General features: G+C 38.4%; 1 protein-coding gene and 2 long non-coding RNA genes across 7 annotated transcripts; 1 reads left to right on the forward strand and 2 right to left on the reverse strand.

Moving 5' to 3' along the window:
• Positions 1-12,189: 12,189 nt before the first annotated feature.
• On the reverse strand, positions 12,190-41,195 carry LOC136259057 (uncharacterized). Of its 2 annotated transcripts, none has more exons than XM_066052466.1 (2): positions 41,110-41,195; positions 12,190-13,833 (listed from the first exon to the last, which is right to left on the reverse strand). In XM_066052466.1, the coding sequence occupies exon 2, from the start codon at positions 13,459-13,461 to the stop codon at positions 12,352-12,354; it is 1,110 nt and encodes a 369-aa protein (XP_065908538.1). In that variant the 5' UTR covers positions 13,462-13,833; positions 41,110-41,195; the 3' UTR covers positions 12,190-12,351. The 2 variants fall into 2 exon arrangements, with proteins under 2 accessions (XP_065908538.1, XP_065908539.1); XM_066052467.1 differs by lacking the exon at positions 41,110-41,195 and having other exon boundaries at positions 12,190-13,682; positions 13,777-14,206.
• Positions 41,196-44,186: 2,991 nt separating this feature from the next.
• On the reverse strand, positions 44,187-46,429 carry LOC136258655 (uncharacterized). 4 transcript variants are annotated; one of them, XR_010702906.1, is made up of 7 exons: positions 45,694-46,429; positions 45,469-45,573; positions 45,149-45,418; positions 45,060-45,088; positions 44,877-44,969; positions 44,393-44,457; positions 44,187-44,333 (listed from the first exon to the last, which is right to left on the reverse strand). It is a non-coding gene; the product is annotated as an uncharacterized lncRNA (long non-coding RNA). The 4 variants fall into 4 exon arrangements; XR_010702905.1 differs by having other exon boundaries at positions 45,149-45,213; positions 45,694-46,428; XR_010702904.1 differs by having other exon boundaries at positions 44,877-45,009; positions 45,694-46,428.
• A 3,219-nt stretch (positions 46,430-49,648) lies between these two features.
• LOC136259012 (uncharacterized) lies at positions 49,649-50,240 on the forward strand. The gene is made up of 2 exons (XR_010703155.1): positions 49,649-49,686; positions 49,739-50,240. It is a non-coding gene; the product is annotated as an uncharacterized lncRNA (long non-coding RNA).
• Positions 50,241-72,089: the final 21,849 nt, after the last annotated feature.

Here is a 72,089-nt window from a genome sequence, read left to right on the forward strand (position 1 = left end):
AAATTATTATGCTTGAAATTATGTGTCTAATGCAAACATCATTTGCATGCACAAGCCTATTTGATGGGCCATGTTTTATAGTTTTGCAGTGCAAGTTGAGGCTCTAAAATTTATAAAGCATCATGGCTTATTAGGGTAGTGCCATTAGGCCCAATGAGAGTGCCATTATTTCTTCTTTTTTTTTGAAAAACAAAAATGCAGATAAAATTTTCAGTGAGATTAAGTTAACTGTGTACACATGAGTGCATTTTCTAATCACCATATCCATTATTCACACTATTCACAGAATCACCGTATCCATCAATAGAAAATTGCAGCTCAAGGGACGGCCTTTGCAAGGTGCTGTTCTCTGTACAAAGAAAATACAAGCCTAACAATTCCAACATGGCAACAACAAAGGCGATATCTTGAAAATGAAACACAGGTGTATACAACTACCACACATTCACAAGTACACAATTACAACAAACAATAACAAAGTTCAGCACTCACAACAATGAAGTTTATACTGCATAGCACAAGCTCGTGCAAATTTTCTTCATTTAATACAACACATTTGCACATTAATTTTTTGTTTAGTGCACTGTTCCAAGTACAAACTATAAATAAATGATATATTTCACATACCATCCATTAATACACATGCAGTAGGTATTATTTTTATGTACTCCAGAACTTTTGATGCTATGTTAATAAACAATTAGTTATAGTAACTTGACCATTACAAATAAAGCTAAGTATTTACTACATCACATTGTATTGTATCTTTTTATTCACACCATCATCATTGAGATTAACTAGTCTATCATAGTTGGGAGGACATGCAACACCTCCACTCACAGAATAGTGAGTGTCCATAGTTGTACCAGTAGCCAATACTGAACACTGACTGGTCTGTACCTCCTTCAGGTACTGATATAATATTGTATAGGATCAGTCCAAACATGATCACCACAAATCCGCCCAATGTTGAATACTGAGAACTGTACAGCATTATGTATGGATGTAAAGATAGCAATAAATTTACTCCTAACCTCATTGTCAAACAAGAATATGGCAAATATCAAGCTGTACATGTTTTTGGTTAGTAAAGACAAGCTTACAATCATAGAGGAAGATTGTTGGATGACTGCAAGGAAAAAGAAGTAGTAGCCAATGTTGCAAGCATGGTAGCCAGTAAAGTACAACACTAAAAGAAACAGGGTAAATATATAATACACCAAATAGCTATTACCATAATTATGATTATGATCATTGAACATTAAAAATAAGTTATTGAGACTGGCAATTCACATAAAGCCTATGTAGACTATATAAAGACTCTACAACCTAACTTTTGCTTTCAAGTGGCAAGTGTAGATATAGTAGCCATCCAAGAAAGCTGTATGCATCTTCTCCAGCACCTTTTAAAGTTTCCAAAGATTTAGTATTGTCTTTATACTTTAAATATGCAAGGGTAAGTTGTTCAGCAAACGAACTGATGCAAACTATAGACCGGTGAGTGGCAAACACTACCTACATATAAGAAGCATGTTCACAACTGCACTTTGGTTAATGCATCAACAGACATTTGGATTAGACAATCATACACAATTTTGGCTTAGGCTATCAAGCTATAACTCATGTAAATGTACAGGGGAGTGTCAAATATAACAGTTTGGTAATGACTTTTAAAGTTGTACCAATAAAGAAGACTGCTCAAATTGCACACATGCAACGGTTACTAACATTTGACAAGTCTGTACATATTAGAAGCCAAATACAATTCAGGAAAACTACATGCATTTTCAAGCGTATGTACTTGGGCCATTTGATAGCCCTTTTGTTTTCAACCCACACATAATTAGGATTGGCAGGCAACCCCATCTAATATTGATAAGCACACCATAAGGAACTTGTGTACCAAAAATGGTGTTTTTATCCACCTCGTAACAATAATTTTGCTAAACTACCTTACTAATTATATGCCAATCGGCTACTGGCTTACTGCATGACTATTACAATGGAAGCACATAACAATAATTATGTATGAATGCATTGCATTGTAGTTACAAACATTATGATGAAAAAATAATAATGTTTACAAAAATATAGCATGTGTTTATGTGACAGTAAATGTAACCTGTGCCAAAAACAGCCCAGCCGTAAAAAAAGGCGAGGCTAAGAATGCACAAGTACATGTTCATGGAGTAACCAAAAGACATGATATCAAAATCTGGCCTAGTAAAGCATTTACAGTATAGGCACTTTTGTGCAACCATTTTCTATATTTCTATATGCTTCACATTATCGCATCCAGCTAGCTGTGCATGTGTACTTGCAATATACACAATATTACTGAGATGATAAAAGCTATTACACTGCATTGTTACAAAAATTAATTTAACTAAAAGTTTACAATTAGTTTCTACTTGGCCATCTTTTTGCACTGTATATTAAAATAAAAAGATGGCCAAGTAGAAACTGATTGTAAATTTTTAGTTAAATTAATTTTGGTAACAATGCAGTGTAATATCTTTTATCATCTCAGTAGTATTGTGTATATTGCAAGCACATGTAGTCATGTACACATGCACAGCTAGCTGGATGCGATAATGTGAATCACAATAGAAAATGGATGCACAAAAGTGCCTATACTGTAAATGCTTTCTTGGCCAGATTTTGATATCATATCTTTGGTTACTCCATGAACATGTACTTGTGCATTCTTGGCCTCGCCTTTTTTTACAGCTGGGGTGTTTTTGGCACAGGATATCACTACATTTAGAGAACATACAGTTAGGTATTATATTACAGGGGTGGATCCAGGAGCTGGCAAGGGGAGGGGCACAAACAGGCCAAGTTGTAGATGGTTGGGGAGAGCCAGATTTTCTTGTTAGTTGCTGCATTTTTGAAACAGCAAATAATCACCTCTTAGTAGTGTCTCACTGTTAATTTTGCCATTTTGATCCTTTCAGGTGGTTAAGTCTTAAAAGTTCTGAATGTCTTAAACAACAAGATAACTATTTTTAGAGGCATTTAGTATGCACGAAGGTGCTGGGTGACAATTTCAGAGCTATTTTGGCTTTGGTTCCAAGTGGATTTTTAAAATGCTATAAATGTGCATATTTTCATGAGTTTATAAACTGATCTTGGACTGACATAAAGTTGAGTAGCTAGCTATTTTAAAAGTATGGCTGGCTCCTCCACAAGGTGAAGGGGGAGGGGGGCATTTGCCCCAAATTCCCCATCCTGGATCCGCCATTGTCAGGGGCGGATCCAGGAACTGGCAAAGGGAGGGGCACAAACAGGCTAAGTTGTAGGTGATTGGGGAGAGCCAGATTCTGTTGTTAGTTGCTGCATTTTTGAAGCAGCAAATAATCACCTCTTAGTAGTGTCTCACTGTTGGTTTTTGCCATTTTAGCCTTTGCAGATGGTTGTGAAGTCTTAAAAGCTGTTTAAATAGCTCTGAATGTCTTACACAACAGCTGAACAACAACACGATGATTGGTTTTTGAGGCACTTAGCATGCACGAAGGTGCTGGGTGACATTTTCTGAGCTAGTTTGACTTTGTTCGCTTTGGTTTCAGGTAAAATGTGAATATTTTCATGAGTTTTAAACTGTTCTTGGCCTGACATTAAATTTAGTATTTTAATCAGCAGTATATGGCTGGCTCAGGGGGGCGGGAGTCATTTGCCCCAAATGCCCCATCCCTGGATCCGCCATTACATTATACATTTATATATATATATATATATATATATATATATATATATACAGTATATATCAGATTATTATACTACAAATATATACTAATACATGCCTATGCATAGCTAGTTATGTACAATGATTATTATGTATCTTGAAAAATACAAACAGGTTTGCACATATAGTCAAAATAACTCAAAAAAGAGTAGACTAATTTTCAAATATCAATGGTTCTCGAAAATTAGTAAAGTTGTACTGTGCTTCTGCAATTTCCATGGTATTATTTTCATTGTGAATTTCTCTTTGTCTCCTGGCGTAGCACTTTTCAATTATATATTTCCTTGCAGCTGTTACTGTTGTGGTACAATGGTTGGCAATGATAAAGGCAAACACATGATAAACTAAAATGATCAGACAATGAAGAAATGACAGACCAACCATCACATTTACTGTGATTATGTTCATTGTTTCCTTTCCATTGAATATGAGCAATACACACATTATGGCAAAGTTGTAAAGTAGTAGCAATTCATGAACATTAATTAACTTGTTCTTGTATGGCTGGATATAACCTTGAATGATGGTCAGAGTAATAACTATAATGCAGCAAATAGGGGCACTTAGGTAGCTTTTTAGAACAGAGAGCACTAGTATAACATTTCTGAGCAATGGTTGTATTCCAATCCAGTAATAATATTGACTTTTGAATGGTCCTAGAAAAGCATCTATTAGTGGCTTAAACCAATGAATAAGTTTGAATCTCATCAGTGGTTTAGTAAACAATAATATGGCATTAAATGCTATTAACAAAAAAACAACAACAAGCATACACCAATCAAAAGTAAAAACTTCCATCCATATAGTGGAATAGTTGGATCAAGTAACCAAAGATTCTTGGATCTGTGACTTGGTATAGTGATGATGGTAGTGTACAGAGATGTACTAGATATGGCGTGTAGTATACTAGTGTAAGTAAGCATAAACAAGGTTGCTAGTACTGGTAATGCTCTGTTAAATGTTAACTGATAAAGTTTGCTAGAGTATCGACTTCCTAAAATAAATGTAGCAGCAATAAGTATCAAATATATTGGGTATGAAAATTGTATGCACATTTTTGCATACATGTTCATGCCATTATAAAAGCACATTTCAAAAGACGGTCCAAGGTTTGCTGTGTAAATGTATGAATGCAAAACTGCCACTAACCTATCCCTTAAGTGCAATAAAGGACTAATGATCCAAGCCATGTTAGCATGTAATACAAGACCATTAATTGTTCCCAAGGTCACTGTCAAGTTAAGGATGAAAAGGAGCACAGTCAGAAGTAAACCAGTAAACGCAAATTAAATATATGATAAATAATAAATGTGCATTGGAGCATCTCTTACACTTGTTGGATCCAAAAACTACACTGTACCCTTCTGCACATTGTGAGCAAAGCAAACCAGTTTTGTGAGGCTGACATTGTAAATCTGGTTTACCTAGACTGATTCTAATTGTACCTGGTAGGCTATAGTCAATAGGACAGTCACTTGCTATGATATAATGACTAGTTAAGTTTACTGACTGATTCCCTAATATATAGATATTAGGAATTCTTCTCAATGTTTGACTACTTATCATACAGTCATCAATGTATTTTCTAAGATCAGGATCACAGTCACAAATACCATGTTGTAATGTAAATCCTAATGGACATGGAAGAAGATGAACATAGAAGGCATCATAAGAAGTGTACAGGATTGGTTGAGCGGTTAGGAATAGTTCACAAACTGTAGGATTCTGTGAAGCAATGGGAAAATGGACTGGTTTACTTTGGTTCTAATGAAGTGTGTGCCTTATGCTGTCATGCTCAAAAATTGTACAAGCCGATTTTGGTAAATTATCATTATATGTTTCAACATACATGATACCGACCTTTTCTTTATTGTAAGGTAGAGATAAATCAACAGTTAAATTTTCACTAGGATATACAGGACCTAATTGATCAACACTACAATTGTAATGTGATGATGGTGGACAGTGGCAAACTGTGGTGTGAATACCTATGAACTGGTGAAACATCTGACCATATTTGTATCTTATGATTGCTTTGTTTACAATTGAAGGAATAATTATGAAAAATGCTGCACCAGGAGCCCATTTGCAGTGTGATGTTAATTGATACATTGACTGTAATCCTTTAGCTAATCCATAATTACGCTCCCAAATAAACAACAAATTAATCTGAAAATCTTCATATTGGTTATTTACTGGTAAATAATACTGGAAAAGACAATAAGAATAAGGATGATTGGATCTAATAGGAACATGAATTAGTTGATTATCGACAGTATAATTGTGATACAATGTTAGGTTGGCACTACCTAACAGCACTAAATAACAGCGGTGTTCACATACCAGAGAAATTAACTGTTTACAGTCATTACCATCAAACACAATACTATTTGATAAGTTTATCATGGAGTAAGATAAGTAAATAGTTTCACTCATATATATGTATTCTTAACAAATTTAGTGATGCCATTAAAGTGCATGTGTCCACATTTCAATAATATCAGCTTATGAGGTGTATTTTCTTTTACGATAAAGTATCCCATGGCAGAAATCAAATTCATTTGGTTGAATAATCACAAGATGATATGGTTGCCACTTTCAAAAGAGTTAGTTGATTTTTATAAAACATTGCATTGCTAAAATTAACATTTAGCCTCAAGTTAAGACAAGTTGAGAATATTGTAAAGCTCAGCAGCGAAACGTCTAAAGATTTGTCATATTTATAACGTGTATAAGAAAATAAACTTTTATGAAAAATAACAATATGCCTTGGGCCAACAGGATCAACAGTGCAAGGGACATTGTGCCAGATATTAATGAGGTCAGTGGATATATTGTTTGAAACAAAATTACATTCATAAAAGGAGACAATGACATCTAATGAAGATGCGATGTGAATGTGTAATATATTGCTATCAACACTCAAATTAGAGAAATTAGAGTTTTTAATAGTTATGAACACGCTGAACTGGTAAAGTGATATTTCAAATACTGCTTTGGTTGAATCATAAATGCAAGACTTGCAATCATCTATCAGTGTAGTATTGTTAATATTAATGAAAACTTCCTCATTTTGTTTCACAGGCCTACAATGTTTATGTCTGTAATAGCAGTATAATCCATAGCTGCATAGAGGTTGTTCTGCTTGCATTCCCATATTTATGTAACATTCTCCACGTTATTTTCTCCCATCATATTACAGGCAAATATACCATACCCCAGTGGGTTGTAAATGTTTGTATTGCTGATGCTTACATCAATGCAACAATGAAGATAAATGGCTGCCCAATAAGTTTGATCAGCATTGCTCATACTGTATAGGCATTCACTAATTACTAATGTTGAACTGCCACATTCTTCAAACATTAAGTATCTTATCAGCAGAGTAGTGACATTATAAAAATAAATACGACGATTAGGTAAACATCTGATGACACTTACAGGTGAGGTAGGATCACTGGTATTTGGTGTACCAATGAGTGAAAAGTTACTGACATTTTGAATTGTGAAATTTACTTTTATATGATAGTATTCTCCTTGATCAAATAACAATGTTGTATCAGACACAAAGTACTCATCAGAGTTGTTAGTGAAGTATTCTAGTGTATGACAAGGTAGTTGTAGACATGGGATATTATCAGGATGAACATGATGAGCAGCAACTCTGATGGTTAGCAGTACAGCAAGTGAAGCATAAAACAATATGATTGCTATGGAATATGCAAAATATAATATTTATTGCAATGGTGAATCAATATATATAATTATATATATACAAAGGTCTCTAACATACGCACCAACATTAATTTTATCTTAGGCACTGAAAAAGCAATACATATTTATAATTACCTTGTATGTCCATTGCTATATTACCATCACTGAGTGCACAACACAAAGCGTACCGATACACTGTAACATTTGGTGTATACAGTGTATAATTATGTGTCAATGTTACAACTAATATGTACATATATAGCTATGTATGTATGAATCACAAAAATTATTGTAAACATTCAGATGTAACCTACATATCCTTATAAAGGTTAGTGAAACCAAATTGTTAGCATATTGAATGCATATAAACAGATATTAAAGTACAATAGCAGTTTATAATACCACCCACCCAAGGTAAACGTGAAGTCCAGCAATGACTACGTACCTATTGAAGTAGCAATCAGCACCAAGTATAATGGATATGTGTCACTGAGTTGTATCCACATTTTAATTTATTCTATTATAAAAGCATATTTCAAAAGATGGTCTGAGATTAGACCAAAATATTAATAAATTTTATTTGGTCAGAACTGTTCCCTTGCATACATTATGTTTGCCAGATATACCTGTTTTGCATTAAATGTAGCTAGTTACCAGCTGAAACAATGATGTCATCCACCATGCACGTGCAGCCAAAATTGATCATAACTGGCCATATATTTGGAAAGCTAAATCTTTTTCGGGAGTTTCCAGTGAGTTGTCAGAAAGAATCTGTTTTCCTCCCTGCTAGCCATAGTAAGCATGATATTTGAAGGTCCCAATCTTAAGACACAAACCCTACAGCATTATCCATTGCCCAGCTGTTTAAATTCAGGTTGTGACACGGATTCCAGTTTATTTGTTTTTTGGATGTGGTCAGCATGGAATACCTGAAATGTACTGCCAGAGCACTGTTACTATAGTATCATACCCCAAATGATCCAATGGAAATGGACATTATTCAGAAGTTGTCATCCTGCTGTATAACAGGACTAGTAAAAGTGCAGACGTTGATAAAGCCTGATGAAAAATTTTCACAAAGGGAACTGCATATCTCACCAAGCAAGGCTGCTCTATATAGAACAACAGAGAGTGTTACTTGTCAGGGAGGCCATGTATATATGGGACAGTCACTGTTAAAGGGACTTTTGCATGGTAGTGAAACAGGTACGGTATTAGTATATGAACTACAGAATCTATGTAAATAATTGTAAACAATAGAATTCATGTATGTAATAAAACAATTAGGTTCAGAATATTTTTGTATTGCTTTTTCATGGTTTTAGTGGTATATTTAAAAAGGGGTATGGCTTCCAATGGCCTTATTAACCAGATAGCTATGTTTATCACTAAATGCAAAGCTATATCATAGTACATACACATACATGCAATGGTTTTCTTAGTCTGATGCACTACTGTGAAATGTACCTTGACTATATGTACAGTACATGTACATAATACAGGATGTTAGCTATATCATGGTTGAATAGATATTTTCTAGGATGTATAGTATGTTTTCCTACCTTTAACACTTCTTAAATGAATTAAAGTATATGAGAGCATCTACATGATTGCATAAAACATCAAAAAATTAATGAGTTCACCACTGATGAGAGTCTAATATTACAGACCTCTCAACTCTCACGGTTTCACCGTGAGACTAAAGTTTTTGGGCCTCTTCTCAAGGTCTCACGGTTAGGTGCTAATTTCTCAAAGTCACGCTCCAGATCTCAAGAATTCTCAAGGTTTTCGCCTATAAACAAAATTCAAACCCACAATTGAAAACTTTGCGTCAACTCAATATAAGAAATGGTACTAATGTGATAAATATTTAAAATTTATGGCGCTCAAATCTATAAAAGACTGGAGCCAACCTGTAACCCAAGGCTGTATTGCAGCATGGTAAGATGACTTCTAGCAATAAATAAGTTTTTTTAACATTAATCAACTTTGAATGTTCTTGGTTGCTAAGATAGACAGCGGGAAATATATCACGTGCCAGAGCAGAGGCCAGATTCTGACCTTGTGAAAAGATTAGTGATACCTACAATCATCACAAAGATAGGTATAAAGCTGAATAAGCAGACTTATGATTCACGTGATGCTACACCGTGCTGGAATTCCGGGTTGCTTAGATCCTATGTGTAGATTAACACCATAGAGCATAGAAATAAGCTGCAAATAACAGCTGTATGCATGCAGTACAGCTAGTTCATGCTTGTTGACATTCTACGTATGTTATTAATAAAAATTAATGTGTGTGCATGAGTCTCACTGTTGCATGCATGAGGTGTCTCACTTGGGGTGTCTCAGGTTAACTCCAGTTCAAGTTGAGAGGTCTGTAATTATGTAGTCATTCATACTAAGTTAATATGTGACCCAGTCTGGGAAAACCGGTCTTATCGCCTATTTAAAAGTATCGCCGGGAAACGCCGCGGTTTTAAGCATTTAGTGTGTTGTAGCTCATGCGGTCCGCAACGCGAAAAATCGATATCCTCCAATCAACTATTTAAAATTATGTGTTAGGCCAAGTGTAACTTAAATAACACCAGCGTGGCAGCCAAGTTTGTCACTTTCTTCTGGTAGAAAACGATACAAATGTCTTAAAATCACGTGATTTTTCGTTGCAGCAGTTCGTAGGGTCCTTCGTATGTCACGATATTCACTCTCAACATTGTTCAGGTAGTCTATCATCAACTCAAAGTATTGGTGGTTTGATTTTATTGGTCAGTTTCTGGTGGCAGCACGATCTGTGCAGCTTTTTGGCGAAAGACAAAATGTTTCTTCCTCTGGAGCGCAGGACAAGCAGATCTAGAACAACAACTGCGCCGTGGGTCAGCAATGATCAGTACTAGGTAAAGTACCTGCATGCTGAGTACGATTATAATTGAAACTTGTGAGCCATCTGTATGCTGAAATTCGGCCAAAATGATGCGATTTTTGCAAACAAATACCAGAATAGTTGATACATCAGTGAGACAGTCTCCAACAACAAGGATACGAAGCTTATAAATACCTAACAATACGGCCATCTCGTCCAATAAACGCATAAAGCAACCCAATGCATGAAATAGGCACTCACGTGATCGATACTCAAATCTCGGAAAAAATACAACCATGATCTATTCCAATGACGTTAAAATCACTTGGAATCAAGTGACAATCAGTTTGTGTGCATTAGGTTCAGTATCTCGATTAGCCCAGCAGTCTGAGACTCTCCATATGATGCCATCAGAGCATAAAACACACCTGCACTGGCCCAGACCACGCCTGAGTGAACAATTTTTACAAAAAGGAGCACACTGCATGGTTCCTATTCAGAAATGAAAGCGATTTCATGGGTATTTCCGCGATTTGAATTTCGATCACGTGAGTGCCTATTTCATGTATTGGATTGCTCTATGCGTTTACAGAAGTTTTTAAGTTGCAATTGCTTGTAGCTAATTCTTTATATAACTACTATTAGTAGTCATACTTCCAGTGTTGAACTCATGCAGCAAATTTCAGTCATAATTGTCACCAAATTCAATCTCAAACTTCCTTAAGGAGCAGCCTAGGTATTACATTATACTATACTATTATTTCTGGAATTTAACTCAGTAGCTATGCTATTAACATCCATACTTCCAGTGTTGAACTATCAACAAATTTCAGTCAAAATTGCTACCAAATTCAATCTCAGAACATTGAATTTCCAGGAGGGCATGCCCCCAGACCCCCTAGAAAGCTCATGCTTCACATTTCATGGAGTGATTGACTCCTACCTGTGTGCCCCCCCGTTAGCAAAATCCTGGATCCACCCCTGGTGGGGGCTAAGTAGGGGTAAAAGTGGTAAATGATAGTACAAGTATATAGGAAACAGAGCAGTGGCGGATCCAAGGTGGGATAGAAGAGACACATGCCCCCCTCCCCTCTGCCTAAAAAAGTAACAAGCAAAACAAGATTGAGGTACTCTAATAAAAGTCACCACATGCAACACTTAAGAATTCTCCACAGTTGCTGAGTATTTGTGAAAAATGGCATCTGCATTACCATCCCATTAGCCACTAATAGCTAGCTATGCTCATCCGTTCAATGTGTGCCATGAGCCAAATCTATGTTGGACAAAATAAATTGCTAGATCCTTCAATTTCATTTGGAAAAAAGCCATAGTTATAATACTAAATGCTCATCACAGTTTGGCATTTAACTTCCACCAAAAAAACATTTTCGACATGCTGCTGCGCAATGGTGGAACGGATTACCTGATGACATCTTTTTATCATCAAACTTTCCGGCCGCTGTTTTTGACTTCTTAAGGCTTGTTGTGTAGTGAATAATTAATTGTATTTTTATGTGTAATATAGTTGTTTTTGCATGTGTCACCTCATCATACTTTTATGTGTAACCCCCTATATGTGTGAAATGTTCCAGTAAGGAAGAATGGCTATGCCAATTACCGTGAGGTTAAATTAAAAGTCAATCAATCCTCCTTGCCAAAACCTGGTGCAGAACATGCTCTATCTATAGTATTGCCTCAGCATCAAAACATGTGGCCAGGCCTAAAAATTAATTATCAGAATATTGCTCTAACTATATACAGGGCGACTATGATATTGCCTATGGTAATCTAAAGTGTTAAAGTATATACGTAAGCACAAGAACGCACGATACCTCCGACAATATTATAGTTCATGATCAGTCCATGAAAACCATATTGCTCAATATACAAACTATTATTTACATAATATAAATGCATAATATTCTGTATACGTAATGCCATCATTGTGGGTTAAAACATTCTGTATGTGTGTGTGTACAGTACATTTGTGCAGAAATTATAATGTGTGTACAAAAGAAAGTTATGTATGTAATTAATCTGCACCTATCAGTGGTTCTTGAAAGTTCGCAAAGTTATACTGAGCCTCTGGAATTTCCATAGTAAATCTTTCATTATGAATTTGCTTGCCGCTGTGGCACTTTTCAAATATATAATTCCATACAGCTGTTACAGTTTTAGTTGATTTGGCACAATAAATGGTGATGACAAAAGTATAAAGATGATAAACTAAAATAATCAGAAAGTGAAGAAATGACAGACCAACCATCACATTTACTGTGATTATGTCCATTGTTTCATTTCCATTGAATATGAGCAATATACACATTATGACAAAGTTGTATAATAATAACAATTCCTGAATATTTATTAACTTGTTCTTGTAAGGCTGGATATATCCCTGAAATATAGCCACAGTAACAATTATAATACAACTTACTGTAAGGCTTATATTTTTTCCTAAAACACAAAGTAGAACCATCACATTTCTGATGAACAGTTGTATTCCAAGCCAGTAATAGTATTGATACTTATATGGACCTTGAAAAGCATCTATCAATGGTTTAAAGCGATGAATTACTTTAAACCTCATCAGCAACTTAGTAAACAACAATATTGCATTAAACATTAACGAGAACAGAAACAACATAAAGCATACACTAATCAAAAGTGAAAACTTCCATCCAAATAGTGGAATAGTTGGATAAAGTAACCAAAGATTTTTGGAACTGTGACTTGGTATAGTGATGATGGTAGTGTACAAAGGTACGCTAGCAATGGCTTGTAGCATACTAGTGTAGGTAAGCATAAACAAGGTTGCTAGTACTGGTAGTGCTCTGTTAAATGTTAACCGATAAACTTTGGTAGAGTATCTACTGCCAATAATAAATGTGATAGCAAGCAGTACCAAATAAATTGGGTATGTTAGTTGTACCCAAATCTTAGCATACATGTTCATTCCTTTGTAAAAGCATGCTTCAAAAGACGGAACAAGATTAAGAATGTATATGTAAATATGTGAAAATACTGTTAATCTGGTTTGCAAATGGATATATTTACTGATAGTCGAAATCATATTTGTGTACAATATGAGGCCATTAAAACTTCCCCCAGTCACTGTCAAGTTAAGAAAAAACAAAAGCATGACTAGGAATAGGCCAGTAAATGCAAAATAGATGATGTACAGTAAATGCAGATTAGAACATTTTTTTACACTTCCTTGAACCAAAAACTATACTGTATCCTTCCATACATTGAGAACATAGTAGACCAGTTCTGTGAGGCTGACACTGAGTATCTGGATAGCGCAAATCAATCCTTGTTGTATCTTTTAAGCAATAGTATATAGGACAATCAGTAGACACTCTATAATAATGAGTATTTGAGTTTATTGAATCAATACCTAATATGTAAATATTGGGAAACCGAGCTACTGTTTGACTACTTATCATACACTCACCAATGTATTTTCTTAGATCAGGATCACAGTCACAAATTCCATGTTGTAATGTAAATCCTAATGGACATGGAAGAAGGTGGACATAAAAGGCATCATAAAGTGTGAACAAGTTTGGTTGAGCTGTAACAAATAACTCACAAATGTTTAAATAATCTGAAGCAATGGGAAAATGGACAGTTCTGCTTTGGTTTCCATGGAACATGTGCCTCATACTGCCACGTTCATAAATTTTACAAGCCGATTCAGGTAAATTATCATTATATGTTTCAACATACATGATACCAACCTTTTCATCATTATAAGGTAAACACAAATCCACAGTCAAATTTTCACCAGGATATACAGGACCTAACTGATCAACACTACAATTGTAATGTGATGATAGTGGACAGTGGCAAACTGTGGTGTGGTCTCCCAACTTTGTAATGGATTGGCTATATTTATACTCTTTTATATGTATGATTTTGTTGTTTACAGCTAAAGGAGTTTCATCTTGAAATGTGGTACCAGGAGCCCATTTACAATGTGATATTAGTCGATGAATCGTATACTGCAGTCCAGTACCATATTTCCAGATGGTTGAGTGTTGTGAACCCAAATTAAAGACTAAATTAATCTGAAAGTTACTGTACTGGTTTTTTGTAATTGAATAGTACTGAAAAAGACAGTAAGGGTATGGATAATTGGTTCTAATTGGAACATATATTAGTTCATTAGCAATACGGTTATAGAATAAGGTTATATTGGCACTACCTTGTAGCACCAAGTAACACTTTTCACAGCTCAGATGAATTACATAATTGCAGGAATTATCAGCAAACAATGTTTTATTTGAGAAGCTTAATTTGGAGGAAGATAAGTAAACTATCTCCATTAGCACTGCGTTTCCAATAAATTTAGTGATCCCATTAAAGTGCATCTGTGAAAATTTTAATGATGGTAATACTTTTTGAGAATGATTCTCTTTTATAACAAAATAACCTTCAGTGGAAATCACAATAAATGAGTGATCATGTGAAGATGAGTATTCTGTTGATGTTTCTAAAAGAATTTGTTGATTTCTATAAAATGTTACATTTTTGAATTTAATAATTATTTTTGTCTGGTTGTGAAAACATTTTGAAACTTTGTTAAAAGTTAGAAGTGAAATGTCATATGCTTCATAATGATCTCCATCATTTGCATTGGAGAATACAGTTTCATCAAAGGTAACATCAATCTCTGGATGCTGATCAATGTAGCAATCAACAAAATAGTCTACTCTAATAAGTTCATTTGTTACATTGTTTGAAACAAAGTTGCACTTGTCAAAGTAAATGACAGTATTCTTTGATGAAGAAATCTCAATATTTATATTTTTGCCACCCTTCCATTTAGAGAAGTTTGAATTTGTAATAGCTAAGAACACACAGAAATAATTTAGTATGATATCAAACCTTTTCCTATCTGAGCTATAAACGCAACCACCTATCAGTGAAATATTGTTAATATTAATGAAGACTTTATCATCTTCTCTTACAGCAATATCATATGGACTGTAATAGTGCCACTGTACTCCACAACTGCACCTGTTTATTATTATAGTAATATTTTCTAAGTTATTACTTCCCATCACATTAAAGCTGATATACCATATTCTACTGGGTTGTAAACACATGAATTAATGATACTCACATTAGAGCAATAATTCAAGGAAATGGCTGCCCAATAATCTGTTACTCCAAATTCTAACTTTGAGCTACCACATTCTTCAAATTTCAAAGAATTTATCAACAAATTAGTGCATTGTAGAAATATATGTGATGATTTGATAAGCATCGGATGGCACTTACAGAGAAGGGGTATTCATTGGTGCTTGGAGTACTAATGAGTGACAAGTTAATTAGACTTTGAATAGCTAAGTCTCTTTTAATATAATAATATTCTCCTTGACCAAAGAGCAATGTTGTATCAGACACAAAGTACACATCAGAGTTGTTAGTGAAGTATTCTAGTGTATGACAATGTGGTTGTACACATGGAGTATCATCAGGATGAACATGATATTGATTATGAGCAGCAAGTACGACAGTTAGTAGTTCAGCAAGAAAAGCGTGAAACATGTTGCTATAGAAGTTGAACAATATTTTTTCAAGACAAAAAGAAAGAATCTGTTTGAATCATGTTATAAAGTACAAGAATCAAAGAAATAAAAAAAGTTGTGAAACAGTTAAGGGATAGAGATGAAATGCTTCATCTGAGCATGTTCCCCAACTATCAGTTACTGAAATTGTGAAATGACCATTATGCCTTGTTTTTAGCTATGTACAGCCCATTACACAGTGTTACAAAGCAAGAACACACTGAAAAGGATCCCTGCAACCAATTCAGTTAGAATGGACAACTTGGATGATTCCTGTTACTAACATAATTATAGAGAAGCCATTATGCAGAGCTACCACGAATCAACAATTTTGCACTATCAGCAAAGATAAATGGGACACAAAGGAGGTCCATGAAGCATGCACTGTATGTACTGCAGTGTGTCAAAAGGCACCTACCTGTCTGGCTGAATCAATCTCGAACAGTGAAAAAAATCATGTCTGTAGCCCTAGCCATTATCGAGTTAATCTTGTTTAAAGGAACTGTCAGTCAGTCAGTCAAAAATAATAGTTTTAAAATTTTGTAGGAACGGTTTCAGGCTGTACAGAAGGCACTTTTGGGCTTGGTTATACTTGACCAATACTGCTGAAGTTGTTGTGAGGCTGGTTTTTAGGTGATCTTTTTGGCCAGAAAAACCCAGACTTTCATGATCCCTAATAAGCAGTACTATCATACTATATGTGACCAGATTTTACAGAACCGATCCAAATCGCACATCAGGCAAAATCAAACTAGCACCACCAGTGGATAGCTACACTATCGTACTACAAGTTTTGACCCTCAGCACTACTCAAACTACACGAAGCTGGTTTTTACACACGTCTTTTCTGGGTGGTGTGGAGTGCTCAAATGGCGGTTTCAGGCCTTGTGAAGGACCTGGCTTGGCAAGAGTCAGTGGTTTACTGGTGGACAGCCTTATAATGTTGGCCAGACGTGTTCTCTGCTGATTTTGCTACATGTCAGCCACTAAGGAGCCAGGACAGCCCTGTAATCTGGTGTCTGGACTCCAATCGTGGTCTGCCTCCATTTTGAGGTCTAACTTTTGCCCTCCCCGCCACCCCCAGCCTCCACCCCCAGCCTCCACCCCTTTGTGAGTACTCGTGATACTACTTCGCTCGTCCAACTGCTCAGATTTTCTATCTTATTTGGCGGGAAACTGTACAAGCAGCTACATATACTGGAAGTGGCTTGAAAGGTAATAGATTGATGCATCTTTTGTGTAAATTTCATACGCGTGCTTGCTATCCTTGGAGAGTTATGCTGGCTTCAATTCATTAAAACCGTTTATCTCGGAACTTCTAATGTGCGATTTGGATCGTTTTTCCAAAATCCAGTCACAATTATTCTTAGCAGGTAGCTGGTGGCACCACCAGGCAAGGTGATGGGGCTATGCAAATAATCTGGCTCATCACTACAACCCTAACGCTAGTGTTAAGTACTGAAGCAACAAAGGAAAACATATACGCTAAAACAATAGCCTCTGTCACGCTTTATCATTGCGAGTACACGTGTATCGTAAGTGTATTCTAATTGATTAGTGCATGCGCTATTATTATTATTATTATTGTTAATTAGCAAAGCCCACTGGGCGCAACACGCTAATGAGCATTACAATCACACATTATATCAAGACACACGGTAGTGTGTCGTGCGGCCCAAGAAGCCGGCGCGTAACACCCGTGAGTATATTGACAGGAAGAAAGAAAACGCAATTTTCGCACCTCCGTAGCTCTGTGCTTCCTTGATGAAACAAGACGATTTTTGCTGTGGACATGCCCCCCAACTGCAGCACTCCACATTCCAAATTTGAGCGAAATCGCTTCGCGCGTTCCCGAGATATGCGACTTCAAACATTGGCTCAGTTTCTTCGTTTTTTTTTTTTTCTTCTTCTTCTTCTTCTTCTTATTTTTCTTTTTCTTGTCGCACACTTACAAAAACTGCTATAAAACTCGCACGCCATATCCGATTGCCTTGAAATTTGGCACACAGAAGGGGGATATAAAGGCGCATCTCGGTACCAACTTTGGCTGGAATACGATAAACAGGCAAAGAGTTATGAGCGATTATTCACGAAAATTAACACCAATATGTTGTCACGCCTACAGGGTAAACCGCGTATGGGAAGAAGCTGAAAATCGGTGGGTGAATAGGTTAACTATTGAACCTCAAACCTTTTGTGGTTTGAAAGAAATCGAGCTAAAAACCAGGAAGATACAACGAAAAAACCAACAGTGTGTAACAATTACGCAATCGAGATTAGCTAATAAAAAACGACTGCTTGCCACGCCTACCAGGTAAACCGCTTGGGGTAATGCTTTGAAAATCGCTGTACAGATGGAGTTATCATCTTAGAAAGGCTCTTCAATGGTGTAGAAGAATCAGACTTAAAACCACGGAGTTATAACACGAAATCCAACTTAGTGTAGCAAGTGTGAGATCGAGATACTCTAATAGAGCAGTCATCCTAATAGAGCAGTCATCCTAATAGAGCAGTCACCCGAAGAGAATTCAAGAGATCAGCTAGAAACAAGTAACCTGTATAGAGATCAGCTACAAACAAGCCACCCTGTAGAGAGATCAGCCACAAACAATTCACCCTGTAGAGAGATCAGCTAGAAGAAGTTACCTTGTAGGGAATTCATGCAACTATAGAAAGAGATAATTCAGCTAGAAGAAATCACCTTGTAGAGTTCAGCTACAAAGAAACCACAATGTAGAGAGTTCAGATACAAAGAAACCACCATGTAGAGAATTCGTTTACAAACAAGTCACCCTATAGAAAGATCAGCTAGAAGAAGTTACCTCGTAGAGAGTTCAGTTACAAAGAAACCACCATGTAGAGAATTCATTTACAAACTAGTGACCCTGTAGAGACATCAGCTAGAAGAAGTTACCTTGTAAAGAGTTCAGCTACATAGAAACCATTCTGTAAAGAGCTCAGCTACAAACAAATCACCCTGTAGAGAGATCAGCTAGAAGAAGTTACCTTGTTGATAGTTCAGCTACAAAGAAACCATCATGTAGAGAGTTCAGCTACAAACAAATCTCCCTGTAGAGAGATCAGCTAAAAGAAGTTACCTTGTAGAGAGTTCAGCTTCAAACAAATCACCCTGTAGAAAGATCAGCTACAAACAAATCTCCCTGTAGAGAGATTAGCTAGAAGTTATCTTGTAGAGAGTTCAGCTACAAAGAAACCATCATGTAGAGAGTTCAGCTACAAACAAATCTCCCTGTAGAGAGATCAGCTAGAAGAAGTTACCTTGTAGAGAGTTCAGCTTCAAACAAATCACCCTGTAGAAAGATCAGCTAGAAGAGGTCACCTTGTAGAGAGTTCAGTTACAAAAAAACCACCATGTAGAGAGCTCAGCTACAAACCAGTGACCTTGTAGAGACTTCAGCTAGAAGAAGTTACCTTGTAGATAGTTCAGCTACAAAGAAACCATTCTTTAAAGAGCTCAGCTGCAAACAAATCACCTGTAAAGAATTCAGCTACAAATAAATCACCCTGTAGAAAGATGAGCTAGAAAAAGTTACCTTGTAGAGAGTTCAGTTACAAAGAAACCACCATGTAGAGAATTCAGCTACAAACTAGTGACCCTGTAAAGACATCAGCTAGAAGAAGTTACCTTGAGAGAGTTCAGCTACAAAGAAACCATTATTTAAAGAGCTCAGCTGCAAACAAATCACCTATATAGAATTCAGCTACAAACAAATCACCATGTAGAGAAATCAGCTAGAAGAAGTTAACTTGTAGAGAGTTCAGCTACAAACAAATCACCCTGTATAGAGATCAGCTAGAAGAAGTTACCTTGTAGAGAGTTCAGCTACAAAGAAACCACCATGTAGAGAGTTCAGCTGCAAAGAAATCACCCTGTATAAAATTCTGCCACGAACAAATTGCCCTGTAGAAAGATCAGTTAGAAGAAGTTACCTTGTAGAGAGTTCAGCTACAAAGAAACCATTCTGTAAACAGCTCAGCTGCAAACAAATCACCTGTACAGAATTCAGCTACAAACAAATCACCCTGTAGAGAGATCAACTAGAAGAAATTACTTTGTAGAGAGTTCAGCTACAAAGAAACCACCATGTAGAGAGTTCAGCTGCAAACAAATCACCCTGTAGAAAATACAGCCACAAACAAATTGCCCTGTAGAAAGATCAGTTAGATGAAGTTACCTTTTAGAGAGTTCAGCTACAAAGAAACCACCCTGTAGAGAGATCAGCTAGAAGAAGTTACCTTGTAGATCGTTCAGCTACAAACAAATCACCCTGTAGAGAGATCAGCTAGAAGAAGTTACCTTGTAGAGAGTTCAGCTACAAAGAAACCACCATGTAGAGAGTTCAGCTGCAAAGAAATCACCCTGTAGAAAATTCTGCCACAAACAAATTGCCCTGTATAGAGAGATCAGTTAGAAGAAGTTACCTTTTAGAGAGTTCAGCTACAAAGAAACCATTCTGTAAAGAGCTCAGCTGCAAACAAATCACCTGTACAGAATTCAGCTACAAACAAATCACCCTGTAGAGAGATCAGCTAGAAGAAATTACCTTGTAGATAGTTCAGCTACAAACAAATCACGCTGTAGAAAGATCAGTTAGAAGAAGTTACTTTGTAGAGAGTTCAGCTACAAAGAAACCATTCTGTAAAGAGCTCAGCTGCAAACAAATCACCTGTACAGAATTCAGCTACAAACAAATCACCCTGTAGAGAGATCAGCTAGAAGAAATTACATTGTAGATAGTTCAGCTACAAACAAATCACGCTGTAGAAAGATCAGTTAGAAGAAGTTACTTTGTAGAGAGTTCAGCTACAAAGAAACCATTCTGTAAAGAGCTCAGCTGCAAACAAATCACCTGTACAGAATTCAGCTACAAACAAATCACCCTGTAGAGAGATCAGCTAGAAGAAATTACATTGTAGATAGTTCAGCTACAAACAAATCACGCTGTAGAAAGATCAGTTAGAAGAAGTTACTTTGTAGAGAGTTCAGCTACAAAGAAACCATTTTGTAAAGAGCTCAGCTGCAAACAAATCACCTGTACAGAATTCAGCTACGAACAAATCACCCTGTAGAGAGATCAGCTAGAAGAAGTTACCTTGTAGATAGTTCAGCTACAAACAAATCTCCCTGTAGAGAGATCAGCTAGAAGAAATTATCTTGTAGAGAGTTCAGCTACAAAGAAATCATCATGTGGAGAGTTCAGCTGCAAAGAAATCACCACTGCCCAAATTTCAAGGCAATAGCTCTTTCCATTCTGAAGTTATCAATTGTCAAAGTTGGCAAATTGGATGTGTATGGAAGGCCCCTTTTCGCAAATCCGGTCCCATATGTATTATATATATAATTTGTACATTTACTGATAAAATATTTAAAGTACATCTACTTCATCTTTTCTTCTTCCTGTAGTAAAGAAAAAAAACATAGGTTAAAAAAGTCCCAAAGCTGGCCATAGGCCGGCTTTGGGGTATACAAATACAAAAAGAAATGAAATCTAATCCAAAACAGCCAAGCTGTAAAAACAGTGTGCGGCCCTCAGAAAGGCTATGGTGAAAAAAGATGTGAAATCCAAGGTGGCGGCCAAGAAATGGCTGTGATGGTAGGTTAATGGTAAAAATTTTAATAACGACAATTCAGGTGAATTTTTGTGCCGCTTCACAAAATTTACCTGAATTGTCATTATTAAAATTTTTACCATTAACCTACCATCACAGCCATTTCTTGGCCGCCACCTTGGATTTCACATCTTTTTTCACCATAGCCTTTCTGAGGGCCGCACACTGTTTTTACAGCTTGGCTGTTTTGGATTAGATTATATTACTTACAGCGTTCTTAAATGTTTTAAGATCTATTTTGTCGATGTTAGGAATTTGAAGGGAGTTCCATTGAATAATTGTTCGAGGGAGGAAGGAGTATTTGTACACATCAACTCTTGTTTGCAATTGAGTTAGCTTGAGAGGATGTTGAGCACGGGTGGAGGACACTGGAGTTGGTGACGGTAAGCAATGATCAGGTATTGCTAGTAAGTTCCTGACAATCTTGAATAAGAAGGTGAGTCTAGCAATTGTTCTTCTGTTTTGAAGTGTAGGCCATTCAAGACTGGTTAACATGTCTGTGATGCTATCATGGTTTTGGTTAGATCTGTGCCAGGGTTTGTTCAAAACGAAACGAGCAGCGCGGTGTTGAATCATTTCTAGTTTACTAATACTAGTGTGATGATAGGGGTCCCAGATGGTTGAGCAGTATTCTAATGATGGTAAGAGCAATTGTTTGTAGACGTGTTCTTTAATTTCTGATGGTGCATTGTGGAGATTTCTTTTTAAGAATCCAAGGAGTCGATTTGCCTTGTTACAGATGTAATTGATGTGAGGATCCCATGATAATTTGTGGTGGAGACGGATTCCAAGGTAATTGTGTTCTAATACTGTAGCCAGTGGAATGTCGGACATTTTGTATGTGAAAGTACTCTTGTTATGGTGTGTTGTTATCTGTAAAATTTTACATTTGGAGATGTTGAATTCCATCATCCAGTCAGTTGCCCATCTTGTCAGTGAGTTTAAATCATCTTGAAGTATTTTATGGTCTTGTGGTGTTTTAATGGTTTTGTAAATAAGGATATCATCTGCAAAAAGACGGATCTCACTTTGGATGTTGGAAATGATGTCATTGATATAAATCAAGAATAGAACTGGTCCAAGAACAGACCCTTGGGGAACACCAGATGTTACATCACAAGTGGATGATTTAGAACCTTCTACTATAACTTGCTGTGTGCGACCATGAAGAAAGGATTTAAGCCAGTGTAATACATTCCCTCTTATTCCATAGTGCCTTAGTTTGTAGAGGAGTCTTGAGTGAGATACTTTATCAAAAGCTTTAGAAAAATCTAGTATTGCAGCATCAACTTGTAAATTTGTGTCTATTTGTTTGGTAATGTCGTTGATGGTGATAAATAATTGTGACTCACAAGAGTGCTTAGACCTGAATCCGAACTGTCTGTCAGAAAGAATATTTTGATCTTCCAGATGCTTCATTATTTGACTTACTATAATGTGTTCCATTGATTTGCATATTACTGATGTTAATGAGATGGGGCGATAGTTTTTTGGGTCAGATTTTTGGCCTTTCTTGAATATTGGACTGACATAGGCATGTTTCCATTGGGATGGTACAGTTCCAGTTTCTAGCGATTGTTTAAATATGTGAGTGAGCATAGGAGAAATTTCAGCTGCTGTTGTCTTTAGTACAAGTGGATGTATGGAGTCTGGACCAGGAGATTTGGATGGATCACAGTTGGTTAGAATGTTGTAAACTCCTTGTTCAGTGATTTCAAATGCTGGTAGAGATGGATGTAATGAAGGACCTTTGTCAGGAATAGTACTGCTGTCGTCATCAGTTGTGAATACAGATTTGAAATGATCATTTAAAACAGTTGCCTTTTCAATTGGGTGTATTAAAGCATTGCCATTTTCGGGATGCGCTAGTGTCATCTGACTTGTAAAGAAGAGCAGTACCAGCAGTCATAGCTCGATAGTGGTGTCTCCAGTGTCACAAGAGATGGATAATTCCTTGATTATTGTTTCCAGCTCAGTCCGCGAGTCCAGTCCTAGTCTGGCGCCGCCTACCCTATTTAGGTGCTTATACAAGCGCCCCGAAAATAGGGTCTGGTCTGTTTAGAATCAAGTACTTGTGCCACCGTTACCGAAAACTGTTTTTTTTTCAAATAGCAGTTAGGTAGGATTGAGGGTAAATTTCTCAGAGATCACAGAATGACAATTAAGGAACACAATCACATGTCGATATATTTTTGCAACTGATTGAAACCCTTAAAACATCAGTGTTGCAACAGTGATTGGATTCTTCGCTGTTCGATATGTTTGTGCTTTTTGCCTTTTCTGCTTTTTGTCTTTTCTGCTATTTGTCTTTCGTAAATTTAATCTAATCCAAAACAGCCAAGCTGTAAAAAAATAGTGCGGCTCTCAGAAAGGCTATGGTGAAAAAAGATGTGAAATCCAAGGTGGCGGCCAAGAAATGGCTGTGATAGTAGGTTAATGGTAAAAATTTTAATAACGACAATTCAGGTGAATTTTGTGCCAAGACCAAGAGGCACCAAATTTACCTGAATTGTTGTTTTTAAAATTTTTACCATTAACCTACCATCACAGCCATTTCTTGGCCGCCACCTTGGATTTCACATCTTTTTTCACCATAGCCTTTCTGAGAGCCGCACTCTTTTTTTACAGCTTGGCTGTTTTGGATTAGATTTCACTTCTTTTTGTATTTGTATACCCCCAAAGCCGGTCTATGACTGGCTTTAGGGCTTTTAATCTATAACTTTTTTCTTTACCACAGGAAGAAGAAAAGATGAAGCAGGGTGATTTCTTTGTAGCTGAACTGTCTACAAGGTGATCCTTCTAGCTGATCTCTCTACCGGATGACTTGTTTGTAGCTGAACTCTCTACAGGGTGATTTGTTTGTAGCTGAACTCTCTACAAGGTAACTTCTTCTAGCTGATCTTTCTACAGGGCGATTTGTTTGTAGCTGAATTCTCTACAGGGTGATTTGTTTGCAGCTGAACTCTCTACATGGTAGCTTCTTTGTAGCTGGACTCTCTACAATGTAACTTCTTCTAGCTGAACTCTCTACAGGGTGGCTTGTTTCTAGCTGATCTCTCTACAGGGTGACTTGTTTCTAGCTGAACTCTCTACAGGTGATTTGTTTGCAGCTGAACTCTCTTACATGGTAGTGTCTTTGTAGCTGATCGATCATGAACTCTCTACAAGGTGACTTCTTCTAGCTGATCTCTCTACAGGATAACTTGTTTCTAATTGAACTCTCTACAGGGTGATCTGTTCATAGCGGAACTTTCTACTGGGTGATTTGTTTGCAGTTCAACTCTCTACATGATGGTTTCTTTGTAGCTGAACTCTCTATTAGGTACCTTCTTCTAGCTGATCTGACTACAGGGTGACTTGTTTGTAGCTGATCTCTCTATAGGGTTACTTGTTTCTAGCTGAACTCTCTACAGGTGATTTGTTTGCAGCTGAACTCTCTTACATGGTGGTTTCTTTGTAGCTGAACTCTCTACAGGGTGATCTGTTCATAGCAGAATTTTCTACTGGGTGATTTGTTTGCAGCTGAACTCTCTACATGATGGTTTCTTTGTAACTGAACTCTCTACAAGGTAACTTCTTCTAGCTGATCTCTCTACAGGGCAATTTATTTGTAGCTGAATTCACTGCTTGAAGGTTCTTAGTTTACTAATTTGTTAAGATGCCTTACTGTAGTTCTACTGATAGTAAAGTGTCAGTTAACTTAAGTATATGGAACATAATTATTTTACTAAGTTTTAAACTCTCAGTAAAACATTAGTGAAAGCGGGTTTACTGAAAAACTACTAATATAACAAACAATTAACTGTTCCATATACTGGGGATATACCTCTGTAGTAAACTAAGATACTTCAAGCAGTGATTCTCTACAGGGTGATTTGTTTGAGCTGAACTCTCTACATGATGGTTTCTTTGTAGCTGAACTCTCTATTAGGTGAATTCTTCTAGCTGATCTGACTACAGGGTGACTTGTTTGTAGCTGAATTCCCTACAGAATAAATTGCAATGTAAGATAATTGAGTAAATTATAAACGCAGCTGAATGCTTTATTAGGGTGACTGTACTATTAGAGTATCTCGATCTCGCATTTGCTACACGTAGTTGCCTGTCAGTGGTTTGTAATCCGATTCTTCTGTATTACTGCAAGGACTTTCTATTATGATTATTCCAGCTACATACTGATTTTCAGCTTGTTGTTCTAAGCGGTTTGCCTGGTAGACACGAAAACTAATAGTTTTTTAATTCATAAAAATCGATCGTGTAATTTTGACACAGGTCGGGGTTTGTGTCATATCTCCATGGTCTTTATCCCGATTCCTTTCAAACTACAACAAGGCACTCCTACGATGGTTGCTCCATCTAAATATCAATTTTCAACTGATTCCTCCAAGGGGTTTATCCTGTAGGCGTGACAGACCTTCGACCTAATTTTACGCAAATAATCGGCCATAACTCCGTGAATGTTCATCGGATTTCTACCAAGGTTGGTACGGAGATCCGCCTTAATGAGCCCTTTAAGTGTGCCAAATTTCAGCCCAATCCGAGCACGCATTTGTGTTTTATGGCGAATTTTGCGAAGTGTGCGAAATGAAGAAGAAAATAACGGAGAAATTAAAACGAAATTTTGTTCGCTCGTATCTCGGAAATGGCTTAAGCGATTTTCTTTTAATGTGGTATGTAGACTCCCCTAATTGGGTGGCACGTCTCTAGCAAATTTGATTCCAATCGGGTTAGGGATCACAGAGCTACATAGGTGTGAAAATTGCGTTTTCTTTCTTCCTGTTAATATATTCACGGTGTGGCGCGCCGACTTCTTGGGCCGTACGACACACTACCGTGTGTCTTGATTAGGTTTAACTTCTAGCCAGAGATCGGGGAGAATGGGAGTGCCATTAGGGCCTGAATAAAAAAATATGTTTGTTAACGCGAGCCGCAGTGTAATAATTATTACGCATTCCTAAACACAAGTCCTGAATACTAGACAGACCTAGTCTCGTGCCCAGACCCCACCCACTGCGTTAATAGGGTCTGGTGACATTCGCAGGAGTTTTGGGCCCTACGCCATTTTTCTTTTCTGACCAATCGGATGCCTTGATTCAGGTACAACGCGATTTGATAGGCTGGAACTAGGAAAATGGCCGACTATAGCTATGGATACAAATGCGTAAACAATATGGCGGCAGGCCCAAAAACCATAGCGTAAGTCACCAGACCCTACTCAACGCAGTGGGTGGGGTCTGGGAACGAGATTAGACAGACTAGACCCTATTTTGGGGCGCTTTTATAAGGAAACCTTTTAACAAACAAATAAAATCCAAGTCGTGTCAAATATTTTGGACATAACACACGTACATACTGAAAACTACACCATACTACTACTTATTACCTAACTATATACTTATTACTACCTACATACTTAACTTAACCAATATCAAAGTCAGGAAATTCGTCCTCAGCAGTAAGCGAATACTGGCGGAGTATCATTTTCGCATTGTACCTCCACAAAGTCACAGATAGTTGCTGGAGAAGTTGGCGCCTAGCAAACTTTTTAGGTAAACCGTTTCTAACAGTTGTTCTGTCAGCTATGGATCCTAAAATTGATAGGGCATAATTATGGTGACCAAACACCAAAGGTCTCACATACAAGAGGGATAAAATCTCCTCCATTATCATTTACAATATCCTGGTATTGGTTGTCCTTAGCTATCTCACCAACAGCAGTGGCCACCCCAGCCTGAGAAGAAGCAGAAGATATGACAGCAGACTGAGTGGTACTACTGACGGAGAGATCAAAATAGGCAAAACGACCAAGATGAAAGTCAGGGTGGTATATGTCGCCAGGACGAGATTGGTCAGATGAAATGCCTTGCTCCCTAAGTACACCAGGGTGATATTGGAGCAAGACATGGTGTACAACAGACACTAAAGCATTATGACGCTGGATCCTCAAGGGACCATGAGAGCACCCCAGCAGATGATCACCAAACTGGTCAATGACAGATAGACAAGTACAGAGTGGTAAAGAAGGGAACAAAGGAATTGAATGCCAAGCCACAAACGTAAAGCTATAGTAAAATCGTGAGGAGGAATAGCTAGACCCAAAACAGGCTGTGGAAGTGCTTTAAGCCAACCACTGCTGGTGCCAGAAGAGTGTGATAAAGCACGCAGACTTTCTTGATCACGAATAGTGGAACTGCTTACAAGCTGTTTAAAAAGTGAATCATCTAAAATGGCTTGAAGGTCAGTTTGAGAGGAGTTATGCAACACAGAAACAGACATACCTTCAAAGAAAGCGAGGGAGCAATCCTCCCCGGGAAATGGCATAAAAACATCAAAAGTTTCCACTAAGCGAGACACTAAAATAGGGGGAAGAATTACAGGACCCCACAAATGCAGAAGTAGCAGAACGCTCAGATTCATGTAGGCCCAAGCCTCCTAACCTAAATGGCAAGGTGGCTTGTGTCCAACTACTATCAGAAATTCCACAACACAAGATTCTACTAAGGCATTCTCGCAACCTAAGGTCAAAATGTGAGGGAAAGGAGCCCAAAGAGGAAGATGGCATACAACGTAAAAGGTGAGTGACCTTGCAAACGCTAAGACAGCTCCTAAGCAGATGCAACTCTACTTGAGGGTCCTCGAGGTCAACCAATTTATCCTGAATTGCAACTATTTTATCAAACTGAACAGACAAAAAGGCATCGTAAAACTGTGGAGGTCCCCAAATAGGAGATCCGAGAAGCTCCAAACCACTGTTCTTGGGGTTGATACGCTTGATGGCAGGATGAAAGTTAGGAAAAGAACTGTCACCAGAAGGCCGGTATAGTTCACACTTGGATAGGTTGATGTAAAGACCAAAACTGGGACCCGACTCAGTAAAATGTGAAAGTTATGCGTGAAGACAAGATCTAGTACCTATGAATGTGCCATCATCTAAATATCACAGGTTAAGAAGACATGTTTCACTATAAGAGATGGAACGAAGAAATTGCACCAACACCAAAGAAAAAAGTAAGGGTCCAAGAGGATCTCCCTGTTGGACACCTGTGGAAGCAAGAATACGCCTGTGGCCAAACCTCAGCTCAGCAGGTTGACTGTAGCACCAATACACCCAGGGGGAAATCTCTGGAAACTCTTTACACACACCATCAAGAAAAGCTGAGCGATTACATTCATTAAATGCATTCTTCATGTCTATTTTGAGTAGAGCTAGAGAATCATCATTGCCAAATTGTGAAAGAGAATGACGGACAGCATGGATAGCTGCCTCAAGACCACCTGGGATACCAACACCCACTTGAACATAAGGTAGGAAAAAGTCAGAGAGAAAGGGACGAGCAAACTGACAGTACAGACGACTGGAAAGGCGACGAAGAATTTCACCAACTGCAATAGGGCGAACACCCCCATTCTTTTTCAGAAGAGCTGTTAAAGGGGCACCACACAACCAAGGGGAAGCAATGGAGAAGCTTTTCCAGAAAGCAAAAAGTTCATCAGACGAGTGAGGGTGGTAAGGCAAAGTTCAGCAGAAGGTGCAGTGTGGCCACTGACTGCATCAAGAAGGTGTTGTGCCCGTAAACCAGAGGCACCGGGACTGGTACCATGAGGAAAACCCCTCAAACATATTAATACAGCAGATTCATCTACAACTAAAGAAGCAGTTTTGGGGGCCGAACAAGAAGGTGGATCAGATACAGGATGTCACTGAAGCAACTCTTGAAATGCGGCCAAATCATCATTTTTATCAGCCACACCAGTAGAAGTAAGAGACTGTACAGCATTACTGTACCTACCTTCCCGAGCCCAGAACAAAGCTCGAGAAATATTGTGTTTTGAAGACTGAATACAGTGACTGGAGCGAGAGACATGTAAATCATCTTGTAGAGCTTTCCAAAGATTATACAAACTATCGGGCTGAGACCAGAGATGAAGGCGGTCTAGCAAAACAGAAGCTAAAATAAAACGACGGCGGTGCTGACGAAGTGGAGGCATACGTAGTGCCAGTTTAGCAAACAGAAAAAGACGCATAAAGCCCCAGACTGAAGAAATTGCATTTCGAAACTCGGTAGACAAGATTCTAGCTAGCAAAGGACGAACACTGCGGGGAATGTGAACAACAGTTGAGACAGGACAGGTCATAACATAATTCATCACTACAGAAAGAGCCTCAGACTCAACATGAGTAGGGTCAATAAAAGAACAAACAGAAGCTGACAGAAGGGCTAACTCTAAAGGATCAGAAGGAATACTGGTGGAGAAAGCTAAGGAAGGTGGTGAAGGAGAAGTGGGAGACTGACTTTCAGACTGATCACAAATTAAGAAAGGAAGATCAGAAGCAGAAACTAATGGAGCATTACAGCACTGACCAGGCTTAAGTAAACGTCTGTAGCCTGTTTTATGAAAACGTTCATGAGTAGCCCAACGGCAAGAGGGAACAGAGCAAATAAGACGGTTACAGCAAGCAAAGAAAGTCGCAGATGGAAAAACATACCTAGATATGTGAACCGAGTTGATGTGTTGCCATAAAAGAGAACAGGAGGAACAGGATTTATTACAAATAGGAAAAGATAGAAGTGAAGAAAAGTGATCAGCCGAGGAAGCACTGGCTGGGATACCCGCCATCATTGGTGAGGGCTGCAAAGATGACTGCATCATAGTGTGGGACAAATCAGGACTGTCTGAACTTGCTGGAGAGGGCACAACTTTATCAGGACTTGCTGGAATAGTAACAACTTTATCAGGGCTTGCTGAAGAGGACAAAACTACATCAGAACTTGTTGGAGAAAGAACAACTTTATCAGGACTTGCTGGAGAGGACACTGCTTTATCAGGACTTGCTGGAATAGTAACACTTTTATCAGGACTTGCCATAGAGGACACAACATTTACTGGAATAACAACTTTATCAGGGCTTGCTGAAGAGGACAAGACTTCATCAGGACTTGCTGGGGAAGGAACAACTTTATCAGGATTTGCTGGAGAGGACACAACTTTAACAGGACTTACTGGAATAGTGATAACATTAACAGGACTTGTTGAAGAGGACACAGCTTTAAGACTTGCTGGAAAAGTAACAGGATTATCAGGACTTGCTGGAAAAGACACAACTTTAAGACTTGCTGGAAAAGGAACACATTTCGTCTAGGACTTGCTGGAGAGGACACAACTTTAACAGAACTTGTTGAAGTGGACACGACTTTATCAGGAATTGCTGAAGTGACAATTGGGCCACGACCAGCTGAAGAACACGTAGATACCGACAAAGTAAGACTTGCTGTGTCAGCGACTGTCGAGCGCAACAATGGCGGGCTGGAGGTGACAAAAGTTCACAAAACTAACTTCCTTTTTGCCATTCTGATTCACAACACACTGAAGAAAGTCACCAATGGGTTTCCCTGAGTAACGAATTGTTCTCTTCCAGTTCTTGGATGAAGAGCGACCAGCGCGACGCTCAAACTCACAAGGGGTCATAATTTTTTTTAAATTAATTTTTTTATACCGGCCCTAATGGCACTCCCATCCTCCTGATCTCTAGCTAGAAGTTAAACCTAATTTAATTTATAAATGACAAAAACCAGAAAAAAGAAAAAAGCAGCTAAACCTACAGAGCCTACACAGACCTACAAAAACACCGCATGGACCGCCAGCATACACACAGCAAAACCCCCGGACAGGGGCCTTAACAAGAAAGCCCTGCAGACTACTGACCAAACTGCAGGGAGTGGGAGCATGAAACAGAGTTCAACTCCCACAAAGGACTGCCAGGCAACAGGCTAAATAGATGTAAAAATGTCCGGGAATTGTGGCGCCACAGACAAACAGATAGTTGCTCTAGCAGATGGCGGTATGGTAGGCCACGAGAAATGCCACTCCTGGTGGTTGTCCTCAAAGCAATATCCTGCAAGACAGGACGACTAGCAGCAGACCACAAACCCAAGGACTCAACCACCAGGGGGACAAAGACACCTCCAGCGGCCTGTACAAGCTCATCATGGTGAGCATCCTTATCTTCTTCTCCCTTAGCAGCAGCCACACCTGCTGAAACTGCAGACCGACCCAACAGAGATTCTTGTAATGGACAACACACAGTAACATCGAAGTACGCAGGCTTCTCATGCACAAAGTCTGGGTGCAAAACATCACCCGGGCGATCCAATCGGGAACCAGTACACCGTTGCTCTTTACGGCAACCAGTGTTGTCCTGAAGTAAAGCATAATAAATATCACATCACATAAAGCATCGTGCCTACGTATACGCATGGGTCCATGTCCACAGCCCAGCAGATGATCACCAAATTGATCAACAACACTACCACATGGGCAGCGAACTGGAGAAGTGGCAGAAAAGAGAGGGACACCAAGCCAGTATCGAAGAGAACATTCCCGGCAGTAAACGAAATACAACGACTGAACCATCCTTGAGCTTATCAGGGAACAGTTAGGCCGGCAAGGAACCACAAATAACGTCAATAGGATGGTCCGGAGAGAGAGCACTTTGAGACACTATAACCGCCATCTTAGTCTCAGCTGGCGCCGCCAACCCTATTTAGGCGCTTTTATAAGCGCCTAAATGGGGTCGGCGGCGCTAGCTGAGACTAATCCAGTCCAGTCCGTGGAATAAAGTAGCCCAAAATGTATGGAGGAACTTCATAAATATTTTCATGCATTAACAACTTCAGTATAATCAGGTGGTGCTTTTGCATCATCTAAACTTAACAACTAATATAAGGTTTAAAAAAAAACTGATATAAGGTCTATTATTTTGATTAAGTTTCATCAAGAGATAGAATTTATTTCATACAGACAATTAAAAACCTTTATGATTGATAGCCTCATATTGTTCTGCATGTAGAGCTGCCAAGAAAAATCAGGGGACTCGAGGCAGTGAAAACAAGTGGACCCCCCAAACCTACAGAGTGTTTATTGTTTGAACAGCATCTGTGTTCAAATTACTACAGTATGCAGCAATGCTACAGGGGATAAACCGGTGTGTGAAACACACACTCATGAGCATGCATAGCATACTCATTCTAAGGGATCTGGGAGCATGCCCTCCTCCACCCCCAGAAAATTTAAACTGCTCAAAGTGCAATTATCAAGACACACGGTAGTTTGTCGTGCGGCCCAAGAAGCCGGCGCGCCACACCGTGAGTATATTAACAGGAAGAAAGAAAACTCGATTGTCACACCTTTGTAGCTCCGTGATTCCTTATCCGATTGAAACCAAAGTTGCTACAGAAGTGCCGCCCAGTTAGGGGAGTCTACATACCAAATTTGAAGAAAATCGCTCCAGGCTCCAGGCTCCAGGCTCTTGTCAGCTCCAGGATAAAGACCATGGAGATATGACACAAAACCCGACCTGTGTCAAAATTACGCAATCGATTTTTATGAATAAAATAACTATTAGTTTTCGTGTATACCAGGCAAACCGCTTAGAGCAACCAGCTGAAAATCAGTATGTAGCTGGAATAATCATCATAGAAAGTCCTTGCAGTAGTACAGAAGAATCGGATTACAAACCACTGAGTTATGATTCGAAAGACAACTACGTGTAACAAATACGAGATCGAGATACTCTAATAGAACAGTCACCCTAATAAAGCATTCAGCTGCGTTTATAATTTACTCAATTATATTACATTGCAAGTTATTCTGTAGGGAATTCAGCTACAAACAAGTCACCCTGTAGTCAGATCAGTTAGAAGAAGATACTTAATAGAGAGTTCAGCTACAAAGAAACCAGGAGTTCAGCTCAAACAAAATCACCCTGTAGAGAATTCAGCTACAAACAAATTGCCCTGTAGAGATATCAACTAGAAGAAGTTACCTTGTAGAGAGTTCAGCTACAAAGAAACCATCACGTAGAGAGTTCAGCTGCAAACAAATCACCTGTAGAGAGTTCAGCTAGAAACAAGTCACCCTGTAGAGAGATCAACTAGAAGAAGTTACCTTGTAGAGAGTTCAGCTACAAAGAAACCATCATGTAGAGAGTTCAGCTGCAAACAAATCACCTGTAGAGAGTTCAGCTAGAAACAAGTCACCCTGTAGAGAGATCAACTAGAAGAAGTCACCTTGTAGAGAGTTCAGCTACAATGAAACCACCATGTAGAGAGTTCAGCTGCAAACAAATCACCTGTAGAGAGTTCAGCTAGAAACAAGTCACCCTGTAGAGAGATCAACTAGAAGAAGTTACCTTGTAGAGAGTTCAGCTACAAAGAAACCATCATGTAGAGAGTTCAGCTGCAAACAAATCACCTGTAGAGAGTTCAGCTAGAAACAAGTCACCCTGTAGAGAGATCAACTAGAAGAAGTTACCTTGTAGAGAGTTCAGCTACAAAGAAACCATCATGTAGAGAGTTCAGCTGCAAACAAATCACCTGTAGAGAGTTCAGCTAGAAACAAGTCACCCTGTAGAGAGATCAACTAGAAGAAGTCACCTTGTAGAGAGTTCAGCTACAATGAAACCACCATGTAAGAGAGTTCAGCTGCAAACAAATCACCTGTAGAGAGTTCAGCTAGAAACAAGTCACCCTGTAGAGAGTTCAGCTAGAAGAAGTTATGTTGTAGAGAGTTCAGCTAGAAACAAGTCACCCTGTAGAGAGATCAGCTAGAAGAAGTCACCTTGTAGAGAGTTCAGCTACAAAGAAACCACCATGTAAAAGAGTTCAGCTGCAAACAAATCACATGTAGAGAGTTCAGCTAGAAACAAGTCACCCTGTAGAGAGTTCAGCTAGAAGAAGTCACCTTGTAGAGAGTTCAGCTACAAAGAAACCACCATGTAAGAGAATTCAGCTGCAAACAAATCACATGTAGAGAGTTCAGCTAGAAACAAGTCACCCTGTAGAGAGTTCAGCTAGAAGAAGTTGCGTTGTAGAGAGTTCAGCTAGAAACAAGTCACCCTGTAGAGAGTTCAGTTAGAAGAAGTTACATTGTAGAGAGGTCAGCTACAAAGAAACTACCATGTAGAGAGTTCAGCTGCAAATAAATCACCTTGTAGAGAATTCAGCTACAAACAAGTCGCCCTGTAGAAAGATCAGCTAGAAGAAGTTACCTTGTAGAGAGTTCAGCTACAAATAAATCACCCTGTAGACAGTTCAGCTACAAACAAGCCGTCCGGTAGAGAGATCAGCTACCTTGTAGAGAGTTCAGCTACAAAGAAATCACCTGCTTCATCTTTTCTTCTTCCTGTGTAATGAAAAAAATGATAAGTTAAAAATCCCTAAAGCCGGCCATAGGCCAGCTTTGGGGTATACAGATACAAAAAGAAGTGAAATCTAATCCAAAACAGCCAAGCTTTAAAAATAGAGTGCGGCCCTGAGAAAGGCTATGGTGAAAAAAGATGTGAAATCCAAGGTGGCGGCCAAGAAATGGCTGTGATGGTAGGTTAATAGTAAAAATTTTAAGAACAACAATTCAGGTGCCGCTTGGTCTTGGCCAAAAATTCACCTGAATTGTTGTTATTAAAACTTTTACCATTAACCTACCATCACAGCCATTTCTTGGCCGCCACCTTGGATTTCACATCTTTTTTCACCATAGGTCCATAGTCTTTCTCAGTGCCGCACTCTTTTTTTACAGCTTGGCTGTTTTGGATTAGATTATTATTAACAAGCACGATAAACTGGAAGAAACATTTTCTTCAGCAACACGTGACCCAAATGGAATTAAAATTGTGAAGAATAAAAATGGCCCTGCATGCTCACTTACAATATCTTGATTACAAGCTGAATGAATGGGGTACACAAGCTGAATGATTGACATCCACAAGTAAGATACTCATGTAGTTTCAGAACATACAACTAACCAACAATTACAGTTTAAACTTTCACACCACCTGTTTCACAGTGTTCACTACTTGTGAAATGTTCTTTATACGAGTAGCTTTCCATGATTAATGATCCTAATGGTCTGATGTGATCCAATTCCTTGGTTCACTCCCAAGTCATTTCAAGTCAAGTCATTCTAAGTCTGCCTCAGTAATCCAGTGTGTTGCTAAAAGATGTGCCTGGTTGAGGAAGAAAATATTCACCTCTACAGAATTCACAACATAGCTTGAAAAGACGAGGAACACACTGATTTGTCATGCTGTTCAACCCAAGATTTGACTTTCCGTAAAACAAACAAATACGGTAAGTTACGAAATGTGAAAAATTTTCCAAGTCAGAAATGGGCCCATTCGCTCGTAGTGACTGGGGTGATTAATCACTCAGCGCAGCGAGGCTATCAGCCTTCACTGGCTTGGGTGATTAGTTATACTGGCGTGAGCCTGCAGGCCGTTGGCCTGCACTAGAGCCGTGACGTGGGCAACTGTGCTTTATTGCACTTAAAAGAGTGCTTTGATGAAGCACTGTTGACCGGCTGAGAGTGAGTGTACATTATGAAATTTAAAGTACAGTTTTTCCTTTGATCTCGCCCACGCAAAGTTCTATAAATATCATAAAATTGTTACTGCATGTAGTTATAGTGTCTACGTATATATATATTGCACTGATCAATATTTTGCAGTTACCTGCTGCAGCTACATTCAGACAAACATCAGCTTGATTTAAATTATTGTCATAAGTATATTAAATTGCCATGCTTGCCTGAATGTCTCAGGTCCGTATTGTACATAGATGCACAGAACTAGCTATAGTTACCCCTGGAAATATTATATATCTTGCGGTTAAAATTGAACTTACAATTGGGTGAGCATACATACGTATGAATTATCTCTCATAAACATCCTCTAGCAGTTAATATCTTAGAGAACTGAATCCGACACAGTCATTGTGTTGGAGTAGAATTGTGCTTGGAATAAAATGAATATTATTGGTGAATTGTGCTAATATCATACATTTTGAACAAAATTAAATTGTCAATGTATGTACAGTGTGTCTACGTGTAGGTTTGTTTATACACTGTAAGTACATTTTCAACTTGCCATAGTCATCTCCTCAAAAGGGAAGCCTTTACAATGCTATACTGTTCAAGGAGTACACAACCCATACAATCCCAACATGTTGAGCACTGTTGAAATTAAATAGTACAACTGCCACACAGTGAAAGATATAAAAAGCAAGTATGCAATTCAATTGTAAAGCTCATGATCAGCATTCACAAGAAGTCGTCATAACAGATGACATCCATAGTGCATGGCACATACTTGAATATCTTGATGTATTATTTTGTTGATATTAATGCAGCAAATCTGTATAACTAAATATAACAACCATTATATCCACTACTGTACATAGGGTACATTACTGTACTTCTAATACTTTATCTTGACTAACAGATTTGCTGATAAGCTACAGTAGTATCAATTTTGAATCACATTCATGTAACAGTAGCTACATGAAATTATTCACATTTCTGTCATTCAAGGTATACATAGTTGCAATGGTTGGAGCCTATATCCAGTGATGAATCAATGCTTATGAAAAGGTAGCTACTATGTTGTGAATTGTGGCTACCCTAAACTAAACAGCTATAGCTAGTCTAACAGTATGTGATGGTACATATTTTCACCCCAAGTAATGTGTACTGTTGAATCTTACGTTTTGCAGAACGATTTGACAGCAGCAGTTACAAAAACTATAGGGATCAAAATCAAAATCATTTGATTATTTTAAAGGAACCAAAAAGGAACACTTACCAAGCAAAAGTTTCCAGTGACTTTCCAATAAAATGAGTGCCTTTATTGCCTAAGCAATAAACTAATTTTGCTACACCAAATTTGCTTCTATCAAAATGGAAGGTTTTGAATCCCTGCTGATCTGCCACTGCTACAAATGGGGGCTATCAAATTATTGATGATATAAAGATTAATTATTAAATTTTATAGATTATAATTTGGTTAATATAAAAGTAAGGTATTAACTGTATGAGAATGAGTGTCATTCTTTTTATTGACACCACCATCACTGAGATCAACTAGTCTGTCATATTTGAGAGTACAACATCTCCACTGACAGAATAGTGAGTATAGTTGTGCCAGTAGCCAACACATAACACAGACTGGTCTGTACCCCCTTCAGGTACTGATATAATCATACAGTGTGATAATATCATACAGTACGAAGGTGTGGGTACGAATATAAATCAAGCCAAAATCATCTTTGCAAACCCTTCACGGCCACTGGACAGTATTGGTCAGGTATAACCAAGCCCAAACATGCCTTCAGAATGACCAGAAGCATTTTCGATTAGGTGCTACGAAATTTAAAAAAAAAATTCTTTTCGCGAATTTTCTACTGCCTCACTGCCTGCCTGATGCGTTCAGTCAAGCGTAGCGGAAAATTGGCTACAGCTACAGCCTTTAATTACTTCTTTGGCGGAAATGCTTCGAATTTCATGGAGATGAAACTTTTAGTATTTTAAATATCTTATAATGTATGCGCTATTGTTTACTGATTTTCCTTTGATCCTTCTTTATCGTGGCCATTGCTCATCAGTAGGGTTTCCATATCAATAGGGCTTCCATAATCATTGTGAATACATGTGTTATCGCACCAAACTTTTAGAATACGTTTGTGATTTGACTTTTGGTTTATACAGGACCTATCGTACGTTGTCGACAAGATACGCGCGTAAGACATCCTGTTTAGTATTAGTGTGTTTGTTGTTTAGCGGCTAGGTTTAACTGCTTGCGTTTCTAAATGCATTTTTTTGCGACTAGCACATTCTTCACTATTACAGTATTAACACTTCTTTATGTATCCTTGCATGTGCTTACTATTGTCTACACAGTCAGCTAAACCATATACATACATGATTGGAATAGTCAAATAACTATCTAAAGCTGTTAACACTATTAAGTGTAAAATGCATATACAAAACTTCTTATTTAATGCATGAATAATAATGTGTTGAGACTTTGGGTGCTTGGGGATCATGTGCATGCTCATTAGTGAGGCGGATAGGTTCCCGGGTGATGGAACAGTCTGGTGATAATAGGGCCACCCAATTTTTGATTCAGAAGGTTGCCATTGATGTTCAACGTGGCAATGCTGCTTCTGTAATGGCAACAATACCATCATCCCAGGACTGGGCAGAGTTTGCCTCTCTGCCCACTGTTTAAGTGTTTATTTATATTATCATTGTCTTAGTATCTTAAAAATTTTTATTTTTAAATGGAGAAAAAAATGTATTAAGTGCATAATCTCATAGAAACCCTGCATATTATGTTTTGTCACAATTTCCTGTCAGTTGTCAGTCGCTCCAGCAGCATCGTCCTTATGTGCAACAATTTACTTATTGTGTTCCACAATACTTCCACTACAATGATCAATGTGTGCTGTATAGCTAACCTATGACAGGTACAAAGAAAGCATAGCTTATTTGGTAACATCATTGTTAACAAAGTTATAGCTAACGAATGTGTAAAAGGTAGAGTAGGGCTTATCATACAGTACGATAGTAACTGTATAGTAGGGACCACAAAGGAGTAGACGTGGCCCACAAAATAATATCACCCAAAAATCAGCCTCAATTTTCCCTTACGGCGACGAGGCAGTATTGGTGAGGTAAAACTAAACCCAAACAAGCTTTCAGATCGACCCGAAATGCTTTCAACAAGTTCTTGATTAAAATGCTGCGTAACGGGTTGAACATAGGTGACAACGAAGCGTAATGGTAACTTCACTTTTCACATTATAATCAAGACACACGATAGTGTGTCGTGCGGCCCAAGAATCCGGCGCGCCACACCGTGAGTATATTGACAGGAAGAATGAAAACGTCATTTTCACACCTTTGTATCTCGGTGATCACTTATCTGATTGGAACCAAATTTGCTACACAGTTGCCCGCCAGACAAGGGAGTCTACATTCCAAATTTGAAGGAAATCGCTCAAGCCATTTCCGAGATACGAGCTGCCAAAGTTTCGTTTTTTTTTCTTCTTCGTCTTTTCGCACACTTGCAAAAATTGCTATAACAAGCAAACGCGTACTCCGATCGCCTTGAAATTTGGCACACAGAAAGGGGGTCCAAAGGCGAATCCTAGCATCAAATTTGGTACAAATCCGATGAATGGTTCAGGAGTTATGACCGATTATTCGCGTAAAACAAGATCGATTTGTTGTCACGCCTACAGGGTAAACCGCTTCATGGAATGAGTTGAAAATTGCTATGTAGATGGAGTAACCATCGTAGGAGTGCCTTTTGGTGGGGTGAAAGGAATCGAGATAAAGACCACGGAGATATGACACAAAACCCAACCTGTGTCACAATTACGCGATCGATTTTTATGAATAAAAAAGTATTAGTTTTCACGCCTACTAGGCAAACCGCTTAGAGCAATGAGCTGAAAATCGGTGTATAGCTGGAATAATCTTCATAGGAAGTCCTTGCAGTAGTACAGAAGAATCGGATTACAAACCACTGAGTTGATTCGAAAGCCAACTCCGTGTAGCAAATGCGAGATCGATATACTCTAATAGAACAGTCACCCTAATAGAGCATTCGGCTAATTTATTTACTCCATTATAGAATTTTATTACATCACAAGTTATTCTGTAGGGAGTTCAGCTGCAAACAGTTAATCTTATAGACAGTTCAGCAAGAAGACAGTTACCGTGTGGAGAGTTAAGCAAATATATCACTATAGAGATTCAGAACATTACAAGTCACACTGAAGAAAGTTCAGCTATAAACGAGTCATGCACTGTGTAGAGAATTCAGCCACAATTAAGTCACTCACTAGAGAATTCAGTTACACAGAATTCAGCTACACACAAGTCACTGTGGAGAGAGTTCAGCTACAAACAAATTACCCTTTAGAGTGATCAGCTACAAACAAAATACTTTGCAGGGTGTACAGCTGCAACAAATCAACCTTTAGAGCGATCAGCAATGAACAAATCAACACAAATCTACCTGTAGAGAGATCAGCTAGAAACAAATCACCCTGACATTACAGGGCTTCTGGTAGTCTCAAATCTCACCACAGTTTAACTCAGGCAGTGTTGTGGTCACCACTAAACTACTGGAATTCTGTGTTATGTTCATCTTATGCTTGGCTACTATATTGTAGAACTAAAATGGATACTCTGAAAAATATATCCTATGGATAATGACTTCATCACTTTCTTCATCAGGAGCTTATAAGGACCAATAGTGAAACTTTTTACACTTGGGGCTGACAGTCAACTGCCTATGTCTGAAGCAGTGCTTTTGGTGTTCTAACAGATTGGCTGCCCCCTTGCTGCCAGCACTCACTGTCTCATACGCTGTCATACACTAAATCCATCTCTATAGCCAGTTAGAACAGCATGCTTCTTACCTTTTTTAAGGCTGCATAATGCAGCCACCTCTTTAAAAGGCAAGGTCAGAAAATTTTGTCCTATGGCCTGAATAATGACCAGTTTTCACTGTACTATTAGTGATTAGTGATCATGGGGGATTATTTATTAAGATACTAAGATATACAAATGCTACAACCTATAAATATAGCAGTAAATTTTTTACCCTGGTCCAATGTCTCGTAATAATCGTGACTTCGTGAGAGACTCTACTGTGACAAATACATGTTTATCATATGTGCTCATCGCCTCTTTACAATTAAGTTTTACAACACAAATACATGTATAGTTAAACTCACCAATTGCGACTAAATCTCTTCAACACGAAAAGACAAGTAATGAGACAACCTTGGAGACAACAGCCACACAAGCCTATTCTGGTGCGTTTATTCAGTAGTAATATAAATTTTAAAGGCGTTTATTTACAACAGGACATAATTACGCGCCCCTCTATTGTCTCTGTACATACTTGCCTATTCTTTACTATTCTCATTTCATTTCACAAGATCTGTTGGCAGGGGCGTAGCTTCTTCACTTGAATTAGTCAATGCTTGAAGTAGATCGAGATACTCTAATAGAACAGTCACATTTCTACAAGTGCCATATTTTTATATTGTAAAGTCTGTAAGTAGCTAGTAATTTAAACTATACAATCCGATGCTAAGCAGAAGTTGTAACTATGCTAAATATTGATTGCTGTGTTACAGCTGTTTTGTGACTGCTCTAATAGAGTATCTTGATCGTTTCAATGCAGTACAAGATGAAAGGCAAAGTGTTGTTAAGGGTTTACTAGTTAAAATGGATGTTAGTTGACTGCATTTGCATGCCACTAACAGGGCCGTCCAGAGAAATTAGAGGGCCCAGGGAAAAGAGTTAAAGAGGGGCCTAGGGGCAAGGAAGGGTCTAGATCCTGATTGCTCTATTAGAGTATATCGATCTTTCTTTAAACAGGTATTCAAGTGGCCCCTTTCGGGCTGTGGTAGGGGGCAAAATACCCCAGTTACCCCCAATGTGGGCGGCCCTGGCCACTAAAATTACAGTTATATTTTAATATTCTGTCACTGTAATCTGGGGTTTCTGTCAAAACCATGGAAACTCACCTACTGTTATCAACAGTGCATTGCTTATTCTGACAAAAAGTATTGAAATCCCATCCAAAAACAGCTTATAGCTGTAAAAAAAGTGCGCGTCCAAGTAAAGCAGAGTTAACTGCGACAAAAAGTAATGATATCATAATGCGGCCATGTGCTAAGTGTGCAAGTATATTAGCTAATCAGATAATACAATGTTATTGTTAAAGGGTTAATGAGAACTATGTGATGCTGCTAGTTTTTAAGTATGTGAGCATCTTCATAAATGCCACATAAATTTAATTTTCAATAAAGCAATGTGTATAGATTCTCTGATAGTAATAAATAGTTTGAGTTTGGCCGCCTTTCCTGTATACAGCAATGTTACGAACAAACGAAAGGTGGCCAAACTCAAACTATTTATTACTATCAGAGAATCTATACACATTGCTTTATTGAGAATTAAATTTATGTGGCATTTATGAAGATGCTCACACACTTAAAAACTAGCAGCATCACATAGTTCTCATTAACACTTTAACAATAACATTGTATTATCTGATTAGCTAATCAAGACTCACGGTAGTGAGTCGCGCGGCCAAGAAACTACAAAGCGCACGCCCAATTAAAAGACTCGCGGCCACTACTGTGAGTTATTTACGTGTAGGGCCGGTTTCGCAATATTAGTCCTAGATTACGCAACATCTCTCAATAGATTTGTATTGCGTTACGTGATAAAAAAATCTTTAGGAGTCATCATCAGTTTTCTTGCGACCTCGCTAAAATAAAAAAAGTAACCATCGCAAAATAAAAAATAGGCGTATTTAACTTTATTTCTCTACCTTATGTTACAACTACTGTCACGTTATACCAGTCAACATAGTCGTGTTTGCAGGGCCGCCCAGAGAAATTAAGGGGCCCAGGGCAAAGAGTTAAAGTGGGGCCCTTGACCCAAGTTGTAAGGTGAAGACCAAAAAAAAAAAAAAAAGGTCACAACCTGCTGGCAATGACAATAACTACCTATCACCAACCATATCTCCTTATCTATAAGTTTGCTATACTGCTCCTCTGAAGAATACTGTGACTGCTCTATTAGAGTATTTAGATCTGACTGCTCTATTAGAGTATATCGATCTTTTAAACAGGTATTCAGGGGCCCTTCGTGGGGCCTCCTGGGGCCCCTTTCAGGCTGGGGCCCAGGGCAAAATGCCCCAGTTGCCCCCCCCCTGTGGGTGGCCCTGCGTGTTTGTATAGTCCATCTAGCACTGACATTATCCAATCCTGGTTTGCCTATACGCGTATTTTCTTCAATCAAACCTCTGATCCCTACAATAACTTTTAAAGGCACGACGTGGACACAAACTCTAATGTCTGATAAACAAGTTGTGACAACGTGCTGAACCGTAAGTTCCCTAGGGATGGCGTTTTAAGCAGAAATCTTTTAAATTCCATTTAGTGCCACACCCCAATCGAGCGTTTATAAATCGCCAGTTGTCTTATGGTGTGAAGAACATAGGCACCGGCCGATTATGCCGGCATAATTTAAAGCATAATAGGTGACCCAAAGCATCAAGCATAATGCCAGCATAATAGGGACGATGTTTGAAAAATTAATTAAATGCGCAATACGCGCGCCTGAAAGAAAGCAAATATTCGCTGCCAATGGTATTATTAGTACAGTGCATTTTATAATCGAAAACACGTAATATAACTTATTAAACCGTTTCTTTGTTGGTTATTCACACTTTGCAGAAATAAGATCGAGATACTCTAATATAGCAGTCAGGAAAGGCTGATATACTCTAATAAAACAGTCACTTTTAGAGCATAATCTTTGATTTTGAAAGCATAATTTTGAGCATAATAGGCTTAATTTTTGAGCTATGTTCAAAAGCATAATAGGTAAAATTTCGGGCATAATAGGCCGGTGCCTAGAAGAACAAAATCATTAGCGAAGGTGCTTTAAGCATACTCTTCAATTCTCTATTTACATGTAATTTTTAATAGATTAACCACAAAGGCCTGAATACAAAAGGTAACAAGCCTTTAGGGGTTACCACCTCTATGTAGTGTTTACCATGTAGCTTGTGCTGTGGCTTTCATTAAGTATTATGCACACACAAATGGTGCAACAAAATTTTGTAATGGATTGCTCGAATGTGGTTGGTGGTGTTGTGGCTCGAATGTGGTTGGTGGTGTTGTGGCTCGAATGTGGTTGGTGGTGTTGTGGCTCGAATGTGGTTCGTGGTTTGCCAGTGACCATGTATGAGTTGGGGTTGTTCCACACAACTTACACAATATTCAAATTTCATGATGGCCATGAAAATTTCTTGCCATATGGTAAACATACAACAATGTGTAACAACGTTAATCAACAGCACATCAAGACTTGACTAAAAATAGTTCCAACAATAGTGATGATTTCTTGTATGTCAGCATGACGATACTGAGACCTGTAAAAGAATAAGCAGGCACTGAAGTTAACCTTAAATTAAACACTCATGCAACTGACCTGGAACATTGGTCGCAACACCAAAAACACTTGTTTCGATATCTGATGACACAATCCAGCAGGCACTGAATTAAAAGAGATTGTATAAAAAATCAATATGCCGGGCTGTATCAATAATAGCATGGATAATTAAAATGAACAAAAATTATATCCCAGGCTAAGTGAATGAATAACATAACTGTTGGGTAAGCATGTCAAACCTGAACATTAGGACATTAGTCAAACAAAAGTACGCTATCACAACTTGGTCATAATACAATGTTTGTACCACTGGACTTCACACTGGTTGCCCAAAAATTGTGCCATTCCAGGACAGCATAATTATGAAACAAATAGTTACTACAACACAGAAGGCTTATTGTTGTACCGTCTACACTGATATACCATAATTTAAAAACATAACAGGTAGCTAGGCATTAAATACAATACACTTAACATCTGGGTACTAGGAAAAAATCACTAACATCACAACATGTAAACTGACCTAGAAATTAACACCCTTGATGCCACTACAGTCTACACTGGATATTTGTTTGAACCCATCAACACTATACCCGATACATCTGAGTAGACTGACCTGCAAATTCACATCACTAGTATACAGTGATAATTGATAACTACAAAAACAACAATTGCAATAATACAATTCTTCTGTACGTCAACTGACCTGAAATTCATGACACTTGATACCGAGACCTGTACAAGAATAAGCAGGCACTGAAGTCAACCTTAAATTAAACACACATGCAAACTGACCTGGAACATCGGTCGCAACACCAAAGACACTTGTTTCGATATCTGACGAAGCAATCCAGCAGGCACTGAATTAAAAAGAGAATGTGCAAAAAATCAATATGCCAGGCTGTACCAATAAAGGATGGATAATCAAAATGAACTAAAAATATATATATCCCATATGCAGGTTAAGTGAGTAACATAACTGTTGGGTAAGCATGTAAACCAGAACATTAGGTCATTGGTCAAACAAAAGTACGCTATCACAAACTGGTCACTGATAATTGATAACTACAAAAAGAACAAGTGCAATAATACATTTCCTCTGAACGTTAACTGACCTGAAATTCATGACACCTGTATCTTTGTTCTTGCATGGTCTCAACTTACATATGTACCATGATCACATTCAATTGCTAGTGGATAAACCAGTATGACCAGATGGCCTGCAAAAACCAACAAGCAGGTGTTAAATACAATACACCTAAAGCCTGGAATATGAAAAATATTATATAAGCATTATTCCACACTGATATAGTAAGATTATAGGACGTTGTGGAACTTGCCTAAACGTGTAAACTTGAACAAGAGGACAACTGCATAATCTGGACACTTGGAATTGTCCAATACCTGATGAACAAGTTAGTACTAATGACATTCACGTCAACATTTTATCCCAGCTGGGTGAATCTCTTGTAACTGAGTAAAAAGGTGTTTATTTTCCACCTGCAACCAAAGTTCTACATTTCGATCTGTGGTTGAGTGTACATAAATTGACCAGGAAAATCAGTATGCCATAGGGGTATGGAAATGGTTCCTTTCCTTCTGTTGTGACATTACTTACAGCTGACTGGTAAATGATTATCGATGTCCCCATGGACCCCAACAATGAGTATACCAATAACTTCACAAGTTGGAATAAATTTCCTTTCAACATGTGGTGGAATGAATTTCCTTTCAACATCTGGTGGACAGGTCCAAAAACCCTATCGCACAAACACGGTGAATCAGTGTGTGGCGATGTGACACGTTGCACAAACTTCACTCCTCGTTTCGTTAGCATTCAAGACCGGCATATATCATAGAGTCCCTCAGTATTCTTGACTCTTACTTTTTCAAGCGTTGCTCAAGCGATGTAGTTTCTCACGTGGGGCTCGAGTTTCTCAGTAAAGTCGAGCCGATTAAAGTACGCCTCACCATCTAGTTACATTCTTAAACCATTCAATTTAAAACCACGTATCACGAGTATCCGCTTAAGGTAATTAGGGACTTTCCACGAGATTTCCCCTAAATAGATCACGTGTTAGTTGTCAATCCATTGGATTCTGGTGGTATACATGGTTCAACAATGCGGAAAGTGTACATATGCTGTCAATAATTGTTTGTGCACTGCTAAACTAAGTTATTTTTGTGTGGTAAGGATGCTTGAGGAAGGGTCTGGGGGACGACACTAATGTTTTGACAGCAGTTGATGATGGCCAGGCAAAGAACTGCGAGAAGAACTACTGTGATAGTGTGATAGTAGGGAAAAATTCCCACCCCTATAGCTCTGCCTAGGGGCATTATCTACAGCTACTGTATTATGTTGCCGATATGTACATCCGGGCCAAGAATAAAGGTGAAAGTGGTAGTAAGGCTCAATCCTATTATTCTGCTGAACAGGCAAGGGAGTCTGGGACTCTGGGGGCATGCTCCCTCAGGAAAGTATAAGTACTACAACTTTTTTGTTTTAATTGCTTCATCAAGTATAAAACTTTCAGTCAAAAGGTGATGATCGAGGCACTGGTCTTATGCACTGGTTGGAGTGGTTGTATCGATACTGCACTGTGGCAACCTTGAGGGGTTAGTGCTGGCATTATCCTTGGCAATACTATTCCATCTCCCCGAGTCTTGATGATTGAGTCCTCCATTCCTTTCTCTGATGCTCCAATCCTGAAGTTGTGACCACAGTCAAAAGGTGATGATCGAGGCTCTGGTCTTGCATCTATACTGTACTGCAACACCCTTGAGGGGTTAGTACCAGCATTGTCCATTGCAATACTGTTCCATCTCCCATATACAAGTCTTGATGATTGAGTCCTCTATTCCTTTCTCTGCTGCTCTAATCCTGAAGTTGTGACCAAAATAATAAAAAATGGTTATAACATGATAAATGATTATGGTGATAACAATTACAAATGTATTTATAGCTGTGTAGCAACTGTAAACTAATTAGTCACTTGCAAGTTTAATTAGGTGTCTGAAGCATTTAACATGCACAGATATGAGATATATTCGTCACATGCAGGCAGTAAGGATAGATTTACTCAAATAGAACAGTCATACTACACCGTAAATTCATACTTCCGAATTTACGGTGTTATGAAACAATCATTATTATGTATGGATTTTACTGACTCTCCAAGATAATATTCTGCATTAATGTTAATTGCTCATTTCCAAAAAAAAATAACCTTTTAAACCAAATGTAGAGTCTATCACTGACAAAAATGAGTGATATCCACCCCAAAAACACCTTCACTGTAAAAAAGGCGCGCCCAAGAAACTACAAGTACCTGGAACCCAATGTAAAAAAACCAAAAAGAAAACAGCTCAGCTGAAGTGAAAAGTAACTGGTAACTTAAAGAGCTGATATCTGAAGCGGCCAAGAATACAATTACTAAAGTTTAATCCATGCAAGAACACCTTGGCTATAAAACAGGTGTGTACATGAAAGTAACTGGCAACTGAAATGTCTGATATCTGAAGCGGCCAAGAATGAATGGTCATATATAACTAATTCAAAAATTTAACACTGAACCTTTATAATTCAGCTGTGTTCTATATTCACTCTTGCTGCATCGTAAAGTAATTTCTTTTAACTCTAATTGGCTGGTAATTTGGCCGCCTTATTTTGCTCTATTATACTGACTATTAAAATAGGCGGCCAAATTACCAGCCAATTAGAGTTAAAAGAAATTACTTTACGATGCAGCAAGAGTGAATATAGAACACAGCCGAATTATAAAGGTTCAGTGTTAAATTTTTGAATTAGTTGTATATGACCATTCATTCTTGGCCGCTTCAGATATCAGCCATTTCAGTTGCCAGTTACTTTCATGTACACACCTGTTTTATAGCCAAGGTGTTCTTGCATGGATTAAACTTTAGTAATTGTATTCTTGGCCGCTTCAGATATCAGCTCTTTAAGATACCAGTTACTTTTCACTTCAGCTGAGCTGTTTTCTTTTTTGTTTTTTTACATTGGGTTCCAGGTACTTGTAGTTTCTTGGGCGCGCCTTTTTTACAGCGAAGGTGTTTTTGGGATGGATATTAATTTTACAACTTGCACACTTCGCACATGGCCGCATTATGATATCATTACTTTTTGTCGCAGTTAACTCTGCTTTACTTGGACGCGCACTTTTTTTACAGCTATAAGCTGTTTTTGGATGGGATATATATTATGTGCATGCATACTTGAATGCAGAAGTAATAGAGGGGTGTGTAAGCACCCTTCTATATCTCCTCTAACAGACTGGAAACTGACTTACTAATGGACTAGAAACTTGCCTTAAATATATATGTATATATGCACTACTTAACTGCATGTGTAGTTGTCTTAAAACAATATCAATTGCAGTTATACTAACCTCTGAACACAATCTTGAAGAGTGCTTGAACTGATATAGGATGCAGATTCAAGGCTGCCAGGCTTCCCAGGTACAGTCATGGATTTTTCTCCTTTCTGCAACTTTTCAAATACACTTAATATAACATCTTAAACAGGCTGTAGGACCAGGTGTCCTACAAACCTTCAGTTGCACTTGTGCTGTAAAGCCTTAAAAGAAATAAATAACCCCTGCACTTGAAACTAGTTTGAAATCCAGTGGTTAGAAGTAGTATACTCATCATGTTATGGCTGTAAACCTGTTGCAGTGACGTGTAATCCAAGAAACAAGCTTGGAAGATACCATCAATTATATGCTTTAGTACATATTATTTGGATTTTTATTCAAATTAACTGCTGCAATTATTGCTTTTGCAAGTCCCACACACATGCCTACACACACACACACACCCCACACACACACACACACACACACACACACACACATACACACACACACACACACACACACACACACACACACTGAACGCCACAGGTGTGAGTGCTTTTTGCATGCCATATGTACAATAATTCGTTGTTTTAATTTTCATCGATACAGCCAGCGATGAAAATCTTTTGACGACAAACTTTTCCTGTTTTACGGTAATACAGTATGTGTTGTGTGTGTGCTTGTTTGTGTATAGTATGTGTATTGTGTGTGTGTGTGAAATAGTGTAATCAGTAAATTACCAGGGGTGGTATTAGAACTGTGGTACAAACTTGTAAAACATTTATCACAATCTGATTGCATCCACAGAGTTACAAGTATTAGGTCACCTAGTAAAATGCGAAAGAGTTGAAGACCTAAAGGAGCTGACAAGACTGTTATTGGTCTCCCTAGAAAGAAGTCCAGAGGAAGCAGGCCTGTGCATGTCATTCCTATACAAAGGTGCTAAGCAAAAGGAACTTGGTATGTATGTTAAATGACCTGTGTGGATCTTGGAAGATGTTTTCATTTTTAGTGATTTTAACCTGATTTGTTGATCTACAAATTGCAAAGGACGCCATAGATGGGAGCCGAATAATAGAAGAGGATGATGTAGAAATGAGACCTGAGATGGTTTCATCATCATGCACTGATGAAAATGTCTGCTTAGATATGTGCAGGAAGTATTGCACCCGGGAAGCATGGGCAGCTATTAACAGCGTAATATCTATAATTCAAGCCAATCCCACATGGTATTGTGGAAGATGCACAAGGGAGATAATTTACGATGAACAGAATTCAATTGTTTGTGAAAGCTGCTTAGTATGGTACCACTTTATTTGTGTTGGTCTCAAAAGATCACCGAAGAGGAGAGTATGGACATGCCGCTCATGCTTTGAAGAATCTGCTGACCAATAGGTAGCCCAAGATTATTTCATGAAGTAGTCAAACATTAATTAATTTAAGAAATTTCTTCTTTGCTGTACTGTTATAGTTCAAATGATCAATTCTGTACTATAAAAGGTGCAGCCAGTAAATGACAACTAAAAATAACAATCACTTTCCTGGTATATAGACAATATACAGAATGACATGGTGTGTGCATACTGTAGATATGTGTGTATACAATGGAACTTGTGGACACTTTACAGAATTGGGATGTAAAACTTTGGAGTCGGATCTGTTGACTCCATTTTTCTTGATGTGGAGAATTTGTTAAAAAGTTGGTTTCACTATTTCAAATATTGATCTTTTGACTACAGGGTACCCTCAAATTTAATCTTGAAAGGCTTGATTCTCCTTGTTTTGAGAATGGTCTTATAGCAGCAACACTGATACATCAAACTCTATAGTAGTATACTATAATCTGGCTTCACCCAATGATCACGACTCAGCCTAGCTTGATAATTAGTCTGGCAGCTATTTAACCATGCAAGCTCCCTCTACATTCAGAGGAACATGTTGCTGTAGACCTTCAGTGCTGGTCACTGTAAAGTGTTAATAATAAATAAAATAATAAAAGATTTGTTAACCAGACTTTTCAACTTGCACTGCATGAGTAGTCATGGGCGTAGCTAGCCAGAAGGTGATGGAGAGGCAGGCATGCCCCCACGAAACACTCAAAATCATTCATGATTGCAAAAAAAAGTCTAATGACCCAATGGGGGGCTAGCCAACATATGGTGTTGTATTATTACAGCTTAAATAACTAGCTACGTAACTATTTTAGTACTGACTGCTTCCAATGAGCCTTATCCGAAATTACGTCACAGACATAAAATGGCCGCTGTAGTGTGGGGACGTTTGTAAAATTACATCTATGTTAGCAGATCTACAATGGCCATCACTTCAACACCGACGATACGTGACTAGATTAAAAGTATTCTACAACATTGTTTACTCCTCATCAGTCTTAACAGTCCCAAATTATTTCACCAACACCACATATCCCACCCGCCACCACCACCCCTTCCATTTTGAGATTCCGTTTGCTAGAACAGATCATTATAAATTCAGCTATTACCCCAAATCTATCCGCGATTGGAACAATTTACCAACTGACACAATAGAATCCCAATCTCTACAAGTATTTTTAGATAAATTATAACTGACTCTCATCTATGTGATTTGTAATGTTTTTTTCCTTACCTGAACATATCAGTTTGTAACTGTTTTCAGTAATCATAATCATAATCATAATCATAATTTGTATGGGCGACTATGGTAAGAAAATTTTTGAACGGAGATATCTCAGCCAAGAAGGAAGATATCGAACTCTAACTAGTGGGTACGGCTATAAGACAATACAGTAAGAGCGTAAAAGCGATTTTTTTTGATTTTAAAAAAAAATTAATTAATCTTTTAATTATTCAAACACACACACAAAATTGCATATAGTTCATCAGTCAGAAAGAGGGAGCTTTCCCTCACTCACAGCAAGAGAAAAGTCAAAGAGATCTTTATGAGGCTGACCAGCAGCAGAACGACTTCCACGAAGACAAATGATAGCTGAACGTAGTAGGGAAAAAGATAATCTGCAGCGAATAAAGGTGATCATAACATTATATTGTCGATTCTTCTTTGTAGCAAGGAGTGAGGCTAATCTTTTGTAGGTGGTTTCTGCAGGCTTGCTCATTCCTCCCAAAGCTGAGAACACAAGAGGTGTGAATGATGCCCTTTCAATTTCACGCACACGTTGTTCGTAAGTCCTACGCTTTTCTCGATCATGAGACCGAAAGCAGCTGGCAAGAGAATTGAAGCGATTTGTGTTGGCCAATGGATTAAAAACACGAACATCTAAATAAGCTTGCTGATGACTAACACCCCAGAATCCTTGAGCTCTCACATCCAAACGAGCACTACATTCAGTATTTGCAGAGCGATGAAAAAATCGTTCACTAGAGACAGGCTGCAAAGTAGGCTCAGTGGCTACATTTGGACAAACTTCTGACATTAACTGGGCTGTAATATCTCTAACTTCGTTATGGCCTAATGTTGGATAACCACCATGGGAACAGGTAAAAGCATGTTCAACTGTAAACGAAGTCCCACAGATACACTCAGTAGGCAGATGGAGTAGAGGCCAGCCATAACGGAGGCAAACAGCATCACGGAAATCACTCTTATGCAGAGCAAACCCATGCTCATCAATCGGTAAAGCAGTCAACCAGCTGGATGCTCCCTTCAAACAAGCAAATTCCCTAGCACGCTGCAGATCCAGAGAAAGCTGGGGATGAAGAGCAGAAGCCAACTCTTCACAGCTGCGACGGTTCTTAAGATAGGTTTCCTGCTTCAAAACAAATTGCTTATCAAGTTCAGTGACAGTGAACTCAGTTATCTGTTCAATAAGGAGAGATACCAGGGGACCAGTCACTTTCTGTGAAGAATCAAACTGAGCAACAGATGACGCACATGGGTTAATAATGCCGAGACCACCCAAGCGTGAAGGCAATGACAGTAATTGTCTCTCAAGATCACTAAATACACATTTACCAGTTAAGGTGGGCAGGAAATGTAAACGGATATTTTGTTCCAAAGGGGAAAGTGACTCAGAAATATTGGGCAAAGTTCTGGAGAGATAAATCCATCTTCCAAATAATCCATGAGTAAGAGCAGAAAACGCAGCATGTGGCTGTGAAGTAGCAAATTCACACAACTTAGACAGTTCATCAGACCACTCTTTAACCTTCCCATTCACATATGATTCAACAAAGGCAGATCCCAAAGCAGAACCAAGGTAGCGTTTTCCCTCAGTAGTGATTTGAATGCCAGTGTCTGTAAAAATTGAATGTGCCTGCACAACATGCTCCTCCTTAACAATCAGAAATGTTTTAGCTGAGTTAACAAAATAACCATATTGGGGTCCAATATCACATAACATATTCCACCAGGATCTCAAATTAGTAAGACGACCTGCTGCTGCAGCATCATCCGCATACCACACCTGCTTAATATGGCCATGCAAACGGTTAATCATTGGAACTAAGGCCAAGGCATACATAGCCATGGCCAAAGGATCTCCCTGTATAGTACCTTCACGTGATAGAATGGTCTCACCCCCAACAAAGAGTTTGGCATCAGTACGATAAGTATTTATGACAATATTCGACAAGACAGGACAAACAGATGGAATGTTGACTAAAGCAAGCTGGCGATTCAAATTATTAAAGGCATTAGAAGCATCCACTAATAAAGCAGCCTGAGTAGAACTGTCATCAAAAATGTGTCTCAAAGCATGGACAGCAGATTCACAGCCAGATGGTTGACCATCACATAGTTGAAGAGAACCAGCAGATTTTTGTATCTCCAGACTAGTCACTGAAAGGATAGTTTTACTTATGATTCTTCTAACAACTTCACCAACACCAATTGGCCGAACTCCTGGATTTTTATCCAGAGCAATTAGACGACAAGTAGTATAAGCCTCCAAACCAGATGGATCCACAAATTCTGTACATAGGTGTCGAGCAAAAGAAGCTAAAGCATTACATATATCAGCAGAGGCACTATGATAGGAAGTACAAATACGTCGCCAATCATGAGCATCCAAATTAGATGGTCCAGCTGCCCCATCAACGGTTGATTTTCAAAACAACGCTAGATTTCTATTCTTTCAGCTAATTTATAACCATATCTGCTGGTTAGAGATCGATACCTTCCGTCTTGACTGAGATATTCTCGTTCAAAATTTTTCTCCCCATAGTCGCCCATACAAAATTTACGAACGTCCCCACACTATAGCGGCCATTTTTGTGTCTGACGTAATTTCGGATAAGGTTCATCGAGGTAACTATATTCGTCGAGCATCATCGCACGTGCCACAACTGTACTCCAACAAATTCATCCACAGTCCGGTAGAGCTAATACTTTAGTGCAAATACAAGTTACTTTACGTTAGCCACAGCCTGTGCTGCAGTCCTAGCACACTGCTGACAGGATGACGTATTCACTCACTTCACTCGGCGAAATTCAAATGCCATGTATTGCACGAAATCCCACCTGTCTTGCTAGCAGAACTTGTAAGCTTGACTGATCCACCTGACTGACTGACGAAGTAAAAACAGACTGCACTGCCGTACGTACAAAGGTCAAGTGTGATCGCTTCGATAAAATAAACTTGGTACATTTATTTAGCTAACACTTTATCACCTCGTAGGCAGCAGGTTCGTAGCGTCATCTGGTCTCCTTTGTCACTTTTGAGTTGTGACTCCTTCTGCGGAGAAGCGGGTCACTCTTTTTAGATTCAAAACTGTTCTATCACGCGAGTAATCTAGGCTAAATATAGAAGTATGTCTCTAATATTTTCGTTTGATGGATACACGAGCGAGTTGAATGTTGTGTGTGCGCGTTCACTAGCAACCCCTGGTGATACCGCGTAGTAGTGTACATAATTTACAGTCATTTGCGTGTCAGTTTAATACCGGTAAACTTGTGACGAAGGTTTTTAAAAAATCATTTAGTGATGGGGGGGCAAATGTTCCCCCCTTGCCCCCCCTTAGCTACGCCTCTGTGAGTAGTTACTAATGATGACGATCTGTAGCTAATTTGATGTGGATCACCACACTTCATTGTTCATGAGGAGTACCTATAACACTTAAAACACGGACTTAAAAATCCAGTGGACACTTTCCGGCTCCCCTGTAGAAAACCAGTCACTTTTCAGTCCTCCGCTAGCTTTATTCCGGTACTTTCTTCCACTTCAATGAATCAAGCTGGCCTCAAGTACGAAGTATTGGTGGTCTTCAACTGAAAGTACGCGGCACTATTGGTGCTAAGGCTACTGATACGGCGCCCCGCTTAATATCTATGGCACGTGATGAACTGACGGAGCTGTAGCATTGGCAAACCACCTCCGGCTGCCGGAGCTCTAGACACATCGTAAAACATAACTGTGACAATATACTCATTTTGTGCTAAGCCATTACAGTTCAGATCAATGCAGAAAGCTGGTATATATGTTTGTATCAACAAAATTAATTTCCATTAGCTCATAGCTAAATAAAATACATTCAATTATGCCATCAGACTTCAAAATGTAAACAACAGTAAAGGGATAAAATACTGTGCACTAATGATCAGTAGGGCCAGTACATATTGCACTGTAGAGCATGTAAACCTTGGTTGAGTAAAAATAAAACCCACAATCAAACTCCATGCTTGGTGATATAGGTTTTAAATACATTTTGAAAACAATGTTTAAGTAGAGAGATGTTTAAGTAGGTAAGTGGCTGATTGACACAGTGTTGTGTACTGTTCGTAAATTGTTGACATTCCAGGATTGTAATACCAATTGCAAATGCAGCATTTCAAAAAAATACTTAGATTAGTGGTTGACTTTGATAATAGCATGTCATGACATGCCTCCCACTCCTGAATGGATAAATGCTTTTTCAGTTGCAAATTTATGGTCACACTCTTATTAGTGTGATTGCAGTATTATCATTGCCAGCCAGTTTACCCTGTGCAATCAGCCAATATGTTTTTAATGGACTAACAATGAACTATACATACTCAGCAGTCATTGCTAGCTATACCTAAAAAATTAATGCTACATGATGGTGACAGACATCACTGGCTAACTGTCAGTAACCTGACCAGGAATTTCATAATTTTATGGTATATATAGCATGTAACTAGCTCTCATGATTGTGCTCAAATGGCTTATTATTATTTATTTAGTTAAAGTCACAGTACAATAACTGGTTAAAGAAATCCATTCCCTTGCCTAGGGAATTGGAGTACAATAAGTTAAAAGAAAAAAACTAAATGTCTAAATAGCGATTAAGGAGCAATGCCGTGCTATACAAAACTGTTCTCTGAAGTAAAGATGTTGTAGCTATATTCAGGAATATTCCATTTCTTCAGATTGGCCACCATGCAGTGAATTGGGAATCGAACCAAGGGCTCCAATAATAATATTAGGTACAACAGTCACTTGCATATTCCACAATCTACAGATCTCAATTTTCAAGTCAACATACTCTGAAACTTTCTCCACAGACTATTATTATTATTATTGTTAATAATTAGCAAAGCCCACGAGGAGCAACACGTTCATGAGCATTGCAATCACATATATGACCGGATCTTGGAAAACCTACCCTTTTGGCACAAGCAAACTTTTTGGGAAAACTCTAATGAAAATTTCAAAAAATCTTTTAAAATTAATTTTTTGCACATTGGGATAAAGCAACTATTAAGCCTTCTTGCTGTGAAGTTTCACACCCATAGCTTCTTTTTCCTAGAAGATATGGATGATTATATCAGACCATGTAGTAATTTCACATGCATGGGACAACAATTAACTTACAAATTGGGTAATTTGTTCAGCTGCTGGAATGGCTAAAACTTAGTCTTGGACAATGATACACAGGGGCGGATCCAGGGGGTTCCAATGGTTCCATGGAACCCCTTTTTGAAAGAGCCTCTCTTACTCGAGATACTCTAATAGAGCAGTCAAATCGATATACTCTAATAGAACAGTCACGGTAGTCTTTTGAGAAGCAGTGTAGCAAGTTATGTATCTAGATATAAATAAGGAAATATAGTTGGTAAGGGTATCTATGGAGTGATGACCTTTTTTTGGTCTTCAACTTACAGCTAGGCTGAAGTTGCAATTCCAAAAATGGAACCCCCCTTTTAATAGTCTGGATCCGCCCCTGATACATGCCATTTAATTGCAGAAAAGTACCAAGAATACTTCATTAAACTATCAGAAATGTATTTTAAAATATTTTTGGTGGTAAGAATGGAATTATTGGTAAACAAAGTGATTTGTCACCATTTGTCACCCTTAATCACTCACAGAACTCAACACACTACCATAAAAGTTAGTTTGTAATGTACAAGATAGAAAATTGGCCATATCTCAAGAATGCTTAAAGATATTAAGCTGAAATTTTAACACAAGATAGATGACTACTAAGTACCTCATTTAAGCTATAAAACAGAAAATTGACCAATGTGCCAAAAAAATAGGTTTTCCAAGATCAGGTAACATTATATTACTTGCAGCGTTCCGAGATCTATTGTGTCAATTTCAGGAATCCATGCATATTCTAAAATTGGTAGACGTGCATGCATACACGAAAATCTTGATGACTGTGGCATATAAATTATTAAGGGGCATCTCCAAACTGATTTTGGTACGCTTAACGCCATAGTGACGCTAACTTCAGACCCCCTTTAGCGTTACACTATAAAAACAATGCATTAGCAATAGAAGCACAGAACGTTATATTCTTTACCTGAAAACGTAGTCTACAAACCGTACTGCTGCTTAATCACGTCACTTTCCGTGTTCCTAGCTGTTTACATTATAACTACTTTAATAAAAATTTATAACGTCACGGGTTGAACCCCCCTAACGTCATTATGACGTTAAGCGTACCAAAATCAGTTTAGAGATGCCCCCTTAGCATTACTTATTCCGTTGCTTTGTGCCTTGGTTGACAATCTGGATCTTTAGTTTATGACCAGCTGTGGGAATTTATTGAAATGTCTTCAAAATCAGCACTATAGTTTTCAATTATTATTATTATTATTATTATTAATTAGCAAAGCCCACTAGGCGTAACACGCTAATGAACATTACAATCAAATACTATATTACTTACAGCGTTCTTAAATGTTTCGAGATCTACTCTGTCAATGCCAGGAATAATACTGGTGGAATGGGTGATGCTACTACTCAGTTTTACAAGAGATTGGCCAGCCGTTTCAGTGCAAAACACAGTCTTTCTTATGGAATAGTGATGGGATGGCTGAGATGTAAATTAAGCTTCTCTTTGTTGAGGTCTGCAATTATGTGCATTCGCGGTGCCAGGTCCAGTTTTCGCTGCCCCGTTGCTGAGGCACCAATTGTTGTGCAGGTTGCTGAGGCCCATATTTAAGATCACTTGTATGTTTATTATGCACTGTTTTATTTTATGCCATTAATTGCAAAACAAACAAAAGAAAGTTTCATTGAATAATAATTGTTCGAAGGAGGAATGTTTTCTATAGTAAAGAAAACCTCTATAAGAAGACAGCAAAACTATATTCTAAGGCAACCAGATATCAGTGATCTGATGAACAGTGGTACCCTTGGGCCTCGGTGGTAGCTGCTATGGCAACAAAGATGCTTGGAACAGATATGTTCCTTGGTCGGTATTGCTTACAAATTCAGGCTGTGCTTCAAATCATTATCTATACACATGCTTGATTATTTGGTTGTATGAAAAGCTTTCAAGCTGCTAGATCACCTACGTGTACAGACTGATATCGTTGAGTAGCCACTATTTGCAGTCATTTGATTTGTTCTATCACCTGAACAGCATGCTCGACATTATAGCTATTGAATGTAGCTAAACGTTTGCTGCTGCCAGATAACTAAGGGCATTACCTAGCAAGATTGTTAACATAATTATTGTCTCTGATATGAACGAGCAAGCTTCACCCGTCAACAGTTGCTATCGTGGTAGCTATTTACTGTAAGCTACAGTTACTGTAGTTAAAATGGTTTTGCAGGACTATAGCTAGCTAGATACGTACGCCTAGTACGAAAGTGACCAGAGCAATGTGAAGCTATAATCATCCGGGCACAACAGAGCTGGCAAAAATGCTCATGGGCTGGCACACAGACTATTTCTAGTCTGGTCCATAAAATAAACTTGTAAACACTTGGGTTGCTTAACAGGAACTTCCGGTGTGACGGTCCGGTCCGGTCCATAAAATAGACACTCCCGGAGGTTTTTGATCACTCATAACTCTTTGTACCATTATGCTATGGCAATACAATATTCAGCTCTTAGTAAGAATTTTAATTGGCTTTATGATGCAAGTTACAGAATGCAAACATTCTGTTCCAGTACTGAGATATCACCTGTAGAGTGATGGGTGTAGTTTGTCCCCACATGCCCTGTTTTCGCAGGCCCGGTCACATATATGTGCTAACGACCACTCGGGAGTAATTTGTTTGCCGGAGTCCGTGGCTATTATGATCAGGGGATTTTTGTTGTATTTCCCTGTACGTAATTTGATCATAGCTAAGCAAACTTTTAGTCATATAAAACAAGCATTGTACGGATCTGCATGCAATTTGTTAGCCGTTACCTCGGCCCAGACAGGAGACACCGAGTTTCTATTCGTTCTGCAACTGACTTATGGCAGTGATACGTGCGTTACTCGGTATCTTAGCTTTTAGCTCATCAGGTGTGCTGGCGCAGGGTGGTACCGTGAGCAAACCTGCTTCTTGCGAAACTAGCGACAAGCAGTCATTGAAATGGATGGAAGTGTTACCTGGAATTGGCTGGGACAACCTTCGCAACAAGGACATGGGTTTGGTGTTTGAATACGAGTATACACAATGTCAATTAACAAATGATAGGAAGTTTCTGCTCCCTGATGGTGTTTTTGCTATCCCCGTGCAACAAAGTGACGTCGAAACGTATTCTGAATTGATCACACATTGGGAGAACCACAACAGCTTGACATCAAGCTCCATTAATGTTGAAGGACATACCTTTTTTGCTTCACTTGATGGAAAGTTCTCAAAAGAATACACAAAGATCAAGGAGACCATGTACAACCAAAAGTCAATCATTGCTCGCGTTCAGATCAGGCACAAAGTGTATGTTATACGCCTGCAATCCGGTTCCAAATTGAACCAAATGTTTAAAAAGAGACTGTTGGATATTGCTTCCCATATTATCAACAACAATGCCGGTATTGCTCGGTATCTAGCAGAGCTGTTAATTCGTGACTATGGCACTCATTACTTATCAGCAGTGCATGCTGGAGCTATTCTGGTACAAGAAGATTACATAAAATCTGAACTTGCAAAAGAATCTGAAGATACTAAGCAGAAAATAACAGCATCTGCTAGTGCCAATTTCTTTGGAAAGATTGGTTTTAGTACATCGTACACTCATGTGACTGATACAAAGTTCTCAGAATTATACTTGAACAATCGGACTTATTCTCATATTCAGACATATGGTGGTCCACCATATAGAGTGAATTTTACTATCAATGACTGGGAAGATGGATTAGCTGACACTCTGGTAGCTATAGATAGGGAAGGAGTTCCTCTCCATTTTGCCATAATTCCTGAAGTCCTTACTGAACTTCCACCAGCACAGACACTAGAGTTAGCTTGCTATGTTGAAAAGGCTATCAATTCTTATTACGAGCACAATACTATAAAGGGATGCACTGATTCAAATGCTTTGAACTTTAATTTTGCTGCTAACATAGATGATAAATCTTGCCATGCTCCAGCAGATAACTTTACATTTGGAGGTGTCTATCAAACCTGTGATCGCACATCTGTTGACAAAGAAGATATTATATGTCCACAACTTGTGCAAAAAAATCCTCTAAAGGGTGATTATTCCTGCCCAGATTATTATGAACCTGTCTTGCTACATAGTGGAACAAAGAGTGGTTCTTACACTACCCAGCAGTGTGATGAGCATTGTTCAGGACATTGGTTTTGGAAAAAGTGTCATGATGATTGCTACAATGTAAACAATCCTGTTACAGGTAATTATAATATTTATTGGTGTGTAGCAACTGGACCTGTCCCTGAAAATTCAGGCTACATGTTTGGAGGCTTGTATAGTTCAACTGCCGTTAACCCATTTACCCAAACTGCTTCATGCCCTAACCACTTCTATCCTTTAAGATTTGGAGAAGATACGCACATCTGTGTAAGTGATGATTATGAACTTGGTTATGCTTTGTCTGCTCCATTTGCTGGGTTTGATAGTTGCATAGCAGGAAATCCACTAGCTACAAAGTCCTCTAGTGGTAGTTTAAGGATGCAATTTGGATTACTGGAGGTTGACCCTAACACTTGGCCCCATAGATGCCCCACTGGATATACACAACATTTGGCAAGTATGGAACAATCCTGTGAAATCAACTATTGTGTGAAGGCTGGAACACTCGGCGAGAAAGGTCTCCCACCAATCAAATTGCCGCCATACCGCAAGTACCCTAACACCAATGTTAATACAGTCAATGTATTCTCCATAATGTCATCAACTGGAGATCTATGGATGAAAGATAATTCTACCAACGAATGGCGAATTGTCAAAACGGTGAAAATGGATGACATTTATGTACCAGTGAGTAACACAAGTCGTTCATCAGAGATAATTAATGCTAGTATACTAACCAGTGCTACCCCTATTCAAGATAAAAATAATAAAAATGCCAACCATAGCTCCAACTCCCCTGCCACAGTTGCTGTGATCATCATTTCCACTGCACTATTAGGTCTGGCCATTGTGGTGGCTATGTATGGACTGTACCGGTGTAAAAGTGGAATAAAGATTTGCAAGCGCTCTGGCGGCTATGAAAATCTTTCTAAAACTTCTGCTACTGCTGCTTCAACTGTCATGGGTCAGGTGGAAACAACAGCAAATGTTTAACTTTCACATTGCACTTACAAAACATAGATGCTATTTTATTGAAAACACTCATAATTGCATAAATTTTGTGTATATATACCTAAACTTCTCTATACCATGCACTGTAGATTTTGTCACCTTTCCAACACAATAATAATATTATAATGCTTTCAAAATAGTCCATACATACGTCATATTGTTTATTGATAGATACGTAGCTACTGTATTATTATTATTATTATTATTATACTGTACCATATGTTAGAGTTAAAGCACCGCCGCGTGTGTGTACGGAATATACAGTACGAGGCAGGGGCGGATCCAGAGTTTGGAAAGAGGGGGGCACCTTGCTGAAAAACAGTTGAAGACCAAAAAAAAGGTCACAACAATAATAGCTAGTTATCCTTTACCAAATATATCACATCTGTTATGTAAAATAAAATCCTATTTATAGCTTCATAGGTAAGCTACACTGCCTCATGAACATTGTGACTGCTTTATTAGAGTAATTGACTGCTCTATTAGAGTATCTCGATCTTGTATGCGATTTCTTGAAGGGGGGGGGGGGGGGGGGGGGCATTTGCCCCAAATGCTCCATCCTAAACCCGCCATTGCGAGGGGTGTGTCGAGAAGCTAATACAGCACGAGGCGAAGCCGAGTGCTGTATTTGACTCGAGACACCCCCGAGTACTGTATTTGTCGTACACACAAGCAAGGCGGTGCTTTAAGTGTTAGGCCACACCAAGTCAAACCTTAGTTTCTGGTCACCCGCCCGCATGGTAAACCTGGAACCCTAGTTTATGAGGACTATTATTAATATTACAGGTGCTTAAGTGCATGTGACCCAGCAAGACACTTATTTTTTACTGCAAAAGATCGAGATACTCTAATAGAGCAGTCAGGGATTCCAATAGAGCAGTCACACTACTCTTAACTCTAATATTAGGTACATATGCCACACTAATAAAATGTTTCTAACTATAGCTAGTTTCGTCCTTGATTATATAGCTGTTCAGATTATAACGGTTACTAATGCTTCTGTAACCAAAGTAATTTCAGTAGCATTAACTACTAGCCCATGCAGATGGGCCATAACTTTAACTTTATAATTCAAATGTAGTCCTCTAATGATTAGTCTAGTAACTTCAAATTCCTTATCACTGAACACTACAGGGGTATGGAAAGCCGGCAACATTCGGTGAGCTTAATTAAACTTAAACTTTTCCATAACTAAAATTAGATTGGCAAGTAGAAACCCTTATAGTTTAAACATTCCCAGATGATCACTAAAAAACACTAGTCTGGAGCACTCAATGACTCAAAACTTTGACAGTTACTTTTCTCAAGGTTTACTGAATAGAAGGCTGGAAACGCATAGCTAGTGGGCTAAGACTTCACATTTGAATGAAGAATTTCTGATGTGAAAATAGAAGTTAAATTTCATTTTGGATCATGATCATTTGAACAACTTAGCTATAAGTCATAGTAATACTTTCCTGACATAGCTAATGAGACATTTATTTCACTTGGAAAGCATAAGTAGCTACGTGAGCAAAACATTTCCTATAGTATATTCTAAATAAATAAATAAATATACTTAAATGCTATACATCAGTGTATAGCTAGCCATGATCCATCAACAACTTTCCTAGTGCATTTTTTGCCGAAGCACAACTACTTATGTTGTTGGTTAAGTTTGACTAAAAACAAAATCAACATGAATTTGCTAAATTGAGCAAATAATAATACCATACGGTATATTGTCACAGTAGAATCTATAGTCCTGAAGTCCTGATCATCCGCCCGCCCGCATCCATTTGTAGGCTTGGGAGTGACCAGAAACTAAGATATGACTTGGAGTGGCCTTATTATTGTACTTCCTGGTCGAGTCTGGCTCGAAGCGATTTTCTCTAGTACTCAAACCGCTGAGATTTTCGGTGATAAGGATATCAGTGAGTGTTTGACTATTCTATTTTTAGTCGTAGAACGAATTAATAGGATTAGTTTGGCTAGTTTTAGCGATTTACAATGTCACGCACGTGATCAGTCGTGCTGTCTTAGTGGAGTCGTGTTTTAAAAGCTTCGTGATCAGACGATCAGTAAGTGTTTATACAATCTATTCCTAGCCGTAGAACGAACTCGTAGGATTAGTTTGGCTGGTTTTAGCATTTACAGTGTTGTTTACGTAACATTCCACAAATAAACTCTCCGCATAACTGTACTGTATTTGCCCAATTAGCTGCATTGGCCAGATGTGCATCTTTCATTTTGTAATATGTGGAACATTGCTGAAACTGAAGTGAAATGGTCACTTTGTGTTTAATTGATGGTCACACATGCATTCAGTCATATTGTCTGTAGTAACTGGATTGATTGCAAAGGTTGTTCTCATACTGTTACTTGATTTTAATGCTGTACTATATTATGCATGGAAGTGGAATCGGGGTGTACATTCAGCCTAGCCTGAAACAAACTAGCATAACAGCCATTACTGTGCAAATGTCAACAGAATTTGAAGACAAGACAGAGTAAAAACAGAGCAACATGGAACAAAATAACGGAGTTGGTATCAGTCAGTAATTGGTATACGATAACATGGGCTAGAAGAATGATACTGTACTATTTAATTCTACTGATCATAAGTATTATGCACAGCCAAATACAGACATCCCCAGATTTACCAGAGGTCCATCAGGATTCAGACTTGATTGTATGATTTTTAATAGGACCTGGAAATGTAGAAAAGCAACATTTGAAGCAATGGTAGACCCATTAACAAGTTGGTTGCCATTACACACTCCAGGGGACAAATTACAATGGTGATGCCACCACCCATTCAGTACTCCATTCTATATACATACACCCATGTATGTGCACATATATATGCAGCCTAGTATATTTGCTTAGCTATGCATACCACCCTCCCACCGCTCCTAGCTCTATTGCCTACTTTGCTTTAATGCTAAGTACATAACATTATTTGCAAAGCCAGCAAGTGTACGTAACAATACAAAACAAGTAGCAATACACAATAATAGAACATTATATTAGATATGTGATGTTACACATTGTAGATATTATAAAGGTACTATACCGTAGCATTATGATATTAAGATAATGAGTTTGGATGAATAACGGGCAATGGAGGAAGTTGTAGGATGGGCGATAGCCTCCTCTACAAAAAGGGTAGGTAAACATTACATTCACAGCTGCTTAGTTGTTGGATCAAACTGTAGCACTTGATCAATAGCAAACCAAACATAAGTAACACATACGTATAACCACTGAAAGCTGCTAAGTAATTTAACAAGTAAATTTTTGTATAGTTTGACAAAGCTTACAAGCACATAACTAGCATCAAATTTGCCTGCCGTCAAACCTCAGTCACTACCTAGCATGTAACATGAAACAAAATATAAACCACATATATGACCACATACAGCTAAACACATACAGTATATGAGCACATATTATAATGATCTTCGTATATTCATGATAATGGGTGTGTGGAAGCTTTTTTGTATAGCTAGACCATTCAATCTTTGACAGCATGGTACATCACGTGATCTGAAACTTAATTTACAACTGGGTATCTTGATGACCAATTTAATGTCACTGCACTTCTGATCAGTTGTAACTATAATCATGCAGGTACAACCCACAACAAGCGTGTTAACTTCAATTTGTTGTGATGCAATAAAATTCAGATAGCAGGATTTGACAGTGAGATTAGTTTACCATAACCTATATGTAAATAAAAATTGTGATCAGGTGTTGGCCCAAGATATTGTATTGCTCAACAGGTTATAGTAACAAAATAGTACATGTGAGAAACTGTTTGAGTAACTGCGCCATGTAAATACATTGCAATTGGAGAAAACAATGTACCAGTATATGCATGTAGTGGTGATAGTAAAGTTTGGGATGCACTTGACATGGTCACAATCAAGAGTTCATAACTGTAGAGGGACCCCTACAATATCGTGAACTATTGTGATGATGGGTGCATGTATGGTCTTTCTAAATGAGGCCATGTATTTACAGCTATTCATCATTTTGCAGACTAATTACAATGCAACTACAGTTTACTACACACAAGAAACTTTTTGAATGTTTTGTTTATTAAAATAATATGATCGCTAGTATCTTTACTTTGATGTTGTGTGGCCGTGGTAGGAAGTGAAACTAATCACTTAGGTGTAAGTATACACCGAAAGTTCCCAGGAATGTGTGGTTATACAGGTAGACTAATATAAGCACACTTATGTATGCGTATAAAGGCTTATTGTACGCATGTAACTACACTACTGTACCCACCATCATGAAAGCATAACATTGAAAGTTTACTGTTTACATTGCAAATTCTTAGAATTTGCTGTGATGAATTCCATATTTGTATCTGTATTATACACTTATTTATAGTAGTGATTTCCCATATTAGTCTCACTGATGTATGCTAGCTGTTAAAAAATAACGGAGGCATTCAGTGTACTGTCAAACTGCTGACCATAGCTACGCAAACACATTTAGCTAATTAGAAGCAATACTATTGAATATATCAAGACACACGGTAGTGTGTCGTGCGGCCCAAGAAGCCGGCGTGCCACCCGTAAGTATATTAACAGGAAGAAAGAAAACGCAATTTTCACACCTATGTAGCTCTGTGATCCCTTATCCGATTGGAACCAAATTTGCTAGAGAGGTGCCGGCCAGCAAGGGGAGTATACACACCAAATGTGAAGAAAATCGCTCCAGCCATTTCCGAGATACGAGCGAACAAAATTTCGTTTTAATTTCTTCGTTTTTTCCTTCTACTTCTTCATTTCGTACATTTCGCAAAATCCGCCATAAAACACGAATTCGTGCTCGGATCGTACTGAAATTTGGCACACATAAAGAGCTCGTTAAAGCGGATCTCTGTACCAACTTTGGTAGGAATCCGATGAACATTCACGGAGTTAGGACCGATTATTTGCGTAAAATAAGGTCGAAGGTCTGTCACGCCTACAGGGTAAACTCCTTTGAGGAACCAGTTGAAAATTACTATGTAGATGGAGCAACCATCGTAGGAGTGCCTTTTTGTGGTTTGAAAGGAATCGGGATAAAGACCACGGAGATATGACACAAAACCCGACCTTTGTCAAAGTTACGCGATCGATGTTTATGAATAAAAATACTATTAGTTTTCGTATCTATCAGGCAAACCGCTTAGAGCAATGTGCTGAAAATCAGTGTGTAGCTGGAATAATCATCATAGAAAGTCCTTGCAGTAGTACAGAAGAATGGGATTACAAACCACTGAGCTATGATTCGAAACGCAACTACGTGTAGCAAATGCGAGATCGAGATACTCTAATAGAACAGTCACCATAATAAAGCATTCAGCTGCATTTATAATTTACTAAATTATATTACATTGCATAGGGAATTCAGCTACAAACAAGTCACCCTGTAGTCAGATCAGCCAGAAGAAGGTACCTAATAGAGAGTTCAGCTACAAAGAAAAACCATCATGTAGATTGCCCTGTAGAGAGATCAGCTAGAAGAAGTTACCTTGTAGAGAGTTCAGTTACAAAGAATAACCTGTAGAGAGTTCAGCTAGGAACAAGTCACCCTGTACAGAGATCAGCTACAAACAAATCACCCTGTAGAAAGATCAGCTAGAAGAAGTTACCTTGTAGAGAGTTCAGCTACAAACAAATCACCCTGTAGAGAGTTCAGCTAAAAACAAGTCACCCTGTAGAGAGATCAGCTAGAAACAAGTCACCCTGCAGAGAGTTCAGCTAGAAGTTACATTGTAGATAGTATTATTATTATTATTATTATTATTATTATATTTCAGCTACAAAGAAACTACCATGTAGAGAGTTCAGCTGCAAACAAATCGCCCTGTAGAAAATTCAGCTACAAACAAACCACCCTGTAGAGAGTTCAGCTACAAACAAGTCACCCTATAGAGAGATCAGCTAGAAGCAAGTCATCCGGTAGAGAGATCAGCTAGAAGGATAACCTTGTAGATAGGTCAGCTACAAAGAAATCACCCTGCTTCATCTTTTCTTCTTCCTGTGGTAAAGAAAAAATGATAGGTAAAAAAAAGCCCTAAAGTCGGCCATAGGTCGGCTTTGGGGTATACAAATACAAAAAGAAGTGAAATCTAATCCAAAACAGCCAAGTTGTAAAAAAAGTGCGGCCCTCAGACAGGCTATGGTGAAAAAAGATGTGAAATCCAAGGTGGCGGCCAAGAAATGGCTGTGATGGTAGGTTAATGGTAAAAATTTTAATGATGACAATTCAGGTTTCCTTTTACAATAAAATTATGGAACCAACTAGATGATCATATTATCCAAGCTCCATCTCTTGATTTATTTAACAATTATATAAATTTGTAAATAAGTAGCTAACTACATATGTACGAATATACTCATGATTGAGGTCGTACATTAACAAATATATATATATAAACCAGGTGAATTTTGTGCCAAGACCAAGCGGCACCAAATTCACCTGAATTGTCCTTATTAAAATATTTACATAAAACACGAATGTGTACTCGGATAGGGCTGAAATTTGGCACACTTGAAGGGCTCATTAAGGCGGATCTCAGTACCAACTTTGGTAGGAATCCGATGAACATACACGGAGTTATGACCGATTATGTGTGTAAAATAAGGTCGAAGGTCTGTCACGCCTACAGGGTAAACCCCTTGGAGGAATGAGTAGAAAATTTATATGTAGATGGAGTAACCATCGCAGGAGTGCCTTTTTGTGGTTTGAAAGGAATTGAGATAAAGACCATGGAGATATGACACAAAACCCAACCTGTGTCAAAATTACGCGATCGATTTTTATGAATAAAAAAACTATTAGTTTTCACATCTACCAGGCAAACCGCTTGGAGCAATGAGCTGAAAATCAGTGTGTAGCTTGAATAATCATCATAGAAAGTTCTTGCAGTAGTACAGAAGAATCGGATTACAAACCACTGAGTTATGATTCGAAAGGCAACTACGTGTAGCAAATGCGAGATCGAGATACTCTTATAGAACAGTCACCCTAATAGAGCATTCAGCTACGTTTATAACTTACTCCATTACAGAATTATATTACATTGCAGGATATTCTGTACGGAATTCAGCTACAAACAGTTAATCTGATAGACAATTCAGCTACATGCAAGTCACCCTGTAGAGAGTTTATCTAGAAACAAGTCACCCTGTATCAGCTAGAAGAAGTCACCTTGTAGAGAGTTCAACTACAAAGAAACCATCATGTAGAGAGTTCAGCTGCAAACCAATCACAACTCAGCTACAAACAAACATGCCCTGTAAAAAGATCAGCTAGAAGAAGTTACCTTGTAGAGAGTTCAGCTATATACAAAGAAATCACCATGTAGAGAGTTAAGCTGCAAACAAATCACCCAGTAGAAAGTTCAGCTATGAACAGATCACCCTGTTGAGAGTTCAGTTAGGAACAAGTAATCCTGTAGAGAGATCAGCTAGAAGTATCACCTTGTAGAAAGTTCAGCTACAAACAAAACATCTGTAGAGAGTTCAGCTACAAACAAATCACCCTGCAGAGAGATCAGCTAGAAGAAGTCACCTTGTAGAGAGTTCAGCTATAAAGAAACCACCATGTAGAAAGTTCAGCTGCAAACAAATCCCCTGTAGAGAGTTCAGCTAGAAACAAGTCACCCTGTAGAGAGATCAGCTAGAAACAAGTCATCCTGTAGAGGGTTCAGCTAGAAGAAGTCACATTGTAGAGAGTTCAGCTACAAAGAAACTACCATGTAGAGAGTTCAGCTGCAAACAAATCACCCTGTAGAGAACTCAGCTACGAACAAATCACCCTGTAGAAAGATCAGCTAGAAGAAGTTACCTTGTAGGGAGTTCAGCTACGAACAGATCACCCTGTAGAGAATTCAGCTACAAACAAATCACCCTGTAGAGAGTTCAGTTACAAAGAAACCACCATGTAGAGAGTTCAGCTGCAAAAAAATCAATCACTCTGTAGAGAGTTCAGCTAGAAGAAGTTACCTTGTAGGGAGTTCAGCTACAAAGAAATCACCCTGTAGAGAGTTCAGCTGCAAACACATCACCCTGTAGAGAGTTTAGCTACAAACAAATCGCCCTGTAGATAGATCAGCTAGAAGAAGTTACCTTGTAGGGAGTTCAGCTACAAAGAAATCACCCTGTAGAGAGTTCAGCTGCAAACACATCACCCTGTAGAGAGTTCAGCTACAAACAAATCATCCTGTAGAGAGTTCAGCTACAAAGAAATCATCATGTAGAGAGTTCAGCTGCAAACAAATCATCCTGTAGAGAGTTCAGCTATGAAAAGATCACACTGTAGAGAATTCAGCTAGAAGAAGTCACCTTTTAGAGAGTTCAGCTACAAAGCAACCACCATGTAGAGAGTTCAGCTGCAAACACATCACTCTGTAGAGAGTTCAGCTACAAACAAATCGTCCTGTAGAGAGACCAGCTAGAAACAAGTCATCCTGTAGACAGATCAGCTAGAAGAAGTTACCTTGTAGAGAGTTCAGCTGCAAACAAATCACTCTGTAGAGAATTCAACTACAAACAGATAACCCTGCAGAGAGTTCAGCTAGAGTCAAGTCTCCCTGTAGAGAGAATCCTGTAAAGAGTTCATCTATGTACAAGCAGATCACCCTGTAGAGATTTCAGCTACATTTCAAGTCACCCAGTAGAGAGATCAGCTGCAAATTATCCTGTGGGGATTAATTGACATGTAATAAATATATGCTCTCTTTTTATATTATGAACTCTTGATATATGCATTATATATATAATTTGTACATTTAAAATCAGAATGAGTTAAAGTGTTTATAAAATCTGCTTCATCTTTTTCTTTTTCCTGTGGTAAAGAAAAATATATAGGTTAAAAAGCCCCAAAGCTGGCCATAGGCCGGCTTTGGGGTATACAAATACAAAAAGAAGTGAAATCTAATCAAAAACAGCCAAGCTGTAAAAAAAGGAGTGCGGCCCTTGAAAAGGCTATGGTGAAAAAAGATGTGAAATCCAAGGTGGCGGCCAAGAAATGGCTATGATGGTACGTTAATGGTAAAAATTTTAATAATGACAATTCAGGTGAATTTTGTGCCAATTGACCAAGCGGCACCAAATTCACCTGAATTGTTGTTATTAAAATTTTTACCATTAACCTACCATCACAGCCATTTTTGGCCGCCACCTTGGATTTCACATCTTTTTTCACCATAGCCTTTCTGAGGGCCGCACCCTTTTTTTACAGCTAGGCAGTTTTGGATTAGATTTCATTTCTTTTTGTATTTGTATACCCCAAAGCCGGCCTATGGCCAGCTTTGGGACTTTTTTAACCTATGTTTTTTTCTTTACTACAGGAAGAAGAAAAGATGAAGTAGATGTACTTTAAATATTTTATCAGTAAATGTACAAATTATATATATAATACATATGTGACCGGATTTGCGAAAAGGGGTCTTCCACACACACCCAATTTGCCAACTGTGACAATTGATAACTTCAGATTGGAAAGAGCTATTGCCTTGAACTTTGGGCAGTGGTGAGCACCACTATAGCTGAATTCATGGTGAACGTTTCAGGTTAATATGTTACTTGAAAACTGAGTTATGGTCTCCAACGTTTATGGAATTGGATGTGTGTGGAAGACCCCTTTTCGCAAATTCGGTCACATATATTGATTACAGAAATCTCCATGGTGGTTTTTTTGTAACTGAACACTCTACAAGGTGACTTCTTCTAATTGCTCTCTCTACAGGGTGAATTGTTTATAGCTGGTCTCTCTACAGGACGATTTGTTTGTAGCTGAACTCTCTACAGGGTGATGTGTTTGCAGCTGAACTCTCTACATGGTGGTTGCTTTGTAGCTGAACTCTCTAAAAGGTGACTTCTTCTAGCTGAGCTCTCTACAGTGTGATCTTTTCATAGTTGATCTCTCTACAGGATGATTTGTTTGCAGCTGAACTCTCTACATGATGATTTCTTTGTAGCTGAACTCTCTACAGGACGATTTGTTTGTAGCTGAACTCTCTACAGGGTGATGTGTTTGCAGCTGAACTCTCTACAGGGTGATTTCTTTGTAGCTGAACACCCTACAAGGTAACTTCTTCTAGCTGATCTATCTACAGGGTGATGTGTTTGTAGCTGAATTCTGTATAGGTGATTTGTTTGCAGCTGAGCTCTTTACAGAATGGTTTCTTTGTAGCTGAACTCTCTAAAAGGTAACTTCTTCTAACTCATCTTTCTACAGGGCAATTTGTTTCTGGCAGAATTTTCTACAGGGTGATTTCTTTGCAGCTGAACTCTCTACATGGTGGTTTCTTTGTAGCTGAACTCTCTACAAGGTAATTTCTTCTAGCTGATCTTTCTACAGGGAGATTTGTTTGTAGCTGAACTATCTAAAAGGTAACTTCTTCTAGCTGATCTCTCTACAGGGTGATTTGTTCGTAGTTGAATTCTGTACAGGTGATTT

This window comes from Dysidea avara, chromosome 6, assembly GCF_963678975.1.
Source record: "Dysidea avara chromosome 6, odDysAvar1.4, whole genome shotgun sequence".
Classification (NCBI taxonomy): Eukaryota; Metazoa; Porifera; class Demospongiae; order Dictyoceratida; family Dysideidae; genus Dysidea; species Dysidea avara.

Coding starts and splice junctions, on each gene's coding strand:
- LOC136259057 (XM_066052466.1), bottom strand. CDS start 13,461: ATGCTTTTGTTTTTTCTTAACTTGACAGTGACTGGGGGAAGTTTTAAT.